We start from the raw sequence: 72,089 nt of genomic DNA, 5'->3' as shown, positions 1-72,089 counted from the left end.
ACTAATGATTTGAGGCTGTTTCCAACAGCCTGACTGATCAGAGACCAGGACGCGATTAGCAGACGGAGTATCGGGCAGAATGGCCCTCGTGTATTTAGATTTAGAGTTTGTGAAATACAGTACAGATACACTGATAGCTGTAAGGTAAATGACTACTGGCATCGTCAAGAAAATTAGCAAGAATACATTAAATCAAGACTCCTTTGCTGAAGACTCAAAGTCCTTGAAATTTGACCACTTCAAATACATTGTATCTGAGGTGATCAAGGTGCCATGACCTTGTTTTATTTACACACGGACAATCTGTGTGACTTTGTAAATGGTCCAAGTAAGACCGAAACGTCGTCGTAAGCTTCTCTCTTTTATGTGCGGATTATTTGTGTATCGTTCCAGTCACGGTATTGTGCCTTTTTTTGTTATTAATCTGTATATAAGACCCACAATGAAAGGTTACATTATCTATTGCCAAGACCTTTTATCCACTAGATGATGACCCTAGAGGAAGGAAAGTTTTCACAATACAAGTTTTAAAGTACAGAAACGTCCATTTCCCCCACGTTCACTGGTGACATGAACGGCTTTCCTCTGAAATATATCAGTATTCCTCACATGAAGATTGTACTCTAGAGTGAGAAGACCTCTTTTTTGTACTGCTGGTAAATAAGAGGTGAAATATCTTCCGAAACTTGATCGTAACGTCTAAGATGAAGACTCCAATCTACATGCTTGTGAGGGCACTTACTCAAAGGAACTGGACCTGTCCTCCCTTGTCTTAGAGTGAACTTGAATGGTTCCCATGTTCCAAGCGTTATGTGACCCTTACGAGTTTAGCACGTTCCACCCCTCCTGATAATACACACACACAAACATATATATACATTATAAATACATATATAACTTTATCATAACAAGAGCAATTTATTTTTATATATATATAATATATATATATATATATATATATATATATATATATATATATATATATATATATATATTTGTATATACATACATACACAAACATGAAGGTGAGAGAGATAAATAATTTTAAAGCAATTCCTGTAATTTCAGAAATATAAATTGAAGAGTTAAAACACAAAGTGATTTAACTGAATTTAAATCTGAAGAGTTTGAGTCTCAAGTCTCCGTTAAAAACTACGAGCTTCACACGGGTATTAGCCTTTATTTTTTCAGACTAAGCGAGTATATATTGCTCATGGGAAGTAACTAAATCCGTAGGAGATCATGCAGCACCTGGAGAATGAGAGATAATCAGGTTTCATCCTGGGAAAATGTAAGTGTCACTCCAAGTGACACTTACAAGAGACTATCTTGTACATCAAGACTCCCTTACTGATTAGAAAGTAAATGACGTCTAAAGGATAATGTAAATGTAATTTAATGTAAATGTCGTGGCTTAAATAGTAACTCACTTCTTGCCGAATAAGGCAAGAGAAAATCTGTGTATGCAATAATTTCATTGTGTTTATTATGAAATTATTCTGAACTTTTATAAAATATATTTGGTTGGATTAGGCTAAATTAAATTAAAAGTTAGGTAAGTTTCTTAAGGTTCTTTTAGTACAAAATTATTAATTTTTATATTAGCATAAATGAAAAACATATCTTTAAACGTTTAAGATAAAATTTTAGAAAGGACTAAATTTTAAATGAGTTCTTGCAAATTGACCAGTTTTACCTATTCGTCCACCAGGGACTGTCTCTGGTGGACATAACATCGCAAGAATAAAATGCCATAACCCGCACTGTTCCGTATTTACATACTGCCGGTGCACCTTGACACTGTATTACCATCGGCAGAAGTTACGTGAGTGTATTATCAAGAGTGTATTGGAAGGTCCTCACAGTAGAGAACTTGATAATACTCTTACTGTGAAAACCAGTGATAAATATTTTACAAATAGTGTGAGACAAAAGACCACCTTTCGGAGCACCCACGTTACTGAGAACAAAATCGAATTATGTACTTTCTTAAACTCAACAAAAAGACCTCTTAGAAAAGAGCTTTAAATTATATTGAAAATGGTATAAAATACCGAGAAGTTTAGAATTAAAACAGATGTGGAACAATTTGGTATCTTTATTGATAAAACGTTTCGCCTACACAGTAGGAATCTTCAGTCAAATATGGAGGCAGAAGGTACAGTAGTGAAGATGATGTAATCCGTCCATCAACCTTGGAAAATTAGAATTTGAGGTGGTCAGTCCCTCACCCTGATGGATTGATTATCTGCTGCCTCCATATTTGACTGAAGAAGCCCACGGTGAAACATCAATAATACTTAACTGCTGCACATGTGTCTTAATCATTCAACTTTAAATTAGTTCCGAAAGTAATGATGAAAAGCCGATGACTGATATACTGGAGAAATATACTAGTGCCATACACTAGTTTCCTTGGAGAGTCCTCTCCAGGAACTTTATCAATCTTTGATAAAGCTCATGGAGAGCGAAACGTTGCCACAATAAAATGTGACATTACATCTTGTCGGTAACTCTACCACTGTTACTAGTGTCATATACTATTTTTGTTAATACACATCTTTCACAAAGGCCTGAATGAACATAATATCTCTGCCATGTTGAACAAAGTGGCTGGAATAGCGTACTGCCGACCAAAATGAAACACACATGCTAAGGGTCAAGTATATATACTGACACATTTCACTCTGCGTAGAGCATTATTAAGTAATGTTTGAATAAAGCTACACAGACTGAAATACTGTCCCCGTGAAAGCTTGTTCTGCAAATTGGGTTTTTGTTTTCTAAGTTAAAGAATCATGATCGAAGTGACATTCACGACCAGCTGAACGCCTGTAAGGAACTTACGATGATGATGATGATGATGATGATCTTTATTTCTACCAGCACATGTACAAGGTATACAGGCCTAGCTGACATCAGTAACATACTATATAGAAAGCCGCTTGTTATGAAGAGCATTTCAGGCACATTAGGTCAATTTTGTCCCTGGGTGCAACTCACACCAGTCGCTAACATCCAGGTACCCATTTTACTGATGGGTAAACATTGGACAGCATCGCCATCCCCGTATCGGGATCGACCCCTGGACCACAGTGTGTGAACTGAGTGAGTTAGTGATCGAGCTACGGGATAAAATGTTCAAAACACTTAGGAAAGTTTTATTAAGTATAAAGAGAATTGATATGAAGAGATGAAAATAACACGACAACAACAACACTGGATCCGCCAACTTTCCAAGAATCAGATTAAATAAAACCATGTTTATCAGTAAGTATTTTTGTAGATATCTACAACGACCAGAAAGGTAGGCCAGACATGACAGGTAATCAAATTTTGCGAAAGGATTACTAGGGAATGAACCGCAGTTCTTGAAATTGCAAATTTGCAGCAAGTACGTGTTTCTTACATATTCTGCGACTTGCACAATATTTAATGGCTTGTGAGCCAACTTTGTGGAGAGACACGTTGAAATAATTCTGGATACAAAGACGTTACTGCCGACACAGTATTGAAGACAAGACAAACGTTCACAACAAACTTCTCTTCTATCATTTCACTAATTGTGACATATATAAACACTGTTTATAAATAACAGTGTAATATATATATATATATATATATATATATATATATATATATATATATATATATATATATATAGATATATATACATACATATATATATATATACACACGCGCTCGCGCGCACACACACACACATTGTGTCATAGATAAACACACATTGTGTCGTACATTCACACATAATATCCACACTGTTGCTTCATCCGACGAATGTTGTCCCTTGTGCCTTGATACCTCTTAAATGGCTCTTAATCCAAGGTGTTGAACCTATCCTATTCCCTGGCTCAAACATAATATAGTCTCACTTCCTAAACCCGTATGGGTCACATGGACGCCTACGGAATGGGAGCTAATTGGGTATGATGAAAGGTGAATGTAGCTTCAACTCCTTGGATGAAGAGGCCTTCAGCGGCATCAAGGCAGCAGGGTCTTCATTACATAGCCTTTCCTGGGGGGGTGGGGGGGCCTGTCCTCTGGTGTCTGCCGTAACACCTTTGATCTGCCGTTCTTTCACATCCAGCAGCCAAGTTTTCTCCTGGATAATATCTAATGTCCTTTATTTTTTTCCTCTCCCGAGTAATAATGAGCGGACAATTTCGCCTTTGCAGTGGCCTACTCCGAGACAGAAGATGAAAAATAAGTGAGGATGAGGGAGGGAGAAAGTTGCGTTGAAGTAGTGGAACTTGAAAGTTACGGGAGAGTGAAGGAAGGACAGAGAGCTACATGGAAATGAAAGCAGAAGTGCGTTACGTGGAGATAAAGGAAGCAGAATGTTGCATGGAAATGAAGGAAGTAGAAGATTCGGTGGAGGTGAAGGAATCAGTATGTTAGGCCGAGGTGAAGGAAGTAGCACTAGGTTAGTCAAAGGTGAAGAAAGTAGCACTAGGTTAGTCAAAGGTGAAGAAAGTAGCACTAGGTTAGTCAAAGGTGAAGAAAGTAGCACTAGGTTAGTCAAAGGTGAAGAAAGTAGCACTAGGTTAGTCAAAGGTGAAGAAAGTAGCACTAGGTTAGTCAAAGGTGAAGAAAGTAGCACTAGGTTAGTCAAAGGTGAAGAAAGTAGCACTAGGTTAGTCAAAGGTGAAGTAGCACTAGGTAAGTCAAAGGTGAAGAAAGTAGCACTAGGTTAGTCAAAGGTGAAGAAAGTAGCACTAGGTTAGTCAAAGGTGAAGAAAGTAGCACTAGGTTAGTCAAAGGTGAAGAAAGCCCCCTGAGCCTTGCCCAGTATGACTACCAATACTTCAACTTGTGCCAGGCAGCGTCTCACACACACACACACACATCCAAGCAGAACATACACAAAGCATAGAACAGCAAGACATACGGAAGCGAGGCTCTAGCCTCTGGTCAGAGACCTCGAAGAAAACCACCTTGCCCTATTCTGAGAACATGCAAAAAAAAAAGACCAGGAGCCGGGTGGCTGCCACAGCAAGAAGCAAGACAGAAAATTCATGACATCCGTCTTCGTGAAGAAAATGAAAAGCGGAGCGAGATACATGGTCCCCCCCAAAAAACTTCAGAGAACACTATGTTCCTTTAATTACAATGACAAATTGTTATTTTTTTTTATTTTTCAACGAACTCGCTGTATCCCACCGAGGCAGGGTGACCTAAAAAGAAAAACGAAAGTTTTTCTTTTTAAATTTAGTAACGTATACAGGAGAAGGGGTTACTAGCCCTTTGCTCCCGGCATTTTAGTCGCCTCTTACGAAACGCATGGCTTACGGAGGAAGAATTCTTTTCTACTTCCTCCATGGAGATATGAGGCAATAAAGAACAAGAAATAAAAGAAAATCCAGACGGGTGTGTGTCTGTATATATATATATATATATATATATATATATATATATATATATATATATATATATATATATATATATATATATATATATATATATATATATATATATATATATATATATGTACGTATGTTATTTACCATTTTCTCCTAGGCACATGTCGATAAACAACAGGCCTGTTGAATATGCGTTCGTGTGTGTGTGTGTGTGTGTGTGTGTGTGTGTGTGTGCATGTGTGTGTGTGTGTGTGTAGTGTAGTGTAGTGTAGTGTAGTGTAGTGTAGTGTAGTGTAGTGTCGTGTCGTGTCGTGTAGTGTGACCTAAATGTAAGAAGTACCAAGATATACCTGTTATCCAGTGTGAAAATAGACATTAGTACCTCCCTGGGTGGTTGCTGTCTACCAACCTACTACCACAGGACGGTAGTACCTCCCTGGGTGGTTGCTGTCTACCAACCTACTACCACAGGACGGTAGTACCTCCCTGGGTGGTTGCTGTCTACCAACCTACTACCACAGGACGGTAGTACCTCCCTGGGTGGTTGCTGTCTACCAACCTAATACCACAGGACGGTAGTACCTCCCTGGGTGGTTGCTGTCTACCAACCTAATACCACAGGACGGTAGTACCTCCCTGGGTGGTTGCTGTCTACCAACCTAATACCACAGGACGGTAGTACCTCCCTGGGAGGTTGCTGTCTACCAACCTAATACCACAGGACGGTAGTACCTCCCTGGGAGGTTGCTGTCTAACAACCTAATACCACAGGACGGTAGTACCTCCCTGGGTGGTTGCTGTCTACCAACCTAATACCACAGGACGGTAGTACCTCCCTGGGTGGTTGCTGTCTACCAACCTAATACCACAGGACGGTAGTACCTCCCTGGGTGGTTGCTGTCTACCAACCTACTACCACAGGACGGTAGTACCTCCCTGGGTGGTTGCTGTCTACCAACCTAATACCACAGGACGGTAGTACCTCCCTGGGTGGTTGCTGTCTACCAACCTAATACCACAGGACGGTAGTACCTCCCTGGGTGGTTGCTGTCTACCAACCTAATACCACAGGACGGTAGTACCTCCCTGGGTGGTTGCTGTCTACCAACCTACTACCACAGGACGGTAGTACCTCCCTGGGTGGTTGCTGTCTACCAACCTAATACCACAGGACGGTAGTACCTCCCTGGGTGGTTGCTGTCTACCAACCTAATACCACAGGACGGTAGTACCTCCCTGGGTGGTTGCTGTCTACCAACCTAATACCACAGGACGGTAGTACCTCCCTGGGTGGTTGCTGTCTACCAACCTACTACCACAGGACGGTAGTACCTCCCTGGGTGGTTGCTGTCTACCAACCTAATACCACAGGACGGTAGTACCTCCCTGGGTGGTTGCTGTCTACCAACCTACTACCACAGGACGGTAGTACCTCCCTGGGTGGTTGCTGTCTACCAACCTACTACCACAGGACGGTAGTACCTCCCTGGGTGGTTGCTGTCTACCAACCTACTACCACAGGACGGTAGTACCTCCCTGGGTGGTTGCTGTCTACCAACCTAATACCACAGGACGGTAGTACCTCCCTGGGTGGTTGCTGTCTACCAACCTACTACCACAGGACGGTAGTACCTCCCTGGGTGGTTGCTGTCTACCAACCTACTACCACAGGACGGTAGTACCTCCCTGGGTGGTTGCTGTCTACCAACCTACTACCACAGGACGGTAGTACCTCCCTGGGTGGTTGCTGTCTACCAACCTACTACCACAGGACGGTAGTACCTCCCTGGGTGGTTGCTGTCTACCAACCTACTACCACAGGACGGTAGTACCTCCCTGGGTGGTTGCTGTCTACCAACCTACTACCACAGGACGGTAGTACCTCCCTGGGTGGTTGCTGTCTACCAACCTACTACCACAGGACGGTAGTACCTCCCTGGGTGGTTGCTGTCTACCAACCTACTACCACAGGACGGTAGTACCTCCCTGGGTGGTTGCTGTCTACCAACCTACTACCACAGGACGGTAGTACCTCCCTGGGTGGTTGCTGTCTACCAACCTAATACCACAGGACGGTAGTACCTCCCTGGGTGGTTGCTGTCTACCAACCTACTACCACAGGACGGTAGTACCTCCCTGGGTGGTTGCTGTCTACCAACCTACTACCACAGGACGGTAGTACCTCCCTGGGTGGTTGCTGTCTACCAACCTACTACCACAGGACGGTAGTACCTCCCTGGGTGGTTGCTGTCTACCAACCTACTACCACAGGACGGTAGTACCTCCCTGGGTGGTTGCTGTCTACCAACCTACTACCACAGGACGGTAGTACCTCCCTGGGTGGTTGCTGTCTACCAACCTACTACCACAGGACGGTAGTACCTCCCTGGGTGGTTGCTGTCTACCAACCTACTACCACAGGACGGTAGTACCTCCCTGGGAGGTTGCTGTCTACCAACCTACTACCACAGGACGGTAGTACCTCCCTGGGTGGTTGCTGTCTACCAACCTACTACCACAGGACGGTAGTACCTCCCTGGGTGGTTGCTGTCTACCAACCTACTACCACAGGACGGTAGTACCTCCCTGGGTGGTTGCTGTCTACCAACCTACTACCACAGGACGGTAGTACCTCCCTGGGAGGTTGCTGTCTACCAACCTACTACCACAGGACGGTAGTACCTCCCTGGGTGGTTGCTGTCTACCAACCTACTACCACAGGACGGTAGTACCTCCCTGGGTGGACGGTAGTACCTCCCTGTCTACCAACCTACTACCACAGGACGGTAGTACCTCCCTGGGTGGTTGCTGTCTACCAACCTACTACCACAGGACGGTAGTACCTCCCTGGGTGGTTGCTGTCTACCAACCTACTACCACAGGACGGTAGTACCTCCCTGGGTGGTTGCTGTCTACCAACCTACTACCACAGGACGGTAGTACCTCCCTGGGAGGTTGCTGTCTACCAACCTACTACCACAGGACGGTAGTACCTCCCTGGGTGGTTGTTGTCTACCAACCTACTACCACAGGACGGTAGTACCTCCCTGGGAGGTTGCTGTCTACCAACCTACTACCACAGGACGGTAGTACCTCCCTGGGTGGTTGCTGTCTACCAACCTACTACCACAGGACGGTAGTACCTCCCTGGGTGGTTGCTGTCTACCAACCTACTACCACAGGACGGTAGTACCTCCCTGGGAGGTTGCTGTCTACCAACCTACTACCACAGGACGGTAGTACCTCCCTGGGTGGTTGCTGTCTACCAACCTACTACCACAGGACGGTAGTACCTCCCTGGGTGGTTGCTGTCTACCAACCTACTACCACAGGACGGTAGTACCTCCCTGGGAGGTTGCTGTCTACCAACCTACTACCACAGGACGGTAGTACCTCCCTGGGTGGTTGCTGTCTACCAACCTACTACCACAGGACGGTAGTACCTCCCTGGGTGGTTGCTGTCTACCAACCTACTACCACAGGACGGTAGTACCTCCCTGGGTGGTTGCTGTCTACCAACCTAATACCACAGGACGGTAGTACCTCCCTGGGAGGTTGCTGTCTACCAACCTACTACCACAGGACGGTAGTACCTCCCTGGGTGGTTGCTGTCTACCAACCTAATACCACAGGACGGTAGTACCTCCCTGGGTGGTTGCTGTCTACCAACCTACTACCACAGGACGGTAGTACCTCCCTGGGTGGTTGCTGTCTACCAACCTACTACCACAGGACGGTAGTACCTCCCTGGGTGGTTGACCTCCCTGGGTGGTTGCTGTCTACCAACCTACTACCACAGGACGGTAGTACCTCCCTGGGAGGTTGCTGTCTACCAACCTACTACCACAGGACGGTAGTACCTCCCTGGGTGGTTGCTGTCTACCAACCTACTACCACAGGACGGTAGTACCTCCCTGGGAGGTTGCTGTCTACCAACCTACTACCACAGGACGGTAGTACCTCCCTGGGTGGTTGCTGTCTACCAACCTACTACCACAGGACGGTAGTACCTCCCTGGGTGGTTGCTGTCTACCAACCTACTACCACAGGACGGTAGTACCTCCCTGGGTGGTTGCTGTCTACCAACCTACTACCACAGGACGGTAGTACCTCCCTGGGTGGTTGCTGTCTACCAACCTACTACCACAGGACGGTAGTACCTCCCTGGGTGGTTGCTGTCTACCAACCTACTACCACAGGACGGTAGTACCTCCCTGGGTGGTTGCTGTCTACCAACCTACTACCACAGGACGGTAGTACCTCCCTGGGTGGTTGCTGTCTACCAACCTACTACCACAGGACGGTAGTACCTCCCTGGGTGGTTGCTGTCTACCAACCTACTACCACAGGACGGTAGTACCTCCCTGGGTGGTTGCTGTCTACCAACCTACTACCACAGGACGGTAGTACCTCCCTGGGTGGTTGCTGTCTACCAACCTACTACCACAGGACGGTAGTACCTCCCTGGGTGGTTGCTGTCTACCAACCTACTACCACAGGACGGTAGTACCTCCCTGGGTGGTTGCTGTCTACCAACCTACTACCACAGGACGGTAGTACCTCCCTGGGTGGTTGTTGTCTACCAACCTACTACCACAGGACGGTAGTACCTCCCTGGGTGGTTGCTGTCTACCAACCTACTACCACAGGACGGTAGTACCTCCCTGGGTGGTTGCTGTCTACCAACCTACTACCACAGGACGGTAGTACCTCCCTGGGTGGTTGCTGTCTACCAACCTACTACCACAGGACGGTAGTACCTCCCTGGGTGGTTGCTGTCTACCAACCTACTACCACAGGACGGTAGTACCTCCCTGGGTGGTTGCTGTCTACCAACCTACTACCACAGGACGGTAGTACCTCCCTGGGTGGTTGCTGTCTACCAACCTACTACCACAGGACGGTAGTACCTCCCTGGGTGGTTGCTGTCTACCAACCTACTACCACAGGACGGTAGTACCTCCCTGGGTGGTTGCTGTCTACCAACCTACTACCACAGGACGGTAGTACCTCCCTGGGAGGTTGCTGTCTACCAACCTACTACCACAGGACGGTAGTACCTCCCTGGGTGGTTGCTGTCTACCAACCTACTACCACAGGACGGTAGTACCTCCCTGGGTGGTTGCTGTCTACCAACCTACTACCACAGGACGGTAGTACCTCCCTGGGAGGTTGCTGTCTACCAACCTACTACCACAGGACGGTAGTACCTCCCTGGGTGGTTGCTGTCTACCAACCTACTACCACAGGACGGTAGTACCTCCCTGGGTGGTTGCTGTCTACCAACCTAATACCACAGGACGGTAGTACCTCCCTGGGTGGTTGCTGTCTACCAACCTAATACCACAGGACGGTAGTGCCTCCTTGGGTGGTTGCTGTCTAATGAAGCCAGCCAATTTCCTTTCCCTTGTAGAGAAAGTAATACTCATTACACTTTGCTGGCAAAGAGAGGGAGGGAGAGCGAGAGAGAGAGAAAAAAAATGAGTCAGCTCTTTTGACTCTAAACTTCCGATCCAAGAGGAAAATTTCAATAACATACATGCTCCTAAGATCAACTGTACTGAGGTTCTGAAGGCTCCCAAGCCGCCCTGTAGCATTACTGTTTTTTTTTCAGGTTAAGTGAGACCACTGCGTGGTGTTCTTTGTAGGCAAAAGCCTGATGACAAACCACGGTAAGGGTGGGGTTTGAACTGGCCGGGAGTTTTACCACTCACTCGCCATGGGTTCAGACCCCACCCGAACAGCCTTATGAATGGATGATTTCAACTCGAGAAGGATACCTGTGGTGGAACTACTGAAAACCATTTCTGAATGAAGACAGGAACCCACCACGTTTAAGTGCCAGACCAGACGGAAATCAATGAACTTCTGCAGAATCATGCACAAACAAGAAAAACGCCAGAATTGCAGAAGGCTGCGGTTACAATAGAGGAAAAAATAGATTTTGAACTGACAGTTTTAACAAAAATGGATACAACAGCAGCTTCCTGTTGCCCTGTTCTATACGACAATTGCACAATGTGAACAAAAGCCAACTATGTTTCCCTGTTATATTCCATCACTCAGGATTGGGCTAACACAAGGTGTTGAAATCCGTAGGCCTAAAGTAGGAGACTTCAGTAGGGCTATAAGGATGTTGTCAATTATTCCAGAAAGAGTTACAAGGATGTCGTCAAGTATTCCAGAAAGAGTTGTCAGGAGAGTACCTGACTCCTGGACTGGACAATATTCACCCTCTCCCATGCTTCAAAGAATGAAACCTGCTTTTCACGCCTCGTTTGGTCATACTCAGGAAAAGACGCTGGATGATTCCCATGACAGTGAACAAATGAATAGAACTATGATAATCTGCATCATGTGCATTCCGTCTTCAAGACTTGCACACAACTGACTGACACTTATATTTACATCCACAAAAGCGACTTAAATTCATACACTGACATTAAAACTAATTCCAAGATAAGAAATGTAAGGTTTAACTGAGAGCCTAAAGAAAACAACCCTGACACCTTCAAGAAGGCTGACACGGCAAACCCAATTACTCAGCAGATATCAGTAAGTGAACTCCGCTTAAAACTATTCCTAAATATATCAATTTTCACAACTCGTTATCTTTCCAATTCTTAAACTTTTTATCCTCAGACAGATGCACGAGGTCATGGGAGAATATCCCAACTCGACGCTGATTTAAATTGGCATAGGAAATACAAGAAATCTGAAAATCCGGAGCAGTTAACATCTCACTAAGGCGAGCACTCTCTGAAGGAGAAAAAAATCTGAAGAAAGATAAAATCGATTGACTGATTGTCAGCTTTGGTTTCTTATCCAACAAAAGAAACAACAGCGCGACTAGCATAATAAATACCAATTTAAATGATGGATTTGCCATTTAGTGACTAAAGAATCATAGCTTCATTATATACAGAGCCTTGTAGACCCCTGGCATCACTTTAGACATATTACTGTCAGAAACTTTCAACCAACTGCAACAATAACTCATCAGGCGCTCCACCTGAATCTTTGTTTCGCCATACAGCAGGAAGGCGAACTGGCCAAAATGAACAGACCGTCTGGAGTTTTGAGGTACTCTGATCGCGGGTTCTAACCCCGCCCATGGTATGGTTTGTTTGCAATCGTGTCATTACGATTTCGTAAGTCATGAACAGAGAAATGATACCCAAAAGAAAGTGTATAGAGATTATGCCTCAGAAGCTCTTATATCCACCTTGCATTTAAACTTTAAAGAATAAAATATTCAAAAAAACTGTCTTCAAGGATCCCCTTTGACACGAACGAGGACACTAAACATAGATTTACATGGGTGTTGCTTCTTCTTCCTTGGAAACGATCCGTGACTCGTGATTCGAAAGTTTGTCCAGACGGAATGAATAATATGGAATATACCGACAAGTATTCTTATAAGAAATAAAAAAAAAGAACAATACCGTGACTGGAACGATACATAAATAACCCGCACATAGAAGAGAGGAGCTTACGACGACGTTTTGGTCCGACTTGGACCATTTACAAAGTCATACTTGTCCGAGTCGGACCGAAACGTCGTCGTAAGCTCCTCTCTTGTATGTTTACCTGGAGTTTACCTGGAGAGAGTTCCGGGGGTCAACGCCCCCGCGGCCCGGTCTGTGACCAGGCCTCCTGGTGGATCAGAGCCTAATCAACCAGGCTGTTACTGCTGGCTGCACGCAAACCAACGTACGAGCCACAGCCCGGCTGGTCAGGAACCGAATTTAGGTGCTTGTCCAGTGCCAGCTTGAAGACTGCCAGGGGTCTGTTGGTAATCCCCCTTATGTATGCTGGGAGGCAGTTGAACAGTCTCGGGCCCCTGACACTTATTGTATGGTTTCTTAACGAGCTAGTGACACCCCTGCTTTTCATTGGGGGGATGTTGCATCGTCTGCCAAGTCTTTTGCTTTCGTAGTGAGTGATTTTCGTGTGCAAGTTCGGTACTAGTCCCTCTAGGATTTTCCAGGTGTATATAATCATGTATCTCTCCCGCCTGCGTTCCAGGGAATACAGGTTTAGGAACCTCAAGCGCTCCCAGTAATTGAGGTGTTTTATCTCCGTTATGCGCGCCGTGAAGGTTCTCTGTACATTTTCTAGGTCAACAATTTCACCTGCCTTGAAAGGTGCTGTTAGTGTGCGGCAATATTCCAGCCTAGATAGAACAAGTGACCTGAAGAGTGTCATCATGGGCTTGGCCTCCCTAGTTTTGAAGGTTCTCATTATCCATCCTGTCATTTTTCTAGCAGATGCGATTGATACAATGTTATGGTCCTTGAAGGTGAGATCCTCCAACATGATCACTCCCAGGTCTTTGACGTTGGTGTTTCGCTCTATTTTGTGGCCAGAATTTGTTTTGTACTCTGATGAAGATTTAATTTCCTCGTGTTTACCATATCTGAGTAATAGAAATTTCTCATCGTTGAACTTCATATTGTTTTCTGCAGCCCACTGAAAGATTTGGTTGATGTCCGCCTGGAGCCTTGCAGTGTCTACAATGGAAGACACTGTCATGCAGATTCGGGTGTCATCTGCAAAGGAAGACACGGTGCTGTGGCTGACATCCTTGTCTATGTCGGATATGAGGATGAGGAATAAGATGGGAGCGAGTACTGTGCCTTGTGGAACAGAGCTTTTCACCGTAGCTGCCTCGGACTTTACTCTGTTGACGACTACTCTCTGTGTTCTGTTAGTGAGGAAATTATAGATCCATCGACCGACTTTTCCTGTTATTCCTTCAGCACGCATTTTGTGCGCTATTACGCCATGGTCACACTTGTCGAAGGCTTTTGCAAAGTCTGTATATATTACATCTGCATTCTTTTTGTCTTCTAGTGCATCTAGGACCTTGTCCTAGTGCGGGTTATTTGTGTGTTCTTTTAAGACATAATATGCGGTTCATTTTGTGTCTCTGTGAAGACATTCTGTCCAGCAGGGACTTTATCATTTGACAAAGTAGCTGGTGGACGAAACATAATAAAATGCCATAAATAGCATACTGTGTCTGATTAAGAAAGTGTGGACACGCCAGCAAAGGATCACCTTCCTCTACATCTACTGGGTGCAGCCGACGACACGCACCAGGAACGCAAAACTGTAACAGCCCTATGGCAGGTCTCTTACCAGCCATCAAGTAGGCACGTAATGCCCCATCCGCCAAGTCTGTCCAGTGACAACCACTGGATAATTAGATCATAAACCTCACTAACACAGGGTAGGAAATGCGAATGATTAATATAATGAGGCATTATGAAATATTATTATTTATATGGGACGCACAATACCAGTAGGATATTCAGGGGAAAGAGAGGAGAAAGCTTTATCCTCCATACGTTAATCGCGAGACTGATACGCTATTCTCTCGCAGGTGTTCCTTTGTTGGGGAGTAACTTGGAGGAAAGTCAGAGGAAACTTGCAGAGACTTGAATGTGGTGGAAGTAGAGAGGGAAAAACTTGGAGGGAAAGAGAGCTTTAAAGGGGAAGGTAGAAAGAGGAAGAAAGAAGGGAATGAGTATGGGAAGTTGGAATGGGCTAGGGGAAAGGAAGGGCCGGAGTGGGAGCGAGGGAGGACTGTATGAATGGATTAAGTAGGAAAGAAGAATGGGAATGTATGAGGTGGAGTACATGGAAAAGACAAACGCCTTTAGAGCTCACACTGAAGTTGTCTTCTGAGAAATATCTAATTCTATCTCGGTTTATTGCTATCGAATATTAGCTACTGTAGGCGTTTGAGGTAGTGTTAGTAAAACAGAAGGCTCTCTTCCCACCCACCAGCCACTGACAGGATGAAAACAGGGAAAAAAATATACTATGACACATTGGAAAAATGGAATGGAATTTACAGGAGAGGTTGCAGTGGAAAAACAACACGAACTACAACTACTTCTACTAATACTGTTTCTTCTGCAACTACTTGTGTTACTCCACTGTGCCTCTCAGAGTTGTGTGTACCAGTGGTTCTACTTATACAGTTACCATCAGTTCTACTTCCGGATAATGCAATGCAGGTGAATGTGCACCAGTACCATAACTAACAAAACCAACTATTTTTACCACTACTATTACTACTACAATTAACTTGGTTGGCTCATTTTCAATTGATCGTCCTGAAGTAGCTATTGAACAATCATAAGGAATTCGTTGATTTCAGTTTGCCTCAAGGTTTAACATTTAGTTGAATTTTATACCTGCAAAGTGCTTGTCCAGTTGGTTCTCGAGTGACTGTGTTGTCTTCGTGGTACAGATTCAGCATATAATCTGCTCCATTCTAATACTACAATACTAAATGGTTATAACTGACCATAACTTTTAAAGGGGTGGGCCGGTAAGCCAGAGGAATACCTCAGTCAGATGACCAAAAGCCCCAACGGTGGGTCATAATCTGACCAAGACTCACGTCAGGAAACACTTGTCCTGTTTCCTGACGAACCTTACCTAACCTGCTCCATTCTATAATTCTTTTTAGTAAAAATCATACCTTCGTGTTACATCTTCTGCCTCGAAGTTTCTTCTTATTGTTTCGAGTTATGAACTCACGTTTTCACTGCAGGTAGTTCTTCGTGTACAAGTGTATCAAAATATTTAATGTCTCCACGTAGTTTCCGATTCTTAAGAGAGAAAAATATTACGAGCATTGTCTTTCCTCATATGATCTGCTTCCTAATAATGGCACAAACTTGTATGATCTTCCCTGTACCTTCTCTAGTATATCTTTCCCTTTTAGGATATTTACAGACAAAGCTGAAGGCACATTCAAGATACTTCTAGTTAAGAATGGAACACTTGTGCAACATTTGGTAATGTTGTCGGTTTTCTTAACCATTTATCATAAGATATTTCTAACATATGTATTATAGCCTTCATGGTATTTGGTGTTATGTGCTCGGAGTTTCTAGCTTTGGTATCAAGTATGTTCTAAGCACTGCTGCTCACAGGCATTGCTTGGTACTGTTGACGTCGCTGCTTATCGGTGCTCTTTGCTTTTCTCTTTTCTTCTGTTTGGTAAGCTTGTTGCCAAACATTTTGTATACATGTTTGAGATTGTTATATCCTAAATACATAAAGTTGCACATGTCAACGTTGAAGCTCGTCTTTCACGTCTCCGACCACAATGTTAGCCTGTCCAGATCACTGTAGATAATCAAAATCTACTTTGGATGCTGTACTTTCCCCCAATTTTGTATAAATTATTATTTTACTATTTTTAGATATTAGCACTACCTCGAGATCATACATGAACTTGTGAAGTTGATTGGACCAAGGAACGATCCCTGAAGTACTCAATTCTTTACATCCAGCCACTCAGCCACCTCTACATTCCTCTGTGTCAGCATAATGTTTTTCTCCTATACTACGTGCTTCTATTGTTTTTTTCCAGTGGACCTGGGTGAGGCACCTTGTCGAATGCTTTTTGTAAATCTGGATATATAGTGCATTTCTTGGTATATTTTTTTCTAGTTTTCTTATTTGTAACTGAGAAATTAGTATAAGTGTTTCATTTACGCGAAATCCATGGTTAAGTTGTAGTTCCTAAGTTATTTTACAGAAAATAAACAAACTTGTCCCTAAGAATAGTCTCATTTTGTTTACTCAGTTGAGGGCACAAGTCTTATCGCAGTTTTTAAATACTGAGGTAACATTTGTTAGTTTCCTCAAGTCTTTAGTTACCTAACCTTCTGTTAATAATTTGTTTGATATTACAGTTAGTGGGTAAGTGATACGGTATCCACAACCTTATATGAATCGGCAGACAGATCTTTTGCTCTGCTGGATTTGTTGATATTCATCTTCTTCGGGAGAGAGAGAGAGAGAGAGAGAGAGAGAGAGAGACAAGGACAAGACAAGGTTATCTGCCTGATGAACTTATTCCACCTCTAAATCGACAGGATGGGACCACCTGTACTAGTAGTCAAGAGAAGGCGGACCTCTTTGCTGAACACTTTGCTACCAAAATGCAAGTTCCTGATCCAGCAAGGGACCCTCCTTGGCTAGCTGCAAGAACGGTGTCAAAACTGTCAGTGGTGACAATAAGGCAGGAGGAGGTGCATTTCCTACTTAAATCGCTTGACCAAGAAAAGGCTGTGGGCCCAGACAAGTTGAGCCCAAGATTGTTGAGAAGATGTACAGACCAGCTAGCAGCACCTCTAACTCGCATCTCTCAGCACTGCCTAGTACAGTGTAAATGGCCTTCTCTGTGGAAAGAGGCAAATTTAGTCCCTGTTCACAAAAAGAAGAGCAGAGCAGAAATTAGCAACTACAGACCAGTGTCACTCCTGTCAATCACTGGCTAGCTCCTTGAGACAATAATCTCAAGACAAATGACAGAGTTTTTTGACTACCACTCACTACTTTGTGACCGTCAATATAGCTTTAGGAAAGGTTACTCTGCTGCTGATCTGTTGTTAAACCTATCTACTAAGTGGCACCAGTCACTCGATGAATCCAAAGTCAGCTGTGTGGTAGCACTGGACATTGCTGGTGCTTTCGACCGGGTGTGGCACCAGGGCCTCTTAGCAAAACTTCAAGCACTGGGAATTGCAGGCTCTACGCTATGTCTCCTCAGTGACTACCTTCATGGTAGATCTCTAAGTGTAGTTCTCAATGGAACGGAATCAGCAAGACATCCTATTGGGGCAAGTGTTCCACAAGGAAGCGTGCTGGGTCCATTGTTATGGAATGTCTACTTCAACGACCTTCTTCATCTCATCCCAGAATCACATGCATATGCAGACGACTGTACACTGACATTCACTTATCCAAGAGAAGAAATGCCAGCTGCTCTAAGCTACATCAATCACCAGCTGAGAGCTATATCAGCTTGGGGAAATAGATGGCAAGTAACATTTGCACCTGAGAAAACGCAAATGATGATTGTCTCTAGGCACCATGATGGTAATGCTGGTGCAGTAGTAAGGATGAATGGGAGGATGTTGGCACCTGGAGAAGAAGTTGATATCCTTGGGGTGAAATTTGACTCCAAGCTAACCATGAAGAACCATGTTGTAAATCTTGCAAACAAGGCAGCCAGGAAGCTTACAGCACTTCGCCGTATCTCCCATCTGCTTGACAGTAGGGGTTGCAAGATCCTGTACGAGGCACAAGTACGCTCACACCTTGAGTATGCTCCACTTTCTTGGTTTGCCTGCCCCCCCCCTCTCATCTGCGACTGCTTGACAGAGTAGAGAACAGAGCAAGACGTCTCATCTCTCGCCTGGACCCATCCTGGATAGATCTGTCATTTCAGCAGAGCCTTCAACATAGGAGGGATGTGGGTGGCCTTACTGTTATGTACAATGCCAATATTGTCAAAATACCACACTTGGATCCACTTCGAGGACAGCGTGAAACAAGCTTTTATGCCACAAGACGGGCAGAAAGCAGCAACTTCACTCTGGCTGTACCCTTCTCCAGAACATCACTCCATCTGAGATCATACATGCCCAGGATGACTAGAGTATGGAACACATTCGTACAGCATAATGATGTCAACGAGATAAAGTCAGTTGATCAAATGAAAATGCTGGCCCACAGATGGCTCCAACTTCATCCTGTTTCCTACTTGTATGTCTCATAACAATAAAAATGCTTTCAAATGAGCTGATGTAGGTAACAGCTCTTAGCTTGCCAATAAAGTTATGAATCCTTAATCTGTAAATAGCTGTTAATAAAGCTAGGGATCCTTAACCTTGTCAAACCCTGTGTAAAAAAAAAAAAAAAAAAAAAAAAAAAAAAAAAAAAAAAAAAGAGAGAGAGAGAGAACGAGGTGAGGAGTCCACACGCACAACCTAGCTATGGGAAAGAGGTAATTGGCCAGCCCTTTGCTCTGAGCTCGCCACTACCGATTGGAATGCTCTTCTCCAAGGGGATGTTGACACCCAAGTGAAAGCCTTCACTGGACACATCCTTAATCTACAACAAGAACACATTCCTCACCGGCAATATGTGACAAAGCCTACAGATCAGCCTTGGTTTGGCTTTCGTTGTAGAGAGGTTGCTACTGCTATGTACAAGGTATGGCGAAGGTATAAGAGACATCCTACCATCTATAACAGGAACTTGCACAGGCAAGCCTGTAAGCATATGGGTGACGTTCAAAAGTGGGCCATCGCTAAATGGGAGATGGACACAAGAAGAAAGCTAGCATCAGGTAGAGTAGGCTCCAAAACCTGGTCAAGGATAGACAAAGTTATCTGCCGGATGAACTCATTCCACCTCTAAATCGACAGGATGGGACCACCTCTACTAGCAGTCAAGAGAAAGCGGACCTCTTTGCCGAACACTTTGCTACTAAAATGCAAGTTCCTGATCCAGCAAGGGACCCTCCTTGGCTAGCTGCAAGAACTGTGTCAAAACTGTCAGTGGTGACAATAAAGCAGGAAGAGGTGCACTTCCTTCTTAAATCGCTTGACCAAGAAAAGGCTGTGGGCCCAGACAAGTTGAGCCCAAGATTGCTGAGATGTACAGACCAGCTAGCAGCACCTCTAACTCGCATCTCTCAGCACACATAGTACAGTGTAAATGGCCTTCTCTGTGGAAAGAGGCAAATTTAGTCCCTGTTCACAAAAAGAAGAGCAGAGCAGAAATTAGCAACTACAGACCAGTGTCACTCCTGTCAATCACTGGCTAGCTCCTTGAGACAATAATCTCAAGACAAATGACAGAGTTTTTTGACTACCACTCACTACTTTGTGACCGTCAATATAGCTTTAGGAAAGGTTACTCTGCTGCTGATCTGTTGTTAAACCTATCTACTAAGTGGCACCAGTCACTCGATGAATCCAAAGTCAGCTGTGTGGTAGCACTGGACATTGCTGGTGCTTTCGACCGAGTGTGGCACCAGGGCCTCTTAGCAAAACTGCAAGCTCTGGGAATTGCAGGCTCTACGCTATGTCTCCTCAGTGATTACCTTCATGGTAGATCTCTAAGGGTAGTTCTCAATGGAACAGAATCAGCAAGACATCCTATCGGGGCAAGTGTTCCACAAGGAAGTGTTCTGGGACCATTGTTATGGAATGTCTACTTCAATGACCTTCTTCATCTCAACCCAGAATCCCAGGCATATGCAGATGACTGTACACTGACATTCACTTATCCAAGAGAAGAAATGCCAGCTGCTCTAAGCTACATCAATCACCACCTCAGAGCTATATCAGCTTGGGGAAATAGATGGCAAGTAATATTTGCACCTGAGAAAACACAAATGATGATGATCTCTAGGCACCAAGATGGTAATGCCGGTGCAGTAGTAAGGATGAATGGGAGGTTGTTGGCACCTGGAGAAGAAGTTGATATCCTTGGGGTGAAATTTAACTCCAAACTGACCATGAAAAACCACGTTGTAAATCTTGCAAACAAGGCAGCCAGGAAGCTTACAGCACTTCGCCGTATCTTGCATCTGCTTGACAGTAGGGGTTGCAAGATTCTGTATGAGGCACAAGTACGCTCACACCTTGAGTATGCTCCACTTTCTTGGTTCGCCTGCCCCCCCTTCTCATCTCCGACTGATTGACAGAGTAGAGAACAGAACAAGAAGTCTCATCTCTCGCCTGAACCAATCCTGGATAGATCCGTCATTTCAGCAGAGCCTTCAACACAGGAGGGATGTGGGTGGCCTTACTGTTATGTACAAGGCCAATATTGTAAAAGTCCCCACACTTGGATCCACTTCGAGGACAGCGTGAAGCAAGTTTCTATACCACAAGACGGGTAGAAGCAGCAACTTCTCTCTGGCTGTACCCTTCTCCAGAACATCACTCCATCTAAGATCATATATACCCAGGATGACTCGAGTATGGAACACATTCGTACAGCATAATGATGTCAACGAAATAAAGTCAGTTGATCAAATGAAAATGCTGGCCCACAGATGGCTCCAACTTCATCCTGCTCCTTACTTGTATTTTTCATAACAATAAAAATGCTTTCAAATGAGCTGATGTAGGTAACAGCTCTTAGCTTGCCAATAAAGTTAGGAATCCTTAACCTGTAAATAGTTTGTCAATAAAGCTAGGGATCCTTAACCTTGTCAAATCCTGTGTAAAAGAGAGAGAGAGAGAGAGAGAGAGAGAGAGAGAGAGAGAGAGAGAGAGAGAGAGAGAGAGAGAGAGAGAGAGAGAGAGAGAGAGAGAGAGAGAGAGACAGACAGAGACAATGAGAGAGACACAAAGACAGATAGAGACAGAGAGAGAGAGAGAGAGAGAGAGAGAAACAGAGAGGGGTGGTAAGGGTATAGAGGTCTTGGGATGGACGTAATAAGTCTCCAGGGGACGACTTTTTCTCAAAAACCCTCGAGCTACTGCAGCTTCGACCCTCTCTAGCACTGTTAAGCCCCTCTCACCGTCCACCCCCTTATACTCTTCAGTCCCTTATACTGCCCAGCCCCTTATACTGCCCAGCCCTTTAAACTCTCCAGCCCCTTATACTATCCAGCCCCCTTTTACTGTCCAGTGCCATTTATTGCCCAGCCCTTTTATTCTCCTCTGTCCCTTGTAATGAGAAGCCTTTTATATTGTCCAAATCTGGTGTTCTTTCTTTCTTCTTCGGGATAGATTCATCCCTTGTACTATCCAGCCTTGTATATTTATATACATCTACATAGTGTCCTTATAATTAACTCGTTATAGAGCCTCCACCATTTTTTAAAGATCCATCCCATTTATAGCCCCTCTTCCTTCATGTAGCTCACTCCTTATACAATCCCTTCCTTTGTTATACTCCACGATTTATACTAATCCTACTCATGATGCCTTGTCCCCTTATACTCTAAATGTCCTCTATGGTGCGTGCCTTATACAGTGATGGGGTAAAACTGCTTGGTTACAGCTCACGGCTTTTGATGTACGAGCAACTGAATAAATTATTCAGTGAGAGAGATAATGACAGAAGGTGTATCTGGTGATGTTCCTCGTTCCCCTTCCATTTCGTTCTTCAGTTTTGGTTGGCGTCGGGTGTGGCCCAAGTAAGAGTGAGGCTACTAAGCTTCCTCATCAACTCTCGTCAAAAGAGTTAGCAACGTAGTGCTATACTTCATCTTTGGTTCTAGTATGAGGTCGCCACCCTCGTGCTCAAAGTGGCTAAGGGACTAAACACCAATCAGCTCTACACGGCTAAGCTTCTGAACACACACAAACCCTTCAAAACTAATGGACTGAAGTGAACACCGTCTATCAAGGCTAGGGCACTGGATACCTTACAATTACTTAACCGCTTCTTCCAATGTCTACAATATAAAAGATACCAAACCATACCACGGGCGGGGATAGAACCCGCGATCACAGAGTCTCACAACTCCAGACCGTCGCGGGTTCTATCCCCACCCGTGGTATGGTTTGTTTGCAATCATGCCATTACACCTGCACAGGTGTAAATATGGCCTGCACACCTTGCCGTAACACGATGACCACTTAGGAGCTAGCAAAACACAGAAGAGAATAAATGAATTTCCTTCACCAAAAATAAGCTGGTATTTACAACATATACATCCTATGTACAGTATTTACAATTATGTACAATGAAGAGAATGCAAAAACAAGATACGGTGAACCGTGGTGGCCAGTAGGAAAAGTAAGTCTTCCAAAGCTGTTTAAGAAGTGTACCACATCGCTTCACAGCTTTGGCGGGCTTCCCTGTGATTGGCTGGTTCTGGTATAACGACGCCTCTCAAGGGAGGTTTCTTGACGCTCGTGAGGGGCTCTTGATCTACGGAATTGGATCTGTGCTCCAGTTCCCTGAACTAAGCCTGAATACCTTCCACATCCCCCCTTCCCATAGGCGCTGGGTTTAGAGTTTCCAATTTGATAATAATAATAATAATAATAATAATAATAATAATAATAATGGTATAAAGATGGGGCCCCTGATCGTTAAACCCTTATGTGACATACGCCGAAAAAATGTAACATACTCTTAGCATGCCACGTCTCTGTATTCGACTGAAGTAGTTTACTGTCTGATTTAGGACCGGGTTGCGGGGGCACTGAACGCCGGAAACGTCTTTCAGGGCAGGTCTGCCCTGACGTGTTTTGATGAATAAAACTCTTCTGCAACAGATGTTCATCTTTACTGGCGTCTATAAAAACACCAAATGTGTCCCATTCATCCGCTAGTCGGTATGGTACACCACTTATATAATGATTCCGTGTTTTTAACGACCACTTATCAGTCTCATGAACCAAGTTCTCACCAGCTAGTCTATCCCGGAAGTCCCCCTATCTCTCCTCACTCTCCCTTCCTCTTCACTCTCCCTCCCTCCTCACTCTCCCTCCTTCCTCACTCTCCCTCCCCCTTCACTCTCCCTCCCTCCTCACTCTCCCTTCTTTCTCACTCTCCCTTCTTTCTCACTCTCCCTTCTTTCTCACTCTCCCTTCTTTCTCACTCTCCCTTCTTTCTCACTCCCTTCTTCCTCACTCTCCCTTCCTCTTCACTCTCTGCTCTTCCCATCCCCAGAAAACCATTAACGGAGTTAGAGTGGAGTTGAATCAATTGCTATCTTCTTAGCTGCCGGGAGGGACAAAACCCAGAGCTGCATCGCCCCCTTCATGCATTGTGCAGCAGCGTGCGTGGGACCCATCTATCTCCTGTGGTGGGGGTTATTGAGTGCCAGAACGCTGGGGTGGGGGTTAAGGAGGCTGCACACTGGGAGGGGGTGATGAGATTGCAGGCAGGGGGGCGGGGGAGTTTGTGGAGTGCTGGTCGCAGGGTGGGAAGGGTCATTGACCTGGGGCTGCAGACTGGGGAAAGGCGTTGAGATGGGGGATGCAGGCTGGGGAGATTGTGCTGGGGTGAGGCTACAGGTTGGGGATGCGAGTGGTGGGGGTGGTGCTGCAGACTGTTCATAAAATGTTGAGCTTGTAGGCTCGGGAGATGTTGGGGTGAGCCTGTAGGCTCGGGAGATGTTGGGGTGAGCCTGTAGGCTCGGGAGATGTTGGGGTGAGCCTGTAGGCTCGGGAGAAGAAGGTGTCCAAATGCACTGTATATTTCATTTTACGAAGCGTTAAATCCGTGCGAGTCACTCAGTGCAAATATTAGCGGAGAACTGATCCTCCTCCGCTAGTCGCAACACTGTCTCAGATCAACCAGGCTATTGGTGAATTCATTATATAAATGATAAATGTAAACGGGAACAAAGGAGAAGAACCAAGAAAAATAAGAGAAGGGAGAATAGAAGGAAGACGAGAAGAAGGAACAAGAGAAGAAGGAAAAAGATCTAGAATATTTTTTTCGGGATTATTAACCCGGAAGGTTAGTAACCCAGGATAATCCAGTAAAGTCAGGATGTCATCTGACTGTCTGGCTTATTTCATCTGGGGCCTTTCAATCCTCTTCCCCATGATGCGATCCTCACCAGACACCTTAAACCCAGGTACCTACTTACTGCTAGGTGAACAGGGGTAGCATGTGTGAGGAAACATACTCAACATTTCTGCTCGTACGAGGATCGAACCCCGGTCCTTCAGTGTAGGAGCTTACGCCGCTACCAAGTGAGCCAGGCGTAGGAATTTTACTCAAAATTTACACAAGCGGTAGGAAGATAAATCTTCAGCGTTCATCAACACGGTGGGAATGACTTCCGGTCAAGTTTCCGGTCTGCCATCAAGCATAAATATATATCTTCCCCGCTAGCCCACCATGGCGTTGCTGTCGCTAGTGGGCTCCAGTTGGTGGGTTGGTTTATTAGATTTCAAGCCAATCGACTTCCCAAGTCATTAAGACTGCGTGTCATCCGTAAAACACAAGTGAAGGATTTTTTAATACTCAATAAATAGTACGTATTTACATTGGCTCATTCTCAGTGTATAAATACTGAGAGGCTTAGTTGGAAAAGTTTCGGTCCTGGGACCTCAGTGTGTATATGCTGAGAAATTTGGCTGGAAAGGTCTCGGTCCCGGGATCGCGTGTGTGAATACTGAGGTGATTGGTATTAAATCAAGTTAGCTGCTGATGACAACATTGGTGTTCCTGTGCTGGTTGAAAGACATACTACATGATGTTACACAAGCTTTATCACCGACATGATAAAGCCTCATGTAGGTGAGACTTCGTATTAATAAGAGTTCCCTTTTGCTGGTTGGTTGAACTTAAAGCCTATCAACTACACGAAAGTCATAAAGGTTCCATGTCACCTGTGTATCAGACACACACACACGGTATATACACCGAAAAAGCTTCAAACCAATAACAGACAGTCAACAGAGTCAACAGACTCCATCTGATCTATGAGCCTTCTGTCATTAAACAGCTAACAGTCAGGACACAGTCAATTTGGCCAACAGTTTGACCCCAACAGGTCCAGAAGGCATCAGATCGACAGGAGACAGCCAACCGGATAAAGAAATTGATCCAACTCCTGCGGGAAGCCTCAAACAGTCCAGAGACAGCCAACAGCGTCAGCAGATTGAATCCAGCTAGTTCAGAAGACCTAAGACAGTTACGAGACACCCAAGAAGGTGAAAAGACTGACCTCCCATTTGGTGCACAGTCAGATGACATCCAGGGAGTCTGCCTCATAACTTACAGTTTCACTCATATATCCCCGTGATCCTCAGGGGATTTTCCAGTATCAACTGAAGTCTGACTCCGGCCAGATGCTCTTTTATTTATAATTATTACTTTCTCTTCTCTCTAATCTCGTTTCGAATATTTTTACTACACACACACACACACACACACACACACACATATATATATATATATATATATATATATATATATATATATATATATATATATATATATATATATATATATATAAATTCTCTTACATTATTTTTTTTCTCTTTCGCTCAAGTGCTTTCTTTTATTCCCTATAGTCTCTCGCACTCTTTCTCAGTCTCCATCTATCACTTTTTCATATTTTTTAACTTTTTCTTTCGTTCTATTACGTTTCCTTTCATTCACTCTCATTCTCCATCAGTCTGTGTATTTCTCTCTCTCTCTCTCTCTCTCTCTCTCTCTCTCTCTCTCTCTCTCTCTCTCTCTCTCTCTCTCTCTCTTCTATCCCCCCAACGATATCTCCATTAAAAAGAATTATCTTCCTCATCTTCCGTCTGGTGAGTGAAGGTTAAACAGGAAGTAATATTAATGGGTAGTCACCAAACCCGCAGGGGTCAAACAACGCCAGGGAAATGGGAAGCAGCTGGGCTAGATGCAAGTGAAGGATAGATACAGTTTCTTGTATCAAGAGCCCTTCAACGCCATCAAAACCCACTTCCCTTTATTTATTATGGTGTGAGTGTGTGTGTGTGTGTGTGTGTGTGTGTGTGTGTGTGTGTGTGTGTGTGTGTGTGTGTGTGTGTGTGTGTGTGTGTGTGTGTGTGTGTGTGTATGTGTGTGTGTGTGTGTAAATAAATCTATGAAAACGTTTTACGATGATTCACGTCCTCCTGATCCACTATCAATTCAACTAATGATGGTTCACGATGTTCCGAAACGTAGCCTCAAGTCCCCCCCCCTCTCTCTCTCAAGTGTATGTGTGAGAACTATTCCAGCCTCAGTATTGTGATGTTCAATTATTCCAGTCTCAGTACTGTGATGTTCAATTGTTCCAGTCTCAGTATTTGTGACGTTTAATTGTTCCAGCCATCCACAGTATTGTGACCTTCAATTGTTATGGCCACTATATTGCTACAATGAATTGTTCCAGCCACAGTAGTGTGACGCTGAATTATTCCAGCCACAGTATTGTCACGCAGAACTGTTCCAGCTACAGTATTGCGAAGTTCAATTGTTCCAGCCACAGCGCTGTGATTTTTATTCTTCTACAAAACTATATTATTTTTCCTCTGAGTGGTGCCAGGCTCTCAACAAATCCACAGTCAAATGGAAATATTAACTTCCGTTGCTGCCTCAGAATTTAACGATTTGAAATATTTATTCAATATTCCACCTGAGAGAAATAAGGCAAATGTGCCGAGAAATAGAACTGATAATATCTATCACAAAATACTAACATAATAATAATACTAATAATAAAATATATAATAATAAAAGTAAATAAAGAATAATATTAATAAAATAATAAATTATTATATAATAATATTATTATTATTACACTATTTCGATGCGATGCGCACTCTGGTCACAAGGCAACATAAAAACGCCTGGAAATAAATGGTATAAAATACCGACACAATGGCAATATAAACACAAATGCAGTATAATGTGATCCTTTATTGACTACGTTTCGCCCACACAGTGGGCTTTTTCAAGTCACAAACAGAACTACCTGGGGTGGAAGGAACGCGAGTATTTATAGTCCGGCTGAGGTCAGGTGAAGAATGCTGCATCTGATGATGTACCGAGTTGGGTTGTAGAGTCTAAAAACTTGGGTAGCTTGGAAAGGAGACTGGACAAGTGTGTGAGCAGACCTTCTACAGTGTTCTTATGTGGGATAGCGATGAAGAAGTTTCTTGGCAAGTGGTTCAGCTATGTTATAGAAGCCACTATTCTGGTTGAAGTTGTCGGATATAGAAATAAGTGATGATTCCAGGATTCTTCGGTATTGGGTGTTGTCTTCTGTGGCGATAAGTCTTGAGTTTCTGTAGTTTATCAAGTGGTTGTGTGAATTACGGTGTTGTACGCAGGCATTCCTTGTGTCGTCAGACCTGCTTGCGTATTGGTGTTCTGAAATACGTGTTTGGAGGTCCCTTGATGTTTCGCCCACGTATAACTTGTTGCAGTCATTACAAGGGATTATGTATACCCCTGCAGAGGATGGAGGCTTGTCCTGCCTACTACTGGTGATGTCCTTGATGGTCGTGGTTGTGGAGGTAGATACTTGGAATGATGTTTTGGCAAAGATGTTGGAAACATGTTTGGCAATGGAGTTGGTGGGAAGGACTATGTATCTCTTCTCGGCAGTGTCTTCTCTGCAGACGGCGAGCACTAAACATCTTCAACACACCCAGAGAAGACACTGCCGAGAAGAGATACATAGTCCTTCCCACCAACTCCATTGCCAAACATGTTTCCAACATCTTTGCCAAAACATCATTCCAAGTATCTACCTCCACAACAACGACCATCAAGGACATCACCAGTAGTAGGCAGGACAAGCCTCCATCCTCTGCAGGGGTATACATAATCCCTTGTAATGACTGCAACAAATTATACGTGGGCGAAACATCAAGGGACCTCCAAACACGTATTTCAGAACACCAATACGCAAGCAGGTCTGACGACACAAGGAATGCCTGCGTACAACACCGTAATTCACACAACCACTTGATAAACTACAGAAACTCAAGACTTATCGCCACAGAAGACAACACCCAATACCGAAGAATCCTGGAATCATCACTTATTTCTATATCCGACAACTTCAACCAGAATAGTGGCTTCTATAACATAGCTGAACCACTTGCCAAGAAACTTCTTCATCGCTATCCCACATAAGAACACTGTAGAAGGTCTGCTCACACACTTGTCCAGTCTCCTTTCCAAGCTACCCAAGTTTTTAGACTCTACAACCCAACTCGGTACATCATCAGATGCAGCATTCTTCACCTGACCTCAGCCGGACTATAAATACTCGCGTTCCTTCCACCCCAGGTAGTTCTGTTTGTGACTTGAAAAAGCCCACTGTGTGGGCGAAACGTAGTCAATAAAGGATCACATTATACTGCATTTGTGTTTATATTGCCATAAAAACGCCTCTTCTGATCGGCTTCCAACTTTCAACATTGGTGCATCTTACTTCGAAGTAGAATGTACAAGTGAAGGCTGGAATTGTTACTGTAGTGTGTAGATACTGAAGGTTGGAATTGTTACAGACTAATGTAGTATTCAGGCTACTTCTGGTAGTTGGACAGATACACAGATAATGATCAAACCAAACGTAAAGAATGTGTCCAGCTCTATGGCCACTATCTTGATTGTCCACAGTGTTGAGGAATATAAACAGTATAACATATGTGATATTTTCCTTGATAAGAAATCTTGACATAAGATGCCGGTCATAATAAGCATAATTTCTAAATATGCTTGCAACAGGTAAGTGAATTGCACATATAAATCCAGATGTACTAATATAAACCATTCTAGGGCCTAGTTCCTGGGCCTTATATGTATCCATATGCTCTTACAGGACGAATATGGGGGTGCGCAATAAACCAGCCGCTACGCAGACAAAATCTAACATATAAACGATTGTCAACGAGTAAGCAAAGGAATAGACAGGGACCGGACTGTAGCTCTAGCGGCAGCAAGTTGAGTGCTCTGTCACTGAACTACCAGGTTTACAATAGTAAGAATCAGGATACAGAACGTCTGTTCATCTTTTCTGTCAGCGACCACCGTCTGTGACCCTACTGTCTCTTCCCACAACCCCAGTAGCTTCCGCAGTAAAATCTATTGTCGCACCCCTCAAAGTCGTCTAGTCTATAAACTCAATATAAGTCGTAATAAACGACTGTCATTGAATGAAGTGCTCGACATGTTGCCACCAGAGCCACGGTTTAATCCCCCGTCCATTCTTCCATACACACACACACACACACTAATATATATATATATATATATATATATATATATATATATATATATATATATATATATATTATAGGTAGTAGGTTGGTAGACAGCAACCACCCAGGGAAGTACTACCGTCCTGCCAGATGACTGTGAAACAAAAACCTGTAATTGTTTTGCATGATGGTAGGATTGCTGGTTTCTTTTTCTGTCTCAAAAACACGCTAAGATAACAGGGATATCTTGCTACTCCTACTAACACTTTGGTCACACTTCACAGACACGCACATGCATATATATATATACATACATCTAGGTTTTTCTCCTTTTTCTAAATAGCTCTTGTTCTTTTTTATTTCTTCTATTGTCCATGGGGAAGTGGAAAAGAATCTTTCCTCCGTAAGCCATGCGTGTCGTATGAGGCGACTAAAATGCCGGGAGCAATGGGCTAGTAACCCCTTCTCCTGTATACAATTACTAAAAAAGAGAAGAAGAAAAACTTTATAAAACTGGGTTGCTTAAATGTGCGTGGATGTAGTGCGGATGACAAGAAACAGATGATTGCTGATGTTATGAATGAAAAGAAGTTGGATGTCCTGGCCCTAAGCGAAACAAAGCTGAAGGGGGTAGGAGAGTTTCAGTGGGGGGAAATAAATGGGATTAAATCTGGAGTATCTGAGAGAGTTAGAGCAAAGGAAGGGGTAGCAGTAATGTTAAATGATCAGTTATGGAAGGAGAAAAGAGAATATGAATGTGTAAATTCAAGAATTATGTGGATTAAAGTAAAGGTTGGATGCGAGAAGTGGGTCATAATAAGCGTGTATGCACCTGGAGAAGAGAGGAATGCAGAGGAGAGAGAGAGATTTTGGGAGATGTTAAGTGAATGTATAGGAGCCTTTGAACCAAGTGAGAGAGTAATTGTGGTAGGGGACTTGAATGCTAAAGTAGGAGAAACTTTTAGAGAGGGTGTGGTAGGTAAGTTTGGGGTGCCAGGTGTAAATGATAATGGGAGCCATTTGATTGAACTTTGTATAGAAAGGGGTTTAGTTATAGGTAATACATATTTTAAGAAAAAGAGGATAAATAAGTATACACGATATGATGTAGGGCGAAATGACAGTAGTTTGTTGGATTATGTATTGGTAGATAAAAGACTGTTGAGTAGACTTCAGGATGTACATGTTTATAGAGGGGCCACAGATATATCAGATCACTTTCTAGTTGTAGCTACACTGAGAGTAAAAGGTAGATGGGATACAAGGAGAATAGAAGCATCATGGAAGAGAGAGGTGAAGGTTTATAAACTAAAAGAGGAGGCAGTTAGGGTAAGATATAAACAGCTATTGGAGGATAGATGGGCTAATGAGAGCATAGGCAATGGGGTCGAAGAGGTATGGGGTAGGTTTAAAAATGTAGTGTTAGAGTGTTCAGCAGAAGTTTGTGGTTACAGGAAAGTGGGTGCAGGAGGGAAGAGGAGCGATTGGTGGAATGATGATGTAAAGAGAGTAGTAAGGGAGAAAAAGTTAGCATATGAGAAGTTTTTACAAAGTAGAAGTGATGCAAGGAGGGAAGAGTATATGGAGAAAAAGAGAGAGGTTAAGAGAGTGGTGAAGCAATGTAAAAAGAGAGCAAATGAGAGAGTGGGTGAGATGTTATCAACAAATTTTGTTGAAAATAAGAAAAAGTTTTGGAGTGAGATTAACAAGTTAAGAAAGCCTAGAGAACAAATGGATTTGTCAGTTAAAAATAGGAGAGGAGAGTTATTAAATGGAGAGTTAGAGGTATTGGGAAGATGGAAGGAATATTTTGAGGAATTGTTAAATGTTGATGAAGATAGGGAAGCTGTGATTTCGTGTATAGGGCAAGGAGGAATAACATCTTGTAGGAGTGAGGAAGAGCCAGTTGTGAGTGTGGGGGAAGTTCGTGAGGCAGTAGGTAAAATGAAAGGGGGTAAGGCAGCCGGGATTGATGGGATAAAGATAGAAATGTTAAAAGCAGGTGGGGATATAGTTTTGGAGTGGTTGGTGCAATTGTTTAATAAATGTATGGAAGAGGGTAAGGTACCTAGGGATTGGCAGAGAGCATGCATAGTTCCTTTGTATAAAGGCAAAGGGGATAAAAGAGAGTGCAAAAATTATAGGGGGATAAGTCTGTTGAGTGTACCTGGTAAAGTGTATGGTAGAGTTATAATTGAAAGAATTAAGAGTAAGACGGAGAATAGGATAGCAGATGAACAAGGAGGCTTTAGGAAAGGTAGGGGGTGTGTGGACCAGGTGTTTACAGTGAAACATATAAGTGAACAGTATTTAGATAAGGCTAAAGAGGTCTTTGTGGCATTTATGGATTTGGAAAAGGCGTATGACAGGGTGGATAGGGGGGCAATGTGGCAGATGTTGCAAGTGTATGGTGTAGGAGGTAGGTTACTGAAAGCAGTGAAGAGTTTTTACGAGGATAGTGAGGCTCAAGTTAGAGTATGTAGGAAAGAGGGAAATTTTTTCCCAGTAAAAGTAGGCCTTAGACAAGGATGTGTGATGTCACCGTGGTTGTTTAATATATTTATAGATGGGGTTGTAAGAGAAGTAAATGCGAGGGTCTTGGCAAGAGGCGTGGAGTTAAAAGATAAAGAATCACACATAAAGTGGGAGTTGTCACAGCTGCTCTTTGCTGATGACACTGTGCTCTTGGGAGATTCTGAAGAGAAGTTGCAGAGATTGGTGGATGAATTTGGTAGGGTGTGCAAAAGAAGAAAATTAAAGGTGAATACAGGAAAGAGTAAGGTTATGAGGATAACAAAAAGATTAGGTGATGAAAGATTGAATATCAGATTGGAGGGAGAGAGTATGGAGGAGGTGAACGTATTCAGATATTTGGGAGTGGACGTGTCAGCGGATGGGTCTATGAAAGATGAGGTGAATCATAGAATTGATGAGGGAAAAAGAGTGAGTGGTGCACTTAGGAGTCTGTGGAGACAAAGAACTTTGTCCTTGGAGGCAAAGAGGGGAATGTATGAGAGTATAGTTTTACCAACGCTCTTATATGGGTGTGAAGCGTGGGTGATGAATGTTGCAGCGAGGAGAAGGCTGGAGGCAGTGGAGATGTCATGTCTGAGGGCAATGTGTGGTGTGAATATAATGCAGAGAATTCGTAGTTTGGAAGTTAGGAGGAGGTGCGGGATTACCAAAACTGTTGTCCAGAGGGCTGAGGAAGGGTTGTTGAGGTGGTTTGGACATGTAGAGAGAATGGAGCGAAACAGAATGACTTCAAGAGTGTATCAGTCTGTAGTGGAAGGAAGGCGGGGTAGGGGTCGGCCTAGGAAGGGTTGGAGGGAGGGGGTAAAGGAGGTTTTGTGTGCGAGGGGCTTGGACTTCCAGCAGGCATGCTTGAGCGTGTTTGATAGGAGTGAATGGAGACAAATGGTTTTTAATACTTGACGTGCTGTTGGAGTGTGAGCAAAGTAACATTTATGAAGGGATTCAGGGAAACCGGCAGGCCGGACTTGAGTCCTGGAGATGGGAAGTACAGTGCCTGCACTCTGAAGGAGGGGTGTCAATGTTGCAGTTTAAAAACTGTAGTGTAAAGCACCCTTCTGGCAAGACAGTGATGGAGTGAATGATGGTGAAAGTTTTTCTTTTTCGGGCCACCCTGCCTTGGTGGGAATCGGCCGGTGTGATAATAAAAAAAAAAAAAAAAAAATATATATATATTTATTTTTTTTATTATCACACTGGCCGATTCCCACCAAGGCAGGGTGGCCCGAAAAAGAAAAACTTTCACCATCATTCACTCCATCATTGTCTTGCCAGAAGGGTGCTTTACACTACAGTTTTTAAACTGCAACATTGACACCCCTCCTTCAGAGTGCAGGCACTGTACTTCCCATCTCCAGGACTCAAGTCCGGCCTGCCGGTTTCCCTGAACCCCTTCATAAATGTTACTTTGCTCACACTCCAACAGCACGTCAAGTATTAAAAACCATTTGTCTCCATTCACTCCTATCAAACACGCTCACGCATGCCTGCTGGAAGTCCAAGCCCCTCGCACACAAAACCTCCTTTACCCCCTCCCTCCAACCTTTCCTAGGCCGACCCCTACCCCGCCTTCCTTCCACTACAGACTGATACACTCTTGAAGTTATTCTGTTTCGCTCCATTCTCTCCACATGTCCGAACCACCTCAACAACCCTTCCTCAGCCCTCTGGACAACAGTTTTGGTAATCCCGCACCTCCTCCTAACTTCCAAACTACGAATTCTCTGCATTATATTCACACCACACATTGCTCTCAGACATGACATCTCCACTGCCTCCAGTCTTCTCCTCGCTGCAACATTCATCACCCATGCTTCACACCCATATAAGAGCGTTGGTAAAACTATACTCTCATACATTCCCCTCTTTGCCTCCAAGGACAAAGTTCTTTGTCTCCACAGACTCCTAAGTGCACCACTCACCCTTTTCCCCTCATCAATTCTATGATTCACCTCATCTTTCATAGACCCATCCGCTGACACGTCCACTCCCAAATATCTGAATACATTCACCTCCTCCATACTTTCTCCCTCCAATCTGATATCCAATCTTTCATCACCTAATATTTTTGTTATCCTCATAACCTTACTCTTTCCTGTATTCACTTTCAATTTTCTTCTTTTGCACACCCTACCAAATTCATTCACCAATCTCTGCAACTTCTCTTCAGAATCTCCCAAGAGCACAGTGTCATCAGCAAAGAGCAACTGTGACAACTCCCACTTTATGTGTGATTCTTTATCTTTTAACTCCACGCCTCTTGCCAAGACCCTCGCATTTACTTCTCTTACAACCCCATCTATAAATATATTAAACAACCACGGTGACATCACACATCCTTGTCTAAGGCCTTCTTTTACTGGGAAATAATTTCCCTCTTTCCTACATACTCTAACTTGAGCCTCACTATCCTCGTAAAAACTCTTCACTGCTTTCAGTAACCTACCTCCTACACCATACACCTGCAACATCTGCCACATTGCCCCCCTATCCACCCTGTCATACGCCTTTTCCAAATCCATAAATGCCACAAAGACCTCTTTAGCCTTATCTAAATACTGTTCACTTATATGTTTCACTGTAAACACCTGGTCCACACACCCCCTACCTTTCCTAAAGCCTCCTTGTTCATCTGCTATCCTATTCTCCGTCTTACTCTTAATTCTTTCAATAATAACTCTACCATACACTTTGCCAGGTATACTCAACAGACTTATCCCCCTATAATTTTTGCACTCTCTTTTATCCCCTTTGCCTTTATACAAAGGAACTATGCATGCTCTCTGCCAATCCCTAGGTACCTTACCCTCTTCCATACATTTATTAAATAATTGCACCAACCACTCCAAAACTATATCCCCACCTGCTTTTAACATTTCTATCTTTATCCCATCAATCCCGGCTGCCTTACCCCCTTTCATTTTACCTACTGCCTCACGAACTTCCCCCACACTCACAACTGGCTCTTCCTCACTCCTACAAGATGTTGTTCCTCCTTGCCCTATACACGAAATCACAGCTTCCCTATCTTCATCAACATTTAACAATTCCTCAAAATATTCCCTCCATCTTCCCAATACCTCTAACTCTCCATTTAATAACTCTCCTCTCCTATTTTTAACTGACAAATCATTTGTTCTCTAGGCTTTCTTAACTTGTTAATCTCACTCCAAAACTTTTTCTTATTTTCAAAAAAATTTGTTAATAACATCTCACCCATTCTCTCATTTGCTCTCTTTTTACATTGCTTCACCACTCTCTTAACCTCTTTCTTTTTCTCCATATACTCTTCCCTCCTTGCATCACTTCTACTTTGTAAAAACTTCTCATATGCTAACTTTTTCTCCCTTACTACTTTCTTCACATCATCATTCCACCAATCGCTCCTCTTCCCTCCCGCACCCACTTTCCTGTAACCACAAACTTCTGCTGAACACTCTAACACTACATTTTTAAACCTACCCCATACCTCTTCGACCCCATTGCCTATGCTCTCATTAGCCCATCTATCCTCCAATAGCTGTTTATATCTTACCCTAACTGCCTCCTCTTTTAGTTTATAAACCTTCACCTCTCTCTTCCCTGATGCTTCTATTCTCCTTGTATCCCATCTACCTTTTACTCTCAGTGTAGCTACAACTAGAAAGTGATCTGATATATCTGTGGCCCCTCTATAAACATGTACATCCTGAAGTCTACTCAACAGTCTTTTATCTACCAATACATAATCCAACAAACTACTGTCATTTCGCCCTACATCATATCTTCTATACTTATTTATCCTCTTTTTCTTAAAATATGTGTTACCTATAACTAAACCCCTTTCTATACAAAGTTCAATCAAAGGGCTCCCATTATCATTTACACCTGGCACCCCAAACTTACCTACCACACCCTCTCTAAAAGTTTCTCCTACTTTAGCATTCAGATCCCCTACCACAATTACTCTCTCACTTGGTTCAAAGGCTCCTATACATTCACTTAACATCTCCCAAAATCTCTCTCTCTCCTCTGCATTCCTCTCTTCTCCAGGTGCATACACGCTTATTATGACCCACTTCTCGCATCCAACCTTTACTTTAATCCACATAATTCTTGAATTTACACATTCATATTCTCTTTTCTCCTTCCATAACTGATCATTCAACATTACTGCTACCCCTTCCTTTGCTCTAACTCTCTCAGATACTCCAGATTTAATCCCATTTATTTCCCCCCACCGAAACTCCCCTACCCCCTTCAGCTTTGTTTCGCTTAGGGCCAGGACATCCAACTTCTTTTCATTCATAACATCAGCAATCATCTGTTTCTTGTCATCCGTACTACATCCACGCACATTTAAGCATCCCAGTTTTATAAAGTTTTTCTTCTTCTCTTTTTTAGTAAATGTCTACAGGAGAAGGGGTTACTAGCCCATTGCTCCCGGCATTTTAGTCGCCTCATACGACACGCATGACTTACGGAGGAAAGATTCTTTTCCACTTCCCCATGGACAAAAGAAGAAATAAAGAGGAACAAGAGCTATTTAGAAAAAGGAGAAAAACCTAGATGTATGTATATATATATGCATGTGCGTGTCTGTGAAGTGTGACCAAAGTGTAAGTCAGAGTAGCAAGATATCCCTGTTATCTAGCGTGTTTATGAGACAGAAAAAGAAACCAGCAATCCTACCATCATGCAAAACAGTTACAGGTTTCTGTTTCACAGTCATCTGGCAGGACGGTAGTACTTATATATATATAAAGGTCGCAGTAAACAGGTGATAACACAATATGCAGAACAACCACTGTGAAAAATAGTGAAATTCGAAGAGCTTTCGTGACTTCTCACATTATCAAGGAAATATAAAAATAAAAGGTACCAATAAACAGGCGAAAAATCGTCAATAAAGGATTCAATACAGGTGCGTTTGTATCTTTTTCATCGTGTTGGGTATCCCATACCATTACCTACTAGCAGCAACAAGCAGCCTCCCTTTCTTATAACTAAAATATTTTGGAAAGCTATGTGTTATAATAATTAATTTTATCTGCTAATACGAAAATAATTTGATCCGATAAGCAACGAAAATTTTCCCAGTTAATTTGGGAATAAATGTGTCAGATTTCCACAAGGTTACTCGTCACACTAAAATACTTAATTTGTAGTAATGCTGATGTGTTTTTGGTTGGCTTGAAGGTAATATCTCTCCTGCCTTGAATGGAGTCGTCAACACTGAGCAGTACTCTAAGCAAGAGAACACAAGTGATTTGAATAGTAATAATGTTGGTAGAATTACCGACAATTTGTAAAGTAAAAGGACACAAATGCAACTAATGTGACATTTTTATTGTGGCAACGTTTCGCTCTCCAGGAGCTTGGTCAAGCCGGTTTGACAAAGCTCTTGGAGAGCGAAACGTTGCCACAATAAAAAGTCACATTAGGTGCACTTGTGTCCTTGTACTTGATTTGAATAGTGTCACCGATAGAATTTTTGTTTTATTCGAAAAGTTTCATTATCCACCCCATCATTTATATATTTTCGCGACGTTTGCTTCATTGAGCAAACCTACACGCACAGGTACATGTGTCATTACAAAGAAATTAAATGCGAGAGAAGTGTTGATGGTGAATGAACCACGAAGAACAGTGGAGGCAGACCCAGCAAGAGGATCCTGCTAGGAAGATGTCAGAAGAAGGTAACATCAAAGCAATGGCAAGACCTTCGCAGACCGCATCTGCTAACTGCAAGATATATTTCAAATATATGGAAAATGCAACTGCACTATTGTGTTCCACCACTCCATTATCTGCTTCCCCCCCCCTCCAAAAAAAACAAAAAACAGATACAATAGATTTTTTTACACTCGTGAGAGTTAGTGAGTGCAAATGATGCTGGATGATAATCGCTGCCAGACAGAGGCAACAGAAATATAAATACAGAAAATAATTCCCAGAGTTATGAAATATAAACTACGAAAGAGTGAAGACAATGGAAATACTCTCACTGGAAGACAGGAAGAGTCGTGTGAAGATTGTTTGTGTTTATTATTTTGTGGTTATGGATTCACACGGACATTGTGTGTGTATGAGGCTCTCGCCTCACACACACACGCACAGTGTCCGTGGTGCGATCCCCGGCATGGGTGGAAACACTGGGTGTTTCCTTACACCTGTCTCGTTCACCTAGCATACAAGTAGGTATCTGGGTGTTAGGCGATTGCTGTGGGTCGTATCCTAGGGGACAAGATTTAAAATAGAAATAAGACAGACAGTCCTCGATGACGCACTGCCTTTCTTGGGTTATCCAAGGTGGCTAACCCTCCGGGGTTGAAAATACGAACAAAATCTTATCATATCTTAATACAAGATATGATAAGTAATTTACATGTATGAGCCACATGGTACGTTTTAAGAACTGACACAGGTTGTAGAACAAGCTTTACACTGAGTGCAACGTCGTCGCCTCAATAAAAGTTTGTCGTGCAACGTGTCTTTTCTTCACTATTGTTTGCAGTAGACCAGAGGGCAAGTTGAGTTTGAGTTTTATGAGAAGAATGCGATTCAGGCCACAGTGCACAGATAAAAGAGGAATATTTTCCTGAAAAACTGACTTTAACAAGAGTGTGTAATATCATAATGCATGTTTAATTTTTTTTTATGAAAGGAGATATATAAACGACATAGATGAGGGCATAAAGAGCGACATCGGCAAGTTTGCCGATGACACCAAAATAGGCCGTCGAATTCATTCTGACGAGGACATTCGAGCACTCCAGGAAGATTTGAATAGACTGATGCAGTGGTCGGAGAAGTGGCAGATGCAGTTTAATATAGACAAATGCAAAGTTCTAAATGTTGGACAGGACAATAACCATGCCACATATAAACTAAATAATGTAGATCTTAATATTACGGATTGCGAAAAAGATTTAGGAGTTCTGGTTAGCAGTAATCTGAAACCAAGACAACAGTGCATAAGTGTTCGCAATAAAGCTAATAGAATCCTTGGCTTCATATCAAGAAGCATAAATAATAGGAGTCCTCAGGTTGTTCTTCAACTCTATACATCCTTGGTTAGGCCTCATTTAGATTATGCTGCACAGTTTTGGTCACCGTATTACAGAATGGATATAAATTCTCTGGAAAATGTACAAAGGAGGATGACAAAGATGATCCCATGTATCAGAAACCTTCCCTATGAGGATAGACTAAGGGCCCTGAAACTGCACTCTCTAGAAAGACGTAGAATTAGGGGGGATATGATTGAGGTTTATAAGTGGAAGACAGGAATAAATAAAGGGGATGTAAATAGTGTGCTGAAAATATCTAGCCTAGACAGGACTCGCAGCAATGGTTTTAAGTTGGAAAAATTCAGATTCAGGAGGGATATAGGAAAGTACTGGTTTGGTAATAGAGTTGTGGATGAGTGGAACAAACTCCCAAGTACCGTTATAGAGGCCAGAACGTTGTGTAGCTTTAAAAATAGGTTGGATAAATACATGAGTAGATGTGGGTGGGTGTGAGTTAGACCTGATAGCTTGTGCTAACAGGTCGGTTGCCGTGTTCCTCCCTTAAGTCAGTGTGACCTGACCTGACTAGGTTGGGTGCATTGGCTTAAGCCGGTAGGGACTTGGACCTGCCTCGCATGGGCCAGTGGGCCTTCTGATAGCGTTAGGAAGAACTGATGTCCTAGAAGATACTTAAACGTATCTGATGAAAAACAAGAAGTGTTGTTTAAGTTAATGTTTGCACTTGACACTGTTTTTGTAAGACTGAAAATTAATTCCGCTAAGACAAGCACAGAAGTTGGCCCACAGATAGCTCCAACTTCATCCTGTTCCCCATCTGTACGTCTCATAAGAAAACAGCTCTTACCTAGTAAATAAAGTTAGGAATTCTTAACCTAACTTTGTAAAACCCTGTGTAAAAAAAGCTCAGAATGGTGTGTAAGAGAAGAAAGTTAAAACAAATTAAAACACGAGAGAGAGAAAAGTGATGGGAATACGTTTAAGGAGGAATGAAGGAGCAGAGGATAGATTAGACAGAAAATGAAAAGAGAAAGTGAATGTGTTTGAAAACATTTTGGGAGACGATGTATAAGCAGATTTAATAAAAGATGACAATTTAATAGATTTATTAGCAGATGGGTCTATGAAGGATGAGGTAAACCAAAAAAATATACAAGACAAATGAAGTTACATAGCCGTATGTGAAAGATATTTGTTGCCATAAACCCAAGACAATGTATAAGAATATAGTGGAGTCAACACTTTTGTTTGGCTGTGACGCAAGGTGAGAATGTTGCAGCAACGCGGGTGAAAACAAAAAAGACAGTGGTTCAGGCTTTTTTTTAGAGTACTAGGCGTAAAAGAGTAGAAGTAATTTAAATATAGCCGTCCTCATGCAAAATCGAAAACGATTACGGGAAAACAAAGAAATATTATTTTATACCATGAACAGGGCGGCACAGATGAACGGAATTTCAAATCAAGAAATAAAAGTGGTTTAAAAATTATCGTTGGAAATATTTCAAAACAGAGTTGCAAATTGTTGAAAGTGCATTAAAAACGTATGACTAATTGAAGACTGAAGAGGCAACACCACTTGCATAGTCTTGCCAGGAAGACCTTCAAGGCGATGTTTCGCTCTATGTGAGCTATAATAAAATAGTATTTATGACTAATAAACATTTACCTGGAACGAAACGTCATTAATAAAGATTTCCTCTTCAAGATTCTATTACACTTGTCGGCAATACTGCCATCCAACTTAGCTTTGCCAGCTTGAGGCCAGCAAGTACTTTAAGAAGCTGAAAATCTTCAGAGATTTGCCAGCGGTCTGCTTGTAGTGTGAGGCGTGTGAGCTACACTGACTGGCTGAAGATGTTACATCCCAGCTCATCCCACAACTCACAACCTTCCACCCAGAACCCACCTCAAAGATACCTCTGTAGAAGTTCCCGTAGTTGATAAACCTTTTATGGAATACTTAACGATATCCTCTTCGCCCTACTGAAGTCTCTAAAGTCCAGACTGACGGATTTGAAGACAGTTTATGTACGTAACCCATCCTGCGTGACGGAATATGACGGGGAAACATAGCTAGCTTTTTTTTTTCCACTATGTAACCATCGTATAGAAAATGGTAGTCGCACACTCTCGAGGTATCCAATTTTGCTGTATAAAAACAATCTACACCATCATCTCAGCTCACCATAACACCTACCTAATAGCAAATCTCGGTTATACCCTTCTTTTCCTTCCTTCATTATCTCGTAATTCCCTTCCCCTTTTCCTCTCCCCTCTCACTCACTCTCTCTCTCTCTCTCTCTCTCTCTCTCTCTCTCTCTCTCTCTCTCTTTCTTCTGGGTACATTTTTGCGGATCATCTTGTCTGTCATTGTCTGACACATGAGCTGGGAGAATAAAGCAGATATCTCATTTCCTCAGTCACTCGCATTTCTAAACCTTGTGATTAACTTCCCTGACTCAGTCCTTCAATGATCCCCTGAGCAATTGTCCCCAAGCTGGCAGAAGCACTACGTAGAGAGCAAAGCTTTATGTACAGGAGATTTCTCGCTCTGTTTAGAGTCAGACGCCATCTATAAAGCTCTGGTTAGGGCGAGACGTGTAAAGGTACGTTTAGAGTTAAAGGTCGCCTAAAGCTCTATTTAGAGCAAAGCGTCGTCTTTAAAGCTTTATTAGAATGATACTATAAAGCTCTTGAACCAAACGTCTGTGAAAGTCTTGCCTCTCAGTTATCAAGGGAAGCGCTAAACCCGAAGGAGTCACACATGCACTAAGGTTTAATCCAAGGAAAGAGACAACACATCCAATTTCTTCCATCAAGATCCGTCTCACCGGTATCAAGGCACTTCCCTGAAGGGATCTTGCCTCTCAAATCAAGGCTGCATAACACCTTACCACCAATCAGAATACTTCGGTACCTAAAAATGGGAACAAACTATGTGTATATACACCAAAAGATGTATATATTTTTGTACTCTATGTACTCTTATACTCGGTGTATATACTCTTGTACTCGATGTATATAATCTTGTACTCGATATAAAAGCTCTTGTACTGGTTTATTGGATTCAGGGCCTATCGACTACAACGATACCTGGATACCACTGTTTCCAGCTACCAAGCACGGTACTGAATTGATATAACTACTGGTTGGCGAAATGTCTTCAAAATAATGATATCAACATGTTGCACACGTGTCAGTATAGTATACTAGACGCGTGAGCAAACACTAGGACGTATATATTAGAAAACATTTCGGTCTTGGGACCCTGACCTTGATCCCTTCTAACATACAAAATAACAGTATTACATATATATTTTTTTTTCAACAAACCGGCCATATCCCACCGAGGCAGGTTGGCCCAAAAAGAAAAACAAAAGTTGCTCTTTTTAACTTTAGTAATGTATACAGAAGGAGGAGTTACTAGCCTCTTGTTCCCGGCATTTTAGTCGCCTCTTACGACACGCATGGCTTACGGAGGAAGAATTCTGCTCCACTTCCCCATGCAGATAAGAGAAAATAAAGAACAAGAACAAGAACTAGTAAGAAAATAGAAGAAAGCCCAGAGGGGTGTGTGTATATATGCTTGAACATGCATGTGTAGTGTGACCTAAGTGAAAGTAGAAGTAGCAAATCTTGCATATTTATGAGACACCAGCAATCCTACCATCATGTAAAACAATTACAGGCTTTCGTTTTACACTCACTTGGCAGGACGGTAGTACCTCCCTGGGTGGTTGCTGTCTACCAACCTACTACCTAGGACATATATATATATATATATATATATATATATATATATATATATATATATATATATATATATATATATATATATGCAATAAGATCACAGTAAACAGGTGATTTCAGAATATGCAAAACAACCACTCTGAAAGAATAGAGAAATTCCAAGCGCTTTCGTGACTACTCACATTATCAAGGATAATGTGAGTAGTCGCGAAAGCGCTTGGAATTTCTCTATTCTTTCAGAGTGGTTGTTTTGCATATATATATTTATATTTATATATATATATATATATATATATATGTCGTGCCGAATAGGCAGAACTTGCGATCTTGGCTTAAATAGCAACACTCATCTTGCCATATAGGGAAAGTGAAAATTTGTGTATGCAATAATTTCGCCAAAATCATTTTGAACCTAACGAAAAAAATATATTTCACTGTGTTTGTTTAGTATTAAATTACTATTACCTGGAGTTTACCTGGAGAGAGTTTCGGGGGTCAACGCCCCCGCGGCCCGGTCTGTGACCAGGCCTCCTAAACAAATCTAAAATATATTTAGTTGGGTTAGGCTAAAATAAATTGATTTTGTTATAATACGGTTAGGTAAGTTTTCTAAGATTCTTCTGGTGCAAAATTAAAAATTTTTACATTAACATTAGTGAAAAAATATATCTTTAAACGTATAAGAGAAAATTTCTGAAAGGACTTAATTTTAAATGAGTTCTTGCTAATTGACCAGTTTTACATATTCGGCACGACATTATATATATATATATATATATATATATATATATATATATATATATATATATATATATATATATATATATATATATATATATATATATGTCGTGCCGAATAGGCAGAACTTGCGATCTTGGCTTAAATAGCAACGCTCTTCTTGCCATATATGACAAGCGAAAATTTGCGTATGCAATAATTTCGCCAAAATCATTCTGAACCTAACGAAAAAAATATATTTCACTGTGTTTGTTTAGTATTAAATTACTGTAAACAAATCTAAAATATATTTAGTTGGGCTAGGCTAAAATAAATTGTTCTTGTTATAATAAGGTTAGGTAAGTTTTCTAAGATACTTATCGAGCAAAATTAAAAATTTTTACATTAAAATTAATGAAAAAAATATATCTTTAAACGTATAAGAGAAAATTTTAGAAAGGACATCATTTTAATTAAATGAGTTCTTGCTAATTGACCAGTTTTACATATTCGGCACGACATATATATATATATATATATATATATATATATATATAATATATATATATATATATATATATATATATATATATATATATATATATATATATATATATATATATATTATATAATATATATATATATTATATAATATATATATATATATATATATATATATATATATATATATATATATATATATATATATATATATATATATATATATATATATGCATGTTCAAGCATATATGTATATATACACACATCCCTCTGGGCTTTCTTCTATTTTCTTACTTGTTCTTGTTCTTGTTTATTTCCTCTTATCTCCATGGGGAAGTGGAGCAGAATTCTTCCTCCGTAAGCCATGCGTGTCGTAAGAGGCGACTAATTATGAATAATTAGTCGCCTATAATTATGAATAATTATTTATAATTATCCATAATTATCATTATCTATAACTGCCATTATTCTGATTTATAAATGTCATTATTACTGTTAATTATTATTTAGTATTCATTATTGATACATTATTTTTCTTATTATTGGTGACATGATTTACGACTCCCGCGTGTTCGCAACGTGCAGTGAAGTCTTTTTCCCCGCACGGAATTAATAAACAAAGAGATCAAGAACCATTGCGATCCAGTTCATGAAGCTGCGCTACATTAATCACCCTGGTAGTCATTATCCCGGTAATCACTGATCAATTATCGACGTTGCATACACAATGAAGTGTCACAAAGCCCACGAAACACCAGCTGCTATACTGTCAGTAATTATATATATATACCTTTATTCATTCTGTAATTGGTTTCAGTGGATTAAGTGATGATTTGAATCCCATTAATGGCACTAACAATGGAATTAATTTGCCAGGAACGATCCCCATGGGTTATATATATATTCTTTTTCTTGTAGTGTGGTTTCTGGAACTTGTTTAAAATTATTAACGTTTAATGTGAGTGAATTATAAAGGATTAAGGATCTGTGGTGTGATGTCAACCCGACAGGATCACCATCTATCCTTGGAAGGATGGCAAACTCTTAGCATGGGACTATACCTGTGTGACGACACTGGCTGTCACCTACATCCATAACAGTGTCGGGCGACAGGGAGGAGCTGCTGATCACAGGGAGGAGTACAAGATCAGCTAGTACAGGGACATAAGCCAACAGTATCAATTTATCCCAGTGGGATCAGAGACCTTGGGATCATGGCGAAAAAATGCCACACGTTTCCTCAAAGAACTGGGTTCCAGACTCATCGACACCAGCAGGGACCAAAGGGCAGCCAAATTCATGTTCCAGCGCCTCTGCGTGGCCATCCAAAGGGAAATGCTTGCTGCATACTTGGCTTGCGTCCGGATTCGAAGGAGCTGGAAGAGATTCATAACTCTTGATGTATTTTACCAATGTATTCATGACTGTGTTTTCTGTCAATGCGTGTGTGTGTGTGTGTGTGTGTGTGTGTGTGTGTGTGTGTGTGTGTGTGTGTGTGTGTGTGTGTGTGTGTGTATATATATATATATATATATATATATATATATATATATATATATATATATTATATATATATATATATATATAAGTACTTTCACACTTCTCAGTGCGTCATCAGGAGTTATGCAATGTTGCAAGGTTGTAACTGAAGAAGGGGAAGTTTTCTCAGAATAACGCCGTGCGGGTCTGTCCTCACTCCTTCAGTTGCAGCCATGCAACACTGCATAACTCCTGATGATGCACTGAGAAGTGTGAAAGTACTTGGGCTAAAGATTTCCACCCCCCGTGGCTTGTCTTGCATATATTATTTATACTGACGGTGTTTGCTGAAAATTTAAAAAATATATTGAAAGATCATTAGCTAGGGAATAAAATTAATAAAATTGACTTATGACCAAGTCAATTAAACAGACCAGACACGTCGAGACATTGCTCTCAAAGAGCTTACTGAAATGTCTGAGCTCTATATGCAAGACTGTTCGTTAGCTCGATGTATGGCCAAGCAATGCCATTTCCTCCGGAAGCCAAGCATAGTGTGAGTCAGCGAGAGAGAGAGAGAGAGAGAGAGAGAGAGAGAGAGAGAGAGAGAGAGAGAGAGAGAGAGAGAGAGAGAGAGAGAGAGAGAGAGAGAGAGAGAGAGAGAGAGAGAGAGAGAGAGAAGCGTGAATAGGGAGATTATTCTAGCCTGATGACTCTGTCATGGGAAATAGTTACAAAGTGTGCCACGTGTGGAAGATATATCATATTTGTCTTGCCACGTCAACACCAGCTCACAAGGAGTGAGATTAATATATATATATATATATATATATATATATATATATATATATATATATATATATATATATATATATATATATATATATATATATATGAAGGAGGGGTGTTAATGTTGGAGTTTAAAAACTGTAGTGTAAAGCACCCTTCTGGCAAGACAGTGATGGAGTGAATGATGGTGAAAGTTTTTCTTTTTCGGGCCACCCTGCCTTGGTGGGAATCGGCCAGTCTGATAATAAAAATAAATAAATAAATTATATATATATATATATATATATATATATATATATATATATATATATATATATATATATATATATATATATATACACACCCGAGTATACCTGGTAAAGTGTATGGTAGAGTTATTATTGAAAGAATTAAAAGTAAGACGGAGAATAGGATAGCAGATGAACAAGGAGGTTTTAGGAAAGGTAGGGGGTGTGTGGACCAGGTGTTTACAGTGAAACATATAAGTGAACAGTATTTAGATAAGGCTAAAGAGGTCTTTGTGGCATTTATGGATTTGGAAAAGGCGTATGACAGGGTGGATAGAGGGGCAATGTGGCAGATGTTGCAGGTGTATGGTGTAGAACGTAGGTTACTGAAAGCAGTGAAGAGTTTTTACGAGGATAGTGAGGCTCAAGTTAGAGTACATAGGAAAGAGGGAAATTATTTCCCAGTAAAAGCAGGCCTTAGACAAGGATGTGTGATGTCACCGTGGTTGTTTAATATATTTATAGATGGGGTTGTAAGAGAAGTAAATGCGAGGGTCTTGACAAGAGGAATGGAGTTAAAAGATAAAGAATCACACATAAAGTGGGAGTTGTCACAGTTGCTCTTTGCTGATGACACTGTGCTCTTGGGAGATTCTGAAGAGAAGTTGCAGAGATTGGTGGATGAATTTGGTAGGGTGTGCAAAAGAAGAAAATTAAAAGTGAATACAGGAAAGAGTAAGGTTATGAGGATAACAAAAATATTAGGTGATGAAAGATTGGATATCAGATTGGAGGGAGAGAGTATGGAGGAGGTGAATGTATTCAGATATTTGGGAGTGGACGTGTCAGCGGATGGGTCTATGAAAGATGAGGTGAATCATAGAATTGATGAGGGGAAAAGGGTGAGTGGTGCACTTAGGAGTCTGTGGAGACAAAGAACTTTGTCCTTGGAGGCAAAGAGGGGAATGTATGAGAGTATAGTTTTACCAACACTCTTATATGGGTGTGAAGCATGGGTGATGAATGTTGCAGCGAGGAGAAGGCTGGAGGCAGTGGAGATGTCATGTCTGAGGGCAATGTGTGGTGTGAATATAATGCAGAGAATTCGTAGTTTGGAAGTTAGGAGGAGGTGCGGGATTACCAAAACTGTTGTCCAGAGGGCTGAGGAAGGGTTGTTGAGGTGGTTTGGACATGTAGAGAGAAGGGAGCGAAACAGAATGACTTCAAGAGTGTATCAGTCTGTAGTGGAAGGAAGGCGGGGTAGGGGTCAGCCTAGGAAAGGTTGGAGGGAGGGGGTAAAGGAGGTTTTGTGTGCGAGGGGCTTGGACTTCCAGCAGGCGTGCGTGAGCGTGTTTGATAGGAGTGAATGGAGACGAATGGTTTTTAATACTTGACGTGCTGTTGGAGTGTGAGAAAAGTAACATTTATGAAGGGGTTCAGGGAAACCGGCAGGCCGGACTTGAGTCCTGGAGATGGGAAGTACAGTGCCTGCACCCTGAAGGAGGGGTGTTAATGTTGCAGTTTAAAAACTGTAGTGTAAAGCACCCTTCTGGCAAGACAGTGATGGAGTGAATGATGGTGAAAGTTTTTCTTTTTCGGGCCTTGGTGGGAATCGGCCAGTGTGATAATAAAAAATAAAAAAAATATATATATTGTGCTGAATAGGTAAAACTTGCGATTTTTGCTTAAATAGCAACGCTCTTCTTGCCGAATAAGGCAAGCAAAGATTTGTGTATGCAACAATTTGGCAAACATCATTCTGAACCTAACGAAAAAATATATTTCATTCTGTTTATTATTAAATTATTGTAAACTTATGTAAAATATATTTTGTGGAATTAATCTAAATTATTAATTATTAATTGGTTGGATTAATCTAAATTATTAATCGTTAATTTTTACATTAACATAAATGAAAAAATATATCTTTAAACGTAAAAGAGAAAATTTTGGAAAGGACTTAATTTTAAACGAGTTCTTGCTATTGACCAGTTTTACCTATTCGGCACGGCATATATATATGATTTCTTTTTCAACGAACTGGTTGTGTCCCACCGAGGGTGATCTAAAAAGAAAAACGAAATATTTTCTCTTCAAATTTAGTAACGTATACAAGAGAAGAGGTTACTAGCCTCTTGCTATCGGCATTTTAGTCCCCTCTCCCATTTATATATATATATATATATATATATATATATATATATATATATATATATATATATATATATATATATATATATATATATATCTATCCGTGGGAATATATAATGAATGCACCACGCAGAAACAAGCGGAGGTATACACAGAGAAAGGTCGAAGTCAGCAGGATTCGAAACCATGTCAGGGGAGTCTGGCAAGGTTCCCTAAGTGACGCTTTAGACCACTCTGCCACAGATGCCTCAACAGCTATTTGGCTATATGTGCATGTGTATATGCGGTGTGGTTGTAGGGGTCAAGTCTCAGCTCCTGGGCCCGCCTCTTCGCTGACGGCTACTGCGTTCACTCCCGGCTTCAAGAGCACATGTCTGTTGATGCTTTAATGTGTGCATGTATCTCTATATGCATGTATCCTTGCATTCATGTATCCCTTTATGCATGTATCCTTGCATGCACATATCCCTTTATGCATGTATCCTTGCAAGCATGTACCCCTGTATAAATGTATCCTCGCATGCACGCATCCCTGTATGCCTGTATCCCTGCATGCATGTATCCCTGTATGCATGTATCCCTGTATTAAAGCGCACTGGACTCGTACACGAGGGAATCGATCATCATCAAAGCGTGCACTGGAGGCTGTGTACTGGAAACAGAATAGCCTAACATAGGTGTGGGGTGTGGCTGCCGAGCTGGTCATTACCAGGGCCCAACCCCAGGGACCTCTCCTGACCAGATTGCACTCCACCCTGATTGTGTGGTCCCAGGGACCTCTCCTGACCAAACTGCACTCCACCTTGATTGTGTGGTCTCAGGGCCCTCTCCTAACCAGGCTGCACTCCACCCTGATTGTGTGATCCCAGGGACCTCTCCTGACCAGACTGCACTCCACCCTGATTGTGTGGTCTCAGGGCTCTCTCCTAACCAGACTGCAGTCCACCCTGATTGTGTGGTCCCAGGGACCTCTCCTGACCAGACTGCACTCCACCCTGATTGTGTGGTCTCAGGGCTCTCTCCTGACCAGATTGGACATCACTCTGATGGAGGAGTCTTAGAATGCTGCAGTTGTTGTTCCTCTTATCCACTAATTTTTGTGACATTTCATATCACCATGATCTTGATGCAAGGAACTGGCGCTAGCCTCCTCTTCCTCGAATCAAACCTAAATGGATACAGAAGAGCAGAAGAAAGGAACACTGCTGTAAGCCTTCTGGTCTATGCTAGGCCAGTCCGCCTCACACCTACCCACGCACCCGTCCAGCCTATTTTAAGAGCTTGGAAGTTTGTTCCACTCATCTACTAATCCACTGGCAAACCATCCATCTCCCACATCCCTTTCAAATCCAAACATATCCAACTTGAATCCACTGCTACGAGCTGCGTCCTTGCTGGATAACTTCTGCACGCTATTCGTATCTTCTTTGTCAGTTCCAGCTGTCCACCTGCACACCTCAACCACATCCTTTCCCTAATTCTACGCGTCTCCTGAGGATGCAAACTTAGTGCCCTCAGCCCATATCAAGAAAGCTCTCTGACAGACGTAATTATCTTCGTATCCCTTCTATGTACGTTTTCCAGTGCATCCAGGTCCAGTCCGTTATATTGAGACCAGAAATAAGCAGCACAATCCAAATGAGGCCCCACAAGGATACATAAAGTTGAAGTACAACCCAAGGACCCTGATTTCTCATGCTTCCTGAAATAAAGCCAAGATTTTTACCATTAGTGCATGTGTACACCAAGCATTGCAGTCCTGGTTCCACATCCCTGCTAACCAGTACACCCAAATCTTCCACTCACTCAGTCTGGCTGGGATTCACATCATTTAGGTTTATATGCGATGTAGTTACTTCCCTCTCCCTGCGATGAAACGTTACATCTAACCACATCAAACTGTATTCACCACCTGAACGACCACAACATCAACGCATCCAGTGTTCTCAGCGTCCTCGTCAGAATTCATCTGATGGTCTATCTTAGCGACAACGGCAAATCCGCTCATGTCCCTACTAATGCTCATCCATTTGTTTCACTTAGGCCCTGTATGGGCCTTTCCTTTGAATATAATAAATTATTATTATTATTATTATTATTATTATTATTATATAAGAAATTCGAGGAGAGACTATTGTAGAATCATGAATATTCATGTTCGCTCCTTCTTGTCAGCAAGCCGTGTCAATGACACTAGATTGTTGGAGAGAAATGGCACAAAAAACTGACACGATGGATAGACACAAATGAAATGTAATGAGATTCAATCCTGACAGCATTTAGCCCACAAAACGTTGAACAAAAACGTTATCAATGAAAAATCTCATTACAGTGTGTGTGTGTGTGTACTCACCTAGTTGTACTCACCTAGTTGAGGTTGCGGGGGTCGAGTCCGAGCTCCTGGCCCCGCCTCTTCACTGATCGCTACTAGGTCACTCTCCCTGAGCCGTGAGCTTTATCATACCTCTGCTTAAAGCTATGTATGGATCCTGCCTCCACTACATCGCTTCCCAAACTATTCCACTTACTGTGGCTGAAGAAATACTTCCTAACATCCCTGTGATTCATCTGTGTCTTCAGCTTCCAACTGTGTCCCCTTGTTACTGTGTCCAATCTCTGGAACATCCTGTCTTTGTCCACCTTGTCAATTCCTCTCAGTATTTTGTATGTCGTTATCATGTCCCCCCTATCTCTCCTGTCCTCCAGTGTCGTCAGGTTGATTTCCCTTAACCTCTCCTCGTAGGACATACCTCTTAGCTCTGGGACTAGTCTTGTTGCAAACCTTTGCACTTTCTCTAGTTTCTTCACGTGCTTGGCTAGGTGTGGGTTCCAAACTGGTGCCGCATACTCCAATATGGGCCTAACATACACGGTGTACAGGGTCCTGAATGATTCTTTATTAAGATGTCGGAATGCTGTTCTGAGGTTTGCTAGGCGCCCATATGCTGCAGCAGTTATTTGGTTGATGTGCGCTTCAGGAGATGTGCCTGGTGTTATACTCACCCCAAGATCTTTTTCCTTGAGTGAGGTTTGTAGTCTCTGACCCCCTAGACTGTACTCCGTCTGCGGCCTTCTTTGCCCTTCCCCAATCTTCATGACTTTGCACTTGGTGGGATTGAACTCCAGGAGCCAATTGCTGGACCAGGTCTGCAGCCTGTCCAGATCCCTTTGTAGTTCTGCCTGGTCTTCGATCGAGTGTATTCTTCTCATCAACTTCACGTCATCTGCAAACAGGGACACCTCAGAGTCTATTCCTTCCGTCATGTCGTTCACAAATACCAGAAACAGCACTGGTCCTAGGACTGACCCCTGCGGGACCCCGTTGGTCACAGGTGCCCACTCTGACACCTCGCCACGTACCATGACTCGCTGCTGTCTTCCTGACAAGTATTCCCTGATCCATTGTAGTGCCTTCCCTGTTATCCCTGCTTGGTCCTCCAGTTTTTGCACCAATCTCTTGTGTGGAACTGTGTCAAACGCCTTCTTGCAGTCCAAGAAAATGCAATCCACCCACCCCTCTCTCTCTTGTCTTACTGCTGTCACCATGTCATAGAACTCCAGTAGGTTTGTGTGTGTGTGTGTGTGTGTGTGTGTGTGTGTGTGTGTGTGTGTGTGTGTTTCTAGTGTGGTTTGTTGTTCCTTGCGTGAGACACCCAACTCGTCTATAATTGGGAAGGATCCACACTCAGGCCTGAACGAGATAGGCGAGTTTGTCGTGTTGAGATGAAAGCTGTGTCCCGGTAAAGGACTGGGTGCACTGTTAGCGAGGACTGGGTGTACTGGTAGCGAGGACTGGGTGTACTGGTAGCGAGGACTGGGCGTACTGGTAGTGAGGACTGTGTGCACTGGTAGCGAGGACTGGGTGCACTGGTAGAGAGGTCTGCGTGCACTGGTAGAGAGGACTGGGCGTACTGGTAGTGAGGACTGTGTGCACTGGTAGCGAGGACTGGGTGCACTGGTAGCGAGGACTGGGTGTACTGGTAGTGAGGACTGGGTGCACTGGTAGCGAGGACTGGGTGTACTGGTAGTGAGGACTGGGTGCACTGGTAGCGAGGACTGGGTGTACTCGTAGTGAGGACTGTGTGCACTGGTAACGAGGACTGGGTGTACTGGTAGCGAGGACTGGGTACACTGGTAGCGAGGACTGGGTGTACTGGTAGTGAGGACTGTGTGCACTGGTAGCGAGGACTGGGCATACTGGTAGTGAGGACTGTGTGCACTAGTAGCGAGGACTGGGTGTACTGGTAGTGAGGACTGTGTGCACTGGTAGCGACGACTGGGCGTACTGGTAGTGAGGACTGTGTGCACTGGTAGCGAGGACTGGGTGCACTGGTAGCAAGGACTGGGTGCACTGGTAGCAAGGACTGGGTGCACTGGTAGCGAGGACTGGGTGCACTGGTAGCGAGGACTGGGTATAATGGTATCGAGGACTGGGTATACTGGTAGCGAGGACTGGGTATACTGGTAGCGAGGACTGGGTGCACTGGTAGCAAGGACTGGGTGCGCTGGTAGCGAGGACTGGGTGTACTGGTAGTGAGGACTGTGTGCACTGGTAGCGACGACTGGGTGTACTGGTAGTGAGGACTGGGTGCACTGGTAGCGAGGACTGGTGTACTCGTAGCGAGGACTGTGTGCACTGGTAACGAGGACTGGGTGTACTGGTAGCGAGGACTGGGTGCACTGGTAGCGAGGACTGGGTGTACTGGTAGTGAGGACTGTGTGCACTGGTAGCGAGGACTGGGTATACTGGTAGTGAGGACTGTGTGCACTAGTAGCGAGGACTGGGTGTACTGGTAGTGAGGACTGTGTGCACTGGTAGCGAGGACTGGGTGTACTGGTAGTAAGGACTGGGTGCACTAGTAGCGAGGACTGGGTGTACTGGTAGTGAGGACTGTGTGCACTGGTAGCGAGGACTGGGTGTACTGGTAGCGAGAACTGGGTGTACTGGTAGCGAGGACTGTGTGCACTGGTAGCGAGGACTGGGTATACTGGTAGTGAGGACTGTGTGCACTGGTAGTGAGGACTGGGTGTACTACATGGACATTTATGGGAAAGACAGATTGTAGAGGATCTGAAATTCCACACCTTGGCTATTTGCTAAGAACTATCTATTACTATTTTACATTATCTAGGTGTACAAGACAGCGTGTACTGGTAATAAGGAGTGTTATTCTAATAATACTGGAGTTACTGGTTAAAACGGGATAGGAAGACTGGACGTATTGGGGAAGTCTTGGGGAGAAGTTTGACCAGTGGTGCACAGAGTGGAAAGCGAGCACTCAAAGGTAGTCAATTGTCGGAAGAAAAAAAATCAGCTTTTGCAGAGCCAGTGAGACGTGTCGTTCCTACCTGAAACAAGCCTGTGACCGGTTTCGAGGGTTTTTCTAGTCTCGCTGCCCATCCTCAGGCTAGTCTCTCTCTCTCTCTCTCTCTCTCTCTCTCTCTCTCTCCTACGCTCCGAGGACTTTAAGGCGTTCTTAGTAGTGTAAATGCTTTATTGATTCTCTGCTGGTACACGTGAATGTATGGGAAAGGCAGATATCAGAGGACTTGGAAGCCAACACCGAGAATGTCAGCTGAGAACTATGTCTACATAGATTAAGGACTAGAAAAGACAGAAAAACAAAGAGTCAAATAATATCTGTATTTGCTCCAGTTCCGATACCTCTCCTGATTTTGCCAGAGCTGTGATAGATCTGTAATATAAGTGTGACTGGATTCGAGTTTTTCCTATTTTATCAGCCCGGCATGGTGCCATGCTTCTCTGTTGACTGCCTGTTCAACCAGGCTGTTGCTCTAATCCTGGGAAATGCATTGAATTACCTGGCTGTCCTAGAATGAACAGCAAACTCCTTATCTAACAGCTGTTTTTTCCCGTGCTAGTTTTTTGCTAGTTTCAAATAAAAATAACAGCAGCAATAATTGTTACTTGGTACAACTTCTCTTCCATACAGAACGTGCATTTTTTCACGCAATACACCTCTCTGATTTTTGTTCGACCTAAATCTCCACGAAGCTTTAATATTTGTTAAGTTACAGTCGAGACTTCGCAATACGAGGATATTACCAATTTCAACCTTCAAATTTTGAGTCCTCTTAAACTTGATATAACTTAGAACTTCAAAAGGCAAACGTTCGTTCACGAGTCTAGATTATATTATTATGAATTAACCTATATTAAAAACCAGTAACTAGCAACATTAATAGGCAGCATATCATGGAACGGGTAGAGTTTGAACTCGTGCCAAGTGAGTCCTAAAATTCACTTGCCATGGGTTCAAACCCTACCCGTTTCGTGCTAAACTGCACTAAACTGCGTAATATTTTACAGCGTCGATATCCCCACACTGTTCAAGTTGAAGGACGGGCTACTTTAATCATATATGGGTCATACAGTGCCTGAGGGGGGGAATGGGAATCACTTAAATTTGATCCAAGGAAGAGGAGGGCAGCTCCCACTCATGCTAGTAAATGACAGAGTCCTGAGACCGAGTAGCTGGTCAGTTATGGAAAGGACGGTCATGATGAAACAAGAATATTATTAAAGATCAAATCCTCAAAAAAAAAAAAAAAATCATAAAGGAAAAAGGACTACGTGAATGTGCTAGAGGACGTGAGGGAACATTCACCAACATTACGACATCACAAATATGACATTAACACGTCACTAGAAAGGTAAGACACAAGAGAATATGAGCCGTCAACCACACTAATAACCTCCAGGAAGAAGGAAGGATAAACAACAGCTCTCATGGACGTCATCATGACACAGGAGAGACTAGCAGCTGTGACAGTTGCTGTTATGTCTGCTCTTCTTCAGATGCTGCTGCTGGTATAGTTGATTCTCCACCGTCTATGAAATATTGGTGTTTTCTCGTTAGGAAAAAACGCAGTCTCTCCTGTTAGGTCTTAATCGGATGATGCCCCGTCACCCTACATTTCTTGTAGCCATGTTATCCTTACACTCCTGTCTTGATCTCTTGATACTCAGCGGCAGATTTTATTTCACTGCTGTTATCTTTTATCATCCACTTGTTATTATTCCTATAATGTAGTCCTGAAACTCACCCACGTTCTTTAAAATTCCGATGGGTTCTACCCATAAGTGAAACTGATTTGTCTCCTTTATTTTCTTTCACTCCTCATTACATAGTATCCCTCAGGGAGTAATGCACTGCATATTATTCCCGAGAGCTTTGTCGCTGTGAGAGATACACCCGGGTTTTCTTCTGCTACCCTTGACGCTGGTTCTCCACATTTGTCTAACTCCATGTAAATTCTTTTATAACCCTTTATTAATGCTGCTCCCATATACATTATGTTACCAGTTTTGGTTCTGTCCCAGTCTCAAAGTTTTACTGAGAAAGACTGTGGTAGGAGGAAGTGGGGGATAAGGAAAGTTTGTGGGGACAGAAGTGGGGGAAATGAGAAGAGGGGAAATTAGGAAAGGAAAAGAGGAGGCACAGGAATACGGGCATGGCTGAGAGCATTGAGGGGGAGAGAGGGGGGAGGGGGAGAGGTAGGGGAAAACATCTCGATCTGGGGCATACTAGATGTGAAAGAGAGTAAGGGATAGATAGTAAAGATCAGTGGGTGAGTGGTCGAGACGTTGAGAGTTCATGGGATAGATGAGTGTGGGGTGATTTGACGGGGGATGAATGTATAAGGTGGAGGGATGTGGGCGCCTGTAAGGTTTAAGGTGACTGCAAGGAGCATTGGGAAAGATGTGAGAGACGGTAGATTTTTTTTTATTTAGCAAACTTTGATACATACCCTTGGCCAGTGCATATTGTAGTGAAACAGTGTAGACTTGGTATATATTGTAGTGAAGCAGTGTAGACTTGGTATATATTGTAGTGAAGCAGTGTAGACTTGGTGTATATTGTAGTGAAGCAGTGTAGACTTGGTGTATATTGTAGTGAAGCAGTGTAGACTTGGTGTATATTGTAGTGAAGCAGTGTAGACTTGGTGTATATTGTAGTGAAGCAGTGTAGACTTGGTATATATTGTAGTGAAGCAGTGTAGACTTGGTATATATTGTAGTGAAACAGTCTGGTGTATCTTGAGGGTAAACAGTCTACACCAGTGTATCCTGAGGGTAAACAGTCTACACCAGTGTATCCTGAGGGTAAACAGTCTACACCAGTGTATCCTGAGGGTAAACAGTCTACACCAGTGTATCCTGAGGGTAAACAGTCTACACCAGTGTATCCTGAGGGTAAACAGTCTACACCAGTGTATCCTGAGGGTAAACAGTCTACACCAGTGTATCCTGAGGGTAAACAGTCTACACCAGTGTATCCTGAGGGTAAACAGTCTACACCAGTGTATCCTGAGGGTAAACAGTCTACACCAGTGTATCCTGAGGGTAAACAGTCTACACCAGTGTATCCTGAGGGTAAACAGTCTACACCAGTGTATCTTGAGGGTAAACAGTCTACACCAGTGTATCTTGAGGGTAAACAGTCTACACCAGTGTATCTTGAGGGTAAACAGTCTACACCAGTGTATCTTGAGGGTAAACAGTCTACACCAGTGTATCTTGGTGTTAAACAACTTAAGACTCGATGGTGATACAGGAACTTTTTAAGTGTTTCATTTATTGCTTCGCTCCTGAGCTAAAGAAAGACTCAACATTCATTTACACTCTGACAGTCAGGTTAAAGAAAATAAAACGGTAAAGACAGGTTGTTGTGCACTCTGCTGGTTGTAACAGTCTCGTTAAACGTGTTTGCGTTTCGAACTCTGAAACCATCCTCAACAGAATTCTTGCCTGGTTCTTTAGCTCTGGGAAACACCAGCTTCTCTGACAGTAAACAAAATGGTGATTCCGCCACTATATAAACTCATTTTTTTGGTTATCTCTGTGTGATAAATGGTTTAGAAAAGCGATAAGTTGAAGAATGAGACACTTGTGCAACATTTTGGAATCATTATTGAGGAAACGTTTCGCCACACAGTGGCTTCTCAGTCCAATACAAAGAAGAACGGCGAATATAGAGGAGGAGTTTGAGGTAATCAGTCCCTCAGTCCGGAATCGATGTGTTCAGTCCATTAGTCTTGAAGAAAGTACTGCATAAGAGCGGGTAAGTGGTTTATATACTGTAGTCAGGTGAGTCGAAGCAGGAGGAGGCGGAGACAGTGTTAAGAGTGAAGAAGCCACTCGTGGCGAAACGTCGTCTTTAATCAGTGTCCTGAACGGTACACAGATGTCTTTCTCCTAAACAGGTACCAACTTCGCCACTCTCGGCAGGAATGCTAGCAGGGCTCGGCACCTTTCTGTGAGCTTTAGAGACCTTTCTGGGAACTTGAACACACTGTCTCATTTTCTGGCCGTGCTTCCAGAGAACATTCTCAATACTGTGCATCCAAATCGGGATATATTTTTTTCACTTGAATTCTGCATGTACATTGTTTTCCAAATAGCAAATTCTGTATATTCCGGAATATTTGGTAATATGGAGAGCAGGGTTTGCCGCCTCGGCCGCTAGGAATTGCTTTTTCCATGTGCATTTTTTTTGTCTTTTTTTTGTGGATACTCACTAACCTACCTCCCTCCCTCCCTCTCGCTCTCTCTCTATCTGTCTCTCTCTCTGTCTGTCTCTGTCTGTCTGTCTGTCTGTCTCTCTCCACGCTCTGAATCCATATTTTCACTTAGTATTCCCTTCATCTCCATTCTCATTCTCTCTGCCCGTCTCACTCCCTCCCTCCCTTTATCTATTTCCCAATTTCTTCATCACTCTTCCTCCCTCTCTCTATCTCTTACTTCATACCTCCATTACTCCCTTTCTCCATTCGTTTCTGTTCCTCCCACTCTTCACTGCTTACTCCTTCCTTCCTCTGCTATTCCCTTTCTTTATTCCCCCCCATCCCTCTTCCCTCCACTTTCTCCCTGCCGTCACCTAATGCTGTCAATGGTCCATATGATGTGATGCCGCATAATAAACAATCAATCAATATATCCCGTCTTACCTCGCTAAGCCTCTCATATCCCCTCTCTTCCCTCTTTACCAGCCCCCTTTACCCACTCTTTTCTCATCTTTTTCTACCGACTCTTCCTTTCTCTCTCTCCGACGATATCCTCATTGTCCAACTGAAGTCTTCCAGTTGAGGCTGACACACTTCAGGTGTCTTAGCTGAGGCTGACGCTGCTGAAGAGTCGTAGCTGAGGCTGACGCTGCTGATGTGTCCTAGCTGAGGCTGACACTGTTGAAGTGTCCTAGCTGAGGCTGACGCTGCTGATGTGTCCTAGCTGAGGCTGACACTGCTGAAGTGTCCTAGCTGAGGCTAACAGTGCTGAAGTCGTACGGCTTCTATGACTAACCCATCAATTTGGGTAGGACCTACTACTGAAGTCTCCTAGTTAAGGTTGACACATTCCAACACCTTGCATGAGCACCATCCTGAGTGATGGAATATGGCAGGAAAACACATCTAGTGTCCCCACTGTCCAACTATCATACAGAATAGTGCAACAGCACACTACACTCCTCTATCCAATTTTGCTAAATAAAAAAATAAGCTCCCTCTTTCTCTCGTCTCCCTCTTTCCTCTCATCTCTTTCTACACTCTTTTTTAATACTCGCCGGTTAGACTAAGATTTATTGCACTTATTTTGGCAGGCTGGAGCTGTTATGGTGGCTCAGTTCATATCAAAGCCAGGCCCTTGTAATAGCTTTCTCTTGATTTCTTACGTGTCTAAAGTTATGTAGTAAACTTTTCTCTTAAAATGCTTGCTGGTCGACTTTTACAGCAAACTCAGCCTTATCTGGCTAACGTATCGCTGACAGGTAATTTTTTTTAAGTTAGACTTCAAAATGCTAGCCTGTGAGCGAAACGTTGTGCAAATTAAGGTTTATTTTTTTCATAATAATGGTATATAATGTCATTTCGACAATGAAGGTACCCAAGTGTTACAATGTTTTTCATTATCTTGCCTGTCCATATATTTTTGCATTTCAAACCATTATAATAATGATGTGCAATGCCCACATGTTGATGAATAAGACACATGGGCAACAGCATGGTAGTGAGAAAATATTTTTGTTAATGAGTATGAAAAGGACCTGCCTTGCATGGGCCAGTAGGTCTGCTGCAGTTCCTCCATTATGTTTTTATGTTTATTCCCGAGACGTTTCGACTACGCGGCAGGCTTCTTCAGTCGCATGCAGAGGTGACTAATGATGAAAGTTAAGATGAAAATTAGACACATGTGCAACATCTGGGTATCTTTATTGTAGACGTTTCCCATCCATGAGGTAATCAGTCCCTCAGCCTTGGAGGTGTGGAGAGCACCGTAGTTGTAGAGGTTCTGGAGCACAGGCAAGGAGGCTGGTGCTTATATAGGCGTCAGGTGGGTATGGACGGGTAGCAGACGAGGGCAGTCACTGGTAGGCGGGATTTCCCATTGGAAGTAGATCATACCCAAAGAGATGGGTTAGTTATAGTAGGTAGTTGTAGCAGCCGTGGAGGTCATGAAGTTGTCCTCTGAACCAAGATTCCATGATGTTGCAGTGTCTGACAAGTTGTGCATACCTTTCTTGAACATGTGTCTCAGTTTTAACCTAACCTAACCTCAGCTCAGCACTAAACATAAAAATGGAGTTGGAACCATCTACAGACCGGAGCTTTTAAGAACATGAGACAGGAGGAGCACTGCAGCAGGCCTACTGGTCCATCCTAGGCACGTCTATCTCACACCCCCCCATGTCCCTATCCAACCTACTTTCAAAGCTACCCAAAATTCTCGATTCAGTGACACTACTTGGCAGTTGAATATGACTAGTCAAATTTATTCCTCTTCTACATGTTTCTTGTGAGAACGTGTTATAAACTTGTGCCAGATGAAGGGTGTATGATCGCTGAAGGATTTTTACGAAGATTACAACCAGAGTGACACTGCTGATGGTTGCCCGTCTTGTCGTATATCAGTATACTTACCGACCAGCAAGGCCAAAGTATAGTAAGGCCACCGACCAGTAAGATCACAAACCAGTAAGATCATTGATCAGTAAGATCACCGACCAGTAAGATCATTGATCAGTAAGATCACCGGCCAGGCTAGGTCGAGGACAAATGAGTTAAGTTGTGCAAAACTCTACCTTGTTCCTTTCTCTCTCTCTCTCTCTCTTTCTCTCTCTCTCTCCACTATTTTGCATTTAATGGTTCTGTAGGACTGAGGTTAAAAGTTTAAGTATTTTACAAGCTAAAAACTGCTACCCTTCTTGAGCTCATTTCAGAGCCTGGGTCAGGCAATATTTTGCATTATAACTCTATAAATTATATTATACAGCCGCAATATTATATAACTGTAAATTATATTTAAAATATGCAAATAGGGTACAAGATGATTTTTGAGTCATATTTTTTCATCACACAGGATGTTCATACAAGGTGTTGAAATGTGTCAGTTTGATCTGGGAGAGTTCTATAGGGTAATGGTAGCGTCAAGTATTCCAGTTTTGAGTTTATCAGCTACAACCGCTTCAAAGGTTTCGTTCCAGTAGAGCTGGAGTTACTATCACCTGGGAATTACCATCTCTCTGGATAGCCTTTCCCATCCATGTCTCTTAACGTGGGAGTTCATAAATGCTGAAGGACTCTTTTTCTAAGAAATAGGAACTAACTTTCCTATTCTTGGATCAATCCCGACTTCCTATTACCCAGGCGCTGTACGACCTTTATGAATTCAATGCTCTTCCATGAAAACAATAATAATAATGTAAGAACAAATGTGAAAACTTCATAATGAATGGATGTATGTAATTTTCTGGATCTCAGTTACTAAGGTGATAATCCCAGGACCACCAGACCTGGCACTGGAATCTCACTCACTGAATTATTAACACACGTTTCAAACACAAGTCAAGAGAAGGCTGAATAAACTCCTGACGGAGTGATGCTGAGAAGGTTACTTCAAAAGTGAGTCTCGTTGGCTGCTTAAGCCAATGATAAAATTACCTATCCACCTCTCCACTGTTTCCGGTATAAAAATTGCACTGGCCTGAAGAAGCCTGCTATGCGGGTGAAACGTTTCGGCAATAAATCTGTCTGGCTGTCCACGGAGCTGGGATTAGTTGGGAACGGGGAGAAATCTTCCCGGTGATGACACCGCTGATATGATAAGACTTGTCACAGTAAATCGATGCTTCGTATAGTCGTCTTACATAGTCGGAAACACGAAAGGTCTTTGAAGAGTGCGGTGCATATTCTTAAGAAAGAGTTTGTGCCCAATAGTTTTTCATCCACTGATACGTAACACATTTGAGTTTCTCCGTAACCTTGCAAGGTCATCCAGGATATCCACTGCTCCATTAAATGCTACTTTTGATCCTAACATTCTCATTAATTTCGTCATGGTGTCTTGAGAACAGCCATGTTTTCCTTTCCGACGAAATATAGTGAGAAGCTGGCAACTCATATTGTACTGCAGTGGCTCAGTAGGCAATGTAAAGAGCCTCTAACGTCTCAAGAGAGTAAACACACACACACACACACACAAGGCAATAAAGCACTGAAATGACTGCCTTTCAAAACGCTGATTCTTTACAATAAACACCAAGATTTTATCCATAAAATTAATCCCTAAGAATAATGAAGATATTTTTATTGCTGGCAGCCTTGGCTTTGGCAGGAGTCTGTGGGAACACAAGAAGGCAGTTAGCTTAACATCTTTATTATGCGCCCCCATAACCATCCTGTGGGCGGGAGTCAAAGGTCCAGGGACTGGGTCACAAAGTTTTGATAGCTGAACAAGTTACAGTGGTAATGAACTATTTACATGCTTGTATCTGGTCACAATCGTAATGAGTTATTTATGCAGACATTAATTACGTCTCACACACACACAAAGTGGTATTGCTTTATTTACAGTGAGCAAAATCAGGTTATTTTTACAGAATGGTTTGTAATATACCACTGTGGATAATATACTTTCACATTTCTGAGTGAGCTGTCTCTGAAGTCATTAAATTTATCGCATTCCAATACATAATGACGCAAGGTGTGACAAGTGTCCATCTGGCAAAGTTTAAATTTCGTATGGTTTACATTACATTTGGTGGTGGTTATTTAATTTCCCAAAGAAACCTGTAACCCAGCCGGAGCCGGGTTGTAGTGACATCCAAGAGTCTGCTTATTTTGCTGAATGCACCATAGACATGTGGCTCCTCCTGCATGATAGAATGATGATCGATGGACTGACTGGCGTCAATTTCTCTCAGTCTTAGATCAATAAAGTTCAACTGAAGTTCTTTTCGTACTGTTCTCCAACTGGTGACAGCCCAAGATTGTAATCTACTCCCTCTTTGAAGGCATATAACTTAGCCAATTCATCAGTTCTATCAAGTATCTGAAGAACAATGCGAAATGGAATCCACAGAATGTGAACTCTGACTCCACTGTCCACAATCCTACCATACTTAAAGAGTTGAGAGCATTTACGGATGATAGAAAATCAGTCACAATTAAAGTGTTGGCCTTAGATAAATGGACACATTTCAGTGCAAGGAGTATGGCAAATAGTTCTGTTTGAAGGGTAGAAGCCAGTTATTGATGCGTACTCCAATTTCTTTATGAGAGCCATCACTCTGTGTGTCAACAGCAGCACTACCAGCTGCACCAGTAGATAGGTGAACAGAACCATAAAAATAAATAATTTGTGAAAGAATGTGCTGTGTGACTAATCATCAATACAGCTTCAGGTATCCTGCTTGGCTTCAAGGCGAAGCTTTAGTTGTGATTTAAGATTTTTTTTTTAGGGGGGGAGGGGAAGGGGGGGATAGTGGTTTGCAATGGGGTAATATCCCATGGAGCGGTGAAGTGCAGCTGTTGCATTACTTGACATAGATCATATATCTGGTTCATGCGGAGGTCAGTTCCAGTTTTGACGATCCATCTGGAGGAGTGTTCACCAGTGCTGAGGAAAGTTTGGAGGGCTTCTGTGCAAGGGTTTAAATGGGCTTACCTGAGCATTCTGACCTCAATGAGGACATTTTCTTTTAGTGACACAATCTCTGATGCTTGGGATATCGAGTTCTTTCAGCACATTTAGAATTTGGGAGTACAAGGGCATCCTAGGATGATCCTCGTTACTTTGTTCTGGAGTTTTTCCAGCCCTCCAAGCTTCTAATCTGACACAAGAGCAACTAGTGATGAGGCATAATCAACCAACGATCTAATATAAGCAAAATACATTATTTTTACAATTTTAACATTAGCACCATACCTGGGATGAAAATCTGCCACAACTCTAAGTGCTCCCAGCCTTTCTGTGTACGACAAAGTCTTGTTACAACAATTACAAGTAACTGTGCCTCTGTCGAGGAGAACGCCTTTCTCAGGAGAGATAATCAACCCCAAGTCCTGACACGAGGCTAGTACATGGTTAAGGATGTTTACGGTGTTGGAGAATCCGTTGGTGTGAATCATTATATCATCAGCAGGGTTAATCATATAATGATCGGGCTCGCTAGGCACAAGAAGGAAGTGTGGCAAATTTACGTGTACGTAAACAGTAGCTAACTAACACATAGATCAAGAACAAAAAAAGGTACAATACCGTGACTGAAACACTACACAAAGTCACACAGTGTGACTTTGTAAATGGTCCATGTCGGACCAAAACGTCGTCGTAAGACTCTCTCTATGTGCGGGTTATTTGTGAAACACATAGATATTTCTTTACTGATAGGTGAACAGGAGGCGTTAGGATAATTGCCGATACGCCTTGACTCGTTCCGGATTGAAGCCGGGTCCTTTTGGTTGTGAGGTAAATGCCCTAACACTGAGATGCGAAGTATCACACAATGTCAAATTCGCCTTCAATATCTAGAACTGATCATCAACTGATCATGCTGCCGTACAGATAAGAGGTTCACTAACACAGCTTAACATTTAGTCATCCACTCACTGTTGCCACATATGGCAGAGATTCACTCAATCATCAACATATCGACGTTGTTCTGACCCCAAAATATCGATCAATAGTAATAATCCAGGACGGGCCGAAACGGCGTCTAAATTTTCCTCCAAATTCTGGGGCAGCTGTGAGTCGTTCCAGTCACGGTACTGTTCCTCTTAATCTTCAGGCAAAATAGTTTGTATTTTTTTGGAGGGGGGAAGGGATTATTCTCTCCCTTGCTTCCTCCTCCCTTCCTGCATCTTCTTTCTCCTGCCTTTTCAATCCCCTGCCTATTCACTCAAGTTGTCTTTTGCTCCTCCCATGCTTTCTCCCTTCCTCCTTCCCCTGCCTCCTCCCTACCCTGCTTTTTCCTTCCTCTGCCTCCTCCCTCCCCATCTTCCTCCTTCCCCTGCCCCCTCCCTCATTTTATTATACCCACAAGATGACACTATCCAGATGATGTCAGTTTTTGTTGTGGACTCCTGTATAAAAACTGCCCTAGACGTCTCCTCCTTTTAAGTCACTTATTTGATGCCTTGAGATTGCTTCCTCGGCTCTCTGGCCTGCCCAACAAAATGTTGCTCTCAGCGTATTATAATAGGGAACGAGACTGGGAGAGAGCGTGAGTGTGTGGTTGTGGGAGTGTGGTGGTGTGAGTGTGGTGATGTGAGTGTGGTGGTGTGAGTGTGAGGGTGTGTGAGTGTGGTGGTGTGAGTGTGGGGGTGTGTGAGTGTGGTGGTGTGAGTGTGGGGGGTGTGAGTGTGGTGGTGTGAGTGTGGGAGTGTGGTGATGTGAGTGTAGTGGTGTAAGTGTGGGGGTGTATGAGTGGTGGTGTGAGTGTGGGGGTGTGTGAGTGTGGGGGTGTGAGTGTGGTGGTGTGAGTGTGGGGGTGTGTGAGTGTGGTGGGGTGAGTGTGGGGGGTGTGAGTGCAGGAAAGCCTAAAAGTAAGGATAACCACCTATTCGCACTCACCTATATGTACTTGCTTTCTTCCAGTCTTCGTTCCTGTCCCCGCTGGCCATTACTGGCTCCGAGAACCCTATCGTACCTCTTCTTATATCTGTGTATAGCGCCTGTCTCCATACTGCAGGAGAGTGGGAGACAAAGGAAATACGTCTTGACAGCTTTTCCAAGTATTCACTCCGTTGATCTTCCCCATACACTTGCTCTACCAAACACCAGACACACACCTCATCACCCAATCACCAGCCGTCGCACACCACTACCGTACGGAGGTTGGTGATTGCTGATGGGACGAGATGGGACAAGTCGTTCATTATGACTCGTCCTGGTTTACGGAATTATATGGTTTGGAGAGGAATGATAATAAATGTACCATGAAAGCTGGGACTGTGGGATGTGACAGTCGGGTCACAGTTGGTAGTGACTGATACAATCACGTTACAGCAGTGCTGGTTGTAAAGTCATCCTACTGTAGCCTCTGCGGCCAAATACAGCACTGGCATTGTTACACACATGGACCACATTATCAAAGATAATGTGAGAAATACCAGTGACAACCGAAAATAAAACTTGAGCTCTTTTTCACTGTGGATTTACCTATTTGCGGTTCCAGGGGTCGATTCACAGCTCCTGGCCCCGCCTGTTTGCTGGTCGCTACTAGGTGTGTGTGAATTTTTTCTTTTTAAATTTAGTAATGTGTACAGGCGAACGGGCTACCAGTTTCTTCCTCCCGGCATTTTAGTCGCCCCTACGACACACACAAATTTGAAAACTTTCTGTTACTAAGTTTAAGGTGGAAGTTTTAGGTTTTCACGACACTTTAAGGGCAGTGCGCCCTGATGCTAGGGAAAGGCTCTTGATCCAGAGAACTGGAGCCATCTTAATCTTCCTCCGATCAAACCTGATTATCTCCCATTCCATCCCTCTCATTCCCCATGTGCTGTATAATCCATTTGGTTCCCAATTAATAAGTAGAGAGATTCTAAAGCATAACAGGATCACATGACAGGATAACTTGCATAAGATCACACACGTAGTGTTATTACTCACCTCAAAAGATCACTCACAAGGCAAGATCACTCACCTGACAAGATCTCTCATATAACTTGATTACTCACGTGACAAGATCACATGACCAGATAATTCACATAAGACGCTTACTTAAGATCACTCACTCTGATTACACAAGATCATACACAAACATTGATCACACTCATAAGTTCACTCACACAAGATCACTGATAATACGGTCATTCACCTGTCATGATCACTCACATAAGATCAACATAACAAGACCACCACGTCCCCCCCTCAACACACACACAAGATCACTTATATGACAAGCCAGAGTATCGTTTCAGTCTCGATATTAGCGGCTGGAGGATTGAGCTTACAACACTCCCTCAGCCGAGTGACCCATACTATCGCTTCAGATAATTCTAATAACCAGCTTCTTACGAATGTTTTCCGAATGTCTAACATTTTCCTTCGTATTCCATGTAAACAGTGACGCGGCGCAGCTGTGAGTGCCAAGCAAGCAAGTAAGTATCAATAATATTAAGAAAAAGAAGAATTTATTGCTTATTAGTATTACTATTATTATTTGAAGGTTTAAACTCGTATAGTTTAATCAACAGGTTTTATCCTGGCTAAGAATCCTGAGACAGGGAGTTCAGTCTCCCAGCTGCAGATTGGAAATGAAGCCAAACGTTTCGGTCGGTCTAAGACTTTTATAATGGAGCGAAATGTCGTTTAGTATCCTTTGTATTGCGGGTTAACAGCAAACTGTTTAAGGCTGGGTATTGTGCTTTGTGAATTATCCCATCAATTGTATTGTGTGCTCGTTGTGAAATGTTCTAGCCATGGTATTGTGGGTTACTTGTGAATTGTTCCAGCCATGGTATTGTGGGTTGTGAATTGTTCCAGCTATGGTATTGTGAGTTAGTTGTGAATTGTTCCAGCCATGGTATTGTGAGTTAGTTGCGAATTGTTCCAGCCATGGTATTGTGGGTTAGTTGTGAATTGTTCCAGCCATGGTATTGTGGGTTAGTTGTGAACTGTTCCAGCCATGGTATTGTGGGTTAGTTGTGAATTGTTTCAACCATGATATTGTGAATTAATTGTGAATTGTTTCAGCCATGGTATTGTGAGTTAGTTGTGAATTGTTCCAGCCATGGTATTGTGGGTTGTGAATTGTTCCAGCCATGGTATTGTGGGTTAGTTGTGAATTGTTCCAGTCACAGTATTGTGGGTTAGTTGTGAATTGTTCCAGTCATGTTATTGTGTTAGTAGTCAATTGCTGAGCCCTCTAATTTGTTTGTCTGTCAGTTACTCCAGCCATGATATTGTGTGTTAATAGGGAATTGGTCCATCCACGGACCTGTGTTAGCTGTGAACTGTTCCAGCCACGGTATTGCATTTTAGTAATGAATAGTTCCAGCCAAGGTATTGTTTATTGGTAGTAAATAATTCTAGCCACGGTACTGTGTATTGGTAGTAAATAATTCTAGCCACGGTATTGTGTATTGTGATGAATGGTCTCAATGAATGTGTCTCAATCTTCATTGTGTATTGTGAATACTCCAAGTCACGGTACTGTGTACTGATAGCGAATAATACAAGCCACGGTATTTTATCTAAATTTCTCTCAGTAACCTTTACGTAAGACCTACCTAACCAGTATCATTACCCTTAGGGGTCATGCAAGGCAATCAGGCTCGATCCAAGGATCAAGAGCCCCTCCAAGGCATCGAGGCAGCGCCCTTGAAAAGCATTTTAACTTAAGAACAAACAGGAAAAAGCTTCTTTTTATGGGGTGGTCACAAATAACTGGAAATATGTCAACATTCTGGTTTTATCTTTTTTTTTTTTCAAGAATCAGAACTAGAGAAAAAAGTCAGTCTCTATACTGATTACTGGGTTATATGAGCGATTAGTTTTTTCTTTCAGTTCTCAAATATTGTGAGTTCAAAGCTTGGTGAGCACTCTGTGGGATCATTCAGCCTTTATTGTAATTGTTCTGACTATATGAACACTACGTCTTTGTGAGAAGACTTAGTATTTCAAACTTTGTGAGCACTCATATTTTCTGAGAACTCAGACTGTGTGAGAAACTAGACTGACTAATCACAGTATGAGAAGTTAGACTCTATGAGCAATTCAGCGCTGCTGGTAATCAAACCTTCTGAGTTTTCACATCCTGTGAGGATAGTTCTTCAAGCGAGATCCAACTAAACTGAGAATGAAGAACAAAACGAGAGAGAGAGAGAGAGAGAGAGAGAGAGAGAGAGAGAGAGAGAGAGAGAGAGAGAGAGAGAGAGAGAATGACTCAGAGACGCAATGCAGACAACTTTTCTTTTCTATATGTAAATTTTAGATGAATTTTTATGGGAGCTTTACCGAGAAAAGAAATTGCTCTCCCTTTCCTCTCGTGTCATGTTTGTCAAAAATCTTTCACGATTTAGCGAAGTCTCCATAGTGTTTTTCTGCCTCCGGAAACCTCACCTCCTTTTATTGCCCCTTTCGGGTGGAAAAGGTCAGTACACTAACGTCTAATAAAACACAGGTTAAATGGGCTAGAACAGATAGGAAAGGGATCTGTTGACTTTTCTTCCCTCCCCCCTTGCTCCCTTTCCTTGCCCAAACATAATTGAAAAACTTTTTCCAAGTCTGTTTTAGTTAGAATTTCAAGACTTGGTTTATTGTGTATGGAGGAGGGCGTATGTTTTCATGGTCTGTGTTGTGGTGTAATGCAGTATTGTGTTTCGGTGTTCAAGTCGTGTAACTTGAGTTGTTTTTATTTGCTGAATGATCCTAAAAATGCGTTCATGTATGCCATAAGTCCAACTTCTTATCTCGATCTGAGAAAGATATGACGTATCTAGTAATCCGAGAACTATATCCCAGTATTTCATACGCCCAGCCTCTTCTACCTCAATGATCCGAGAACTGTATCCCAGTATTTCATAAGTCCAGCCCCTCCAGTATTTCATAAGCCCAGCCCCTTCTACCTCAATGCACCAAAAGTTATAATACAGACTGCAGCAAAAGTTTCTAACGTAGTTAAGCATCAGCGTAGAAGGTTTGAAACCAAACAGTGGCAGCATTCACAAGTTACCACATGGAAACTGTCCAAATTTATCCAGCAAAAAACCGTGAAGAGACTCCTACACGGTTCAAAACTAATTTGAATCTTCCACTAAGATACACCAGCACTGAAAGTTTAAAGCCAATCTGAAGAGGCATTCTCTAGCTATTACACACAAAATTCACCAGGACCAAGTTTGAAGCCTCTCACAATTTGCATTCTCAAGTTTTTGGCAATAAAGGTTTAAAGGCGATCATACGAGAAATTCACCAAAAAAAGTATATAAATTCTTCTCAATATCTTAAAATTGGAAAATTGGCGTCAATATAGCCCAAAGTCAATAAAAATTGATCTCTAAGTAAGTGTTTAAAATTTAAAGACGATCCGTGGAGTCATTCTTCAGTTATTGCATGGAAACCTATACAACCCAAAATAATGAGAACTTTCCTTTGAAAAAAAATCAATAAACGTTTGAAGCCAACCAAAAGAGCCATTCCTCAGTTTATTCCTAGTTTATTAACAGTGTTAGCAAACTGACAGGTTTGCACTAGACAATAATCCAATTAACCAAATCTTTATCCAAGTATGTAGCATCAGCACTGAAAGTTTGAAACCAATCGGATGTAGCATTCAAAACTTATCACATGAAATATAATAACATTCAACAAATTTCCCAATTTCTTCAGTAAAATTGACTATCTGGCACCTACACTGCACAAAATCAATTCAGAATTTTCCCTAAGATACACCAGCGTTTAAGGTTTGAAGTCGATCACAAAAGGCATTCTCTGGCCAGTACAAGGAAACCAATTTAATAAAAATTGCAAACTGAACTAACATAGCACGATAACAAGTCCAAGTTTCCTTTGATTAAAACACTAGTGTTAAAAATCTGAAACCAATCAGAAGTGTCAGTCTCCAGTTATCACTCAGAATCCGACAAAAAAAACAAGTTTTCTTATTATGGTCGTAAATTGGCAAGTACGTATCTACACTATCTAAAGTTAGAAGCTGTCAACCGTCCCTTGAGAGGCAGCAACCACGAACAGTTTAAGCCACTCACTTGCCATGGGTTCAAACCCCATCCGTTCCGTGATTTGTTTGCAATGGTGTTATTACGATTTCGTGAGTCATGAAGGTGAGGCATAACCAAGATATTTCAGAGAAGAAAATCTCTCTCAGGAAATAAATTCGACAAACTGGAACCTACAAACTCTAACAACAATTATATTTTTTTTTCTCTCAGTAGGATGATACACAGGTGTTGACAGTTTGAAGTTGTTCAGCATGTGCTTTCTGAAGTAACCACAGTGTTGATAGCCTGAAGTTGTTCAGCATGTGCTTTCTGAAGTAACCACAGTGTTGAACCTTGATCAACATATGCTTTCTGAAGTAACCACACTGTTGATAATCTGAAGTTGTTTAGTATTCGCTTTCTAAGGTAACCATTAGGAAACAAAGTCAGAAATGGTCAATATAAAATTTACCAAAGGCAACCTGCGCATGCCAGTAGTGGCACGAATGCCTTCCTAGTTACAATACATCAGAGATGAAAATCTGAAGTCAATCTGATGAGACGTTCTCAAGCTATTAATGAAAAAATTGGACACAAAAAAATTGGCAACCACTTTAAGGCATCGCTTCCGGGACACCTAACAAATAAAAAAATACATCTAGAAACAAATAAAATTAATAAAAAAAACGATAAAAACGTGTATAAAAAGATGAAATAGTCCATAAAATATGTTTTCAAAGAGGTGTTAACGCAGTTCATTACATGGGACAAGTTATGACATTCAACTCTTCACTATGTTACCAACAACGGTCGACTAACACCCAGGAAAATATTTATTGTTATTGCTAGATGAAAAGAGACAAGAGTATGTACGCCGAGAAGTGTCTTTCTCTGTTTTATACACTGATTTTACTTTATTCTATATTTTATGGTGTAAAGTATTTTTAACTGATGGTATACAAGTAACATACAGCTTCTTTAAACTTCATAAACCAACTATGGGGTTAGTAGGTGTAAGGAGGTTCCTTGCAGGGAGATCAAAGATGGAACTGTTGGTTGGGAGCCGAACGTTCTGACTGATAAGATACTTGTACAAGTCACATTCGA

This window comes from Cherax quadricarinatus, chromosome 49, assembly GCF_038502225.1.
Source record: "Cherax quadricarinatus isolate ZL_2023a chromosome 49, ASM3850222v1, whole genome shotgun sequence".
Classification (NCBI taxonomy): domain Eukaryota; kingdom Metazoa; phylum Arthropoda; class Malacostraca; order Decapoda; family Parastacidae; genus Cherax; species Cherax quadricarinatus.
This window is presented reverse-complemented; position numbering follows the sequence as displayed.